This window comes from Rutidosis leptorrhynchoides, chromosome 4 (genome assembly GCF_046630445.1).
Source record: "Rutidosis leptorrhynchoides isolate AG116_Rl617_1_P2 chromosome 4, CSIRO_AGI_Rlap_v1, whole genome shotgun sequence".
Lineage (NCBI taxonomy): Eukaryota > Viridiplantae > Streptophyta > Magnoliopsida > Asterales > Asteraceae > Rutidosis > Rutidosis leptorrhynchoides.
In genome coordinates, this window is record NC_092336.1 from 583815831 (window position 1) to 583887919 (window position 72089).

General features: G+C 34.9%; 5 protein-coding genes and 1 non-coding gene across 6 annotated transcripts; 2 read left to right on the forward strand and 4 right to left on the reverse strand.

Annotated features, from left to right (window-relative positions):
- Positions 1-16261: 16261 nt before the first annotated feature.
- LOC139842854 (uncharacterized mitochondrial protein AtMg00810-like) lies at positions 16262-17635 on the forward strand. The gene is made up of 2 exons (XM_071832955.1): positions 16262-16757; positions 17055-17635. The coding sequence occupies exons 1-2, from the start codon at positions 16262-16264 to the stop codon at positions 17633-17635; spliced, it is 1077 nt and encodes a 358-aa protein (XP_071689056.1).
- Positions 17636-24557: 6922 nt separating this feature from the next.
- On the reverse strand, positions 24558-26125 carry LOC139842855 (uncharacterized). Its single transcript, XM_071832956.1, has 2 exons — positions 25557-26125; positions 24558-25239 (listed from the first exon to the last, which is right to left on the reverse strand). The coding sequence occupies exons 1-2, from the start codon at positions 26123-26125 to the stop codon at positions 24558-24560; spliced, it is 1251 nt and encodes a 416-aa protein (XP_071689057.1).
- Positions 26126-26301: 176 nt separating this feature from the next.
- Positions 26302-28176, reverse strand: LOC139842856 (uncharacterized). The gene is made up of 3 exons (XM_071832957.1): positions 27971-28176; positions 27196-27889; positions 26302-26991 (listed from the first exon to the last, which is right to left on the reverse strand). The coding sequence occupies exons 1-3, from the start codon at positions 28174-28176 to the stop codon at positions 26302-26304; spliced, it is 1590 nt and encodes a 529-aa protein (XP_071689058.1).
- Positions 28177-30855: 2679 nt separating this feature from the next.
- On the forward strand, positions 30856-32336 carry LOC139845522 (interactor of constitutive active ROPs 4-like). Its single transcript, XM_071835774.1, has 2 exons — positions 30856-30939; positions 31041-32336. Exons 1-2 carry the CDS (start codon positions 30926-30928, stop codon positions 32119-32121), a joined length of 1095 nt encoding a protein of 364 aa, XP_071691875.1. The 5' UTR covers positions 30856-30925; the 3' UTR covers positions 32122-32336.
- A 105-nt stretch (positions 32337-32441) lies between these two features.
- Positions 32442-32514, reverse strand: TRNAE-CUC (transfer RNA glutamic acid (anticodon CUC)). Its single transcript has one exon. It is a non-coding gene; the product is annotated as a tRNA-Glu (tRNA).
- Positions 32515-40629: 8115 nt separating this feature from the next.
- Positions 40630-43711, reverse strand: LOC139842857 (tyrosine--tRNA ligase 1, cytoplasmic-like). The gene is made up of 10 exons (XM_071832958.1): positions 43698-43711; positions 43115-43258; positions 42695-42806; positions 42205-42491; positions 42018-42114; positions 41791-41896; positions 41594-41676; positions 41174-41319; positions 40910-41075; positions 40630-40727 (listed from the first exon to the last, which is right to left on the reverse strand). Exons 1-10 carry the CDS (start codon positions 43709-43711, stop codon positions 40707-40709), a joined length of 1176 nt encoding a protein of 391 aa, XP_071689059.1. The 3' UTR covers positions 40630-40706.
- Between the last annotated feature and the right edge of the window lie 28378 nt (positions 43712-72089).

Below are 72089 nucleotides of genomic sequence, written 5' to 3' on the forward strand. Positions count from 1 at the left end.
ACCGGTTGAAACTGTAAATCGTGAAGCCAAACCTTAAACCAACGCAAAATTCCGACCGTCAAAGTCCGTTGAAATTCCCAAAGACGTACCTTCACTTATTCGTAGAATCGGCAACACAACATCTCGAGGAAGAATTAACAACTACTACTTCAACTAAATTTCGGGACGAAATTTCTTTTAAGGTGTAGGTAATGTAACATCCCGCGTTTTTCCGTTAAATTTATTTTAACGCCGTCTTTTTTTTTTAAATAATATCTTTCGTTATTTAAATTCCTAGTTTCCGTTGACTAGCATTCATAATATTCCCGTTATTTAATTATAACATCACTCGTTTACTCGAGCGTTTTTAAAATATTCGTTTGGCGAATTCACGCACCCGCTTTGAAACTTGAGGGACCGAGGTTGCCAAGTGGGCAAACTAGTTGACTAGGTCAACTAGTCAACCCACCTCATCCACCCATTCATTTCCACCCACCTTCTCATCTCTTTCTCCTCTTTCTCTCTTCATACTTCCATTTTTGGAACTTAAACAACCAACTCACAAAATCATCATCTAAAACCGAATCAAGAAGCAAACATCAAAACAAATTACATTTTCGTGATCCTCTCTTCATCCTCTACATTTTGGTACTAATTTCATCTCGTTTGGGTAACTTTCTAAAAACTCTAGATTTCTCTAAATTCATGTTTTTGACTTGAAATGGTGTTAGTTAGTGTCTACGGCTCGTGTATAACATGAATATATGTTTTGTTTGCTCGATTCGTTGTTTTGAGTAACTAGTTTGAACATTTGAAATGGGTTTGCTTAATCTTGCATTTTGGATGAGTTAATGTCATTAAATTGTTAAAGTTCATGTTTTAATTGTGTTACTAGTATCACTAGCTTTGTTTTGATGCTTAGGTTGATTAAGAAAACTTCAAAAACATGAATATTGATTTTTGTGGATTTTGGTTAGGGTTTGATAGACTTAAAATGAGCTTTTGATGCTTTGAATGTCGTAAAATGTAAATTGTGAGTGTTTAGTTGTAATGTATGTTCATTACCTTCAAAACGGCATATCATACATGTAAATTGGTTGCCCGAATCATGAAATGCGTTTTACAAACTTGAAACTTTGATTATGAACGTTCATTGAACATTTGACGAGAATTTGATTATTTTAAATGCATGCTTTGATTGATAATATGTACTTAGTTGTGTTCCTTGTCAAAAGAGCTTTCCAACGATATAAGATACGCATTCTAAGTGTTTACGGTTTGTGTTTTGTGCTAAATTGAATTTTGGATCAAGACTTGAACAATTAAAACAGCCCAGGTACCAGGCCATGCCTAATGTCGCGGCGCGGCCCTCCTCTGTCGCGGCGCGGCATTTGCCGTGTTTGGGTTCTGACCTACATGGTCAAAATTTAGAAAATGTTTGCTACGCTACGCACCTCCGATTCACATGTAACTTGTTCTAACATGCTTATATATGATTAAAAACCTTAGAAAAATAGTTCGGGACCCGACCCGAATGTATTGACTTTTTCGTTGACTTTGACCGACCAAAGTTTGACTTTTTGTCAAACTTAACCAAATGATTATGCAACCTTCCTAACTTGTTTCTATACTTGTATCTTGCATGAAACTTGACAAATTGTTTCACATGCTACATAATCGAGTCGTAACGAGCCATAGGACTAATTGAATACATTTCGCCCGACCTTGTGTCGTAACCGGTTAATTGATACAACTTACTTGTTTAGGTCAAGGCTAAGCAACTATCATGCACATGTTTACTTTGTGAAGTACTTTTATACTCGTGCGCTCGAGGTGAGATCATAGTCCCACTTTTACTCTTTTGAACTTACATTTGGGATGAGAAAACATAAACATTTTTTTTTAACTAAGTGAACACAAGTAGAGGAAAACAAACATTCTACATACGAGTTTAGAAAAAAATCCTCAATTCGATTATCATTAGTTACTCTTGCAGTGTGTAAGTGTAGGCGTGAACTTATGTTGTATGGCCATATGGGTTTGACAAACCCTCATCTCGGACGGTTCCCTACCGTCTACGGATGAAATATATTTTCGAGAAATAGTGTTGTTCTAGCACTATTAATGGGGTTCAACGGATGGAATGTTAAGCCTTGATAATTGGGTGCTCGTGAATATTAACTTTTAGAATGTACTACTATTTCATCAATGTTGCAAATCTTGTAGTTCGACTTACTTTTACTCACGTACTTACTTAAACCTATGATTTCACCAACGTTTTCGTTGACAGTTTTCAATATGTTTCTCAGGTTCATACTTGGTTATTTGATACATGCTTCCGCGTACACTCATACTTGCTTGGAGTCAAGCATACATACATGCATACGCTAGTGATAGCACCTTTGGATTCAAACTTTTTTCTACATACTTACGCTATTTATAGCAACCGTGATTTTAAACTAATTATGTCGCAAGTTAATTCATTTATACTTTATAACTTTTGTAAACTTAGACTTGTTGTCGAATTGTTTTGTAAACTAAACTTTGTAAGTCTTGTACGTTTCAAATGAATGCGACATAATTTTTGGTCAAACGAGTCTCATATAGGGACTATGACCACGCAACGGGACCTAAGTAGTCGGCGCCGTCAATGACGATTTGGTCGGGTCACCACAGACCAACACCTCACCCAATACCAATACCGCTGGATTTCCAGGCCCACGTCCAAACAGTCCATATCCGTATGCTTCTTCTGTTGCATCTACTGCTAATTTTGCACCAACAACCATTGATAGCACATTCCCGTCAATGACTTTAAATCCTCCTGAAGAAAACTGGTATATGGATACGGGAGCCTCTTCACACATGACATGTAACCGAGGTATGATCTCTTCTTGTGTTAATACGAACGTGCCTAAACAAATAATTGTTGGGAATGGCAATCGGATTCCAATCCGGGGTCTTGGACACACAAAAATACCTACCATTAACCGACCCTTATATTTAAACTCTGTCCTATACTCACCTAACCTTATTACTAATTTAATATCAGTTAGACATCTTTCTACGGATAATAATCTTTCCATTTTATTTGATCCGTTTGGTTTCACTGTGAAGGATTACAGGACGGGGATACCACTCATGAGATGTAACAGTCAAGGCGACCTCTACCCTCTCACCACCACCAATCTCCACAACCTTCAACATCTTCCTACTGCTCTCACATATGTTTCTGAAGATATTTGGCACCGAATATTAGGTCATCCCGGGGCCAACATTTTATGTTTGCTTAAGAATAATATTTCTATGTCTAGTTCTACGAATAAAAGTCCATTTACTTTATGCCAACCGTGTGTGTTTGGTAAACATATTCGGTTACCATTTAATAATTCGAATTCTAGTACTTTATTATCTTTTGATATGGTTCACAGTGATTTATGGACATCTCCTGTTGCAAGTTCTAGTGGCCATAGATATTACATTCTCTTTCTCGATGACTACTCAAATTTCTTATGGACTTTTCCCATAGAAAACAAATCACAAGTCTTTAATACTTTTCTTACACTTAACAATTACATACATACTCAATTCTCTAAAAACATCAAAACCTTTCAATGCGACAACGGAACAGAATATAATAATTCATCATTTCACAAATTTTGTCAACAACATGGCATGTCTTTTAGGTTTTCTTGCCCTCACAATTCGTCCTAAAATGGCAAAGCCGAGCAAAAAATACGCGCAATTAATAATATAATTCGTACATTACTCGCTCATTCTTCCGTTCCTCCTCATTTTTGGCATCATGCTCTAGCAATGGCCACATATCTACTTAATATTCTTCCTACTAAGATACTAAACTATCAAACACCTACTCAAATCCTCTTAAATCGAATACCATAATACTCTCACCTAAGAACATTCGGGTGTCTTTGCTACCCTTTACATCCGTCCACCAAGATAAATAAACTTCAACCCCGTTCCACACCATGCGTTTTCCTCGGATATCCTACATCACATCGAGGATATAAATGTTATGATCTTAAGAAAAAGAAAATTATTATTTCCCGACATGTACTCTTTGACAAAACACAGTTTCCCTTCGCCTCTTCACATATAAATTCAGATGACTCATACAAATTTTTACACCAACAATTTCATCCTGAAATCTTACAACATTCTGTTCCAACTTCGTTTCCTTCTCAGCCCAACATACAACCTGATCAGGCCCAACAACAAAACACTCCAGCCCACTCCTCTTCCAATAGTGATACTGATCATTCTTCTGGCCCAACTTCTCCCTCTATTTCCAGCGCATCTGATTCTGTCTCCAACACTCCTTCATCAGCCCACTCTTCGGCTCAAAATACATCACCTACTCAAAATAACCAAACGACCCAGTCTATGCCAAATCAACCAAACATACCAAATGAAAATCGCCCTCCATGTGATGCCCCATACAAAACCATCGTGTACGAATCATCAACAACAAGATCATTACAAGGTTAAGTACTATATGCTGTAATAAAAGAAGTTGCATTCACGATAAAAAGATGACGTTATAACCGACGTCAATTGTTTTACACCAACAGTATGCTTCTACGAAAAGCAAGCATGAATAAATGTATGTGACCCTTAGGTCGTTACAAAACATAGTTTCAAATGTATTAAAGTTTGAATGCAGGATAAACAGTTCATGCGGTGATAACACTAGAGCAGCGGGTGTCTACGGCAAGACTAGCACGACAGCGGAAGCAAATAACCTTAAGCACCTGAGAAAAACATGCTTAAAAACGTCAACACAAAGGTTGGTGAGCTATAGATTAAGTATAATAGTATGTAAGGTAGGCCACGAGATTTCAGTGCTACAAAGAGCGTTTCAAAACAGTATGATAAAGTATATGTTAACCGTGGGCACTTGGTAACTAACTTAACGTTTATACCCCCTGAATGTACACTTGGCAAGTGCGTATGTTTACGAAGTATTAAACACTCGTTAAATGCTAGCGCTACTAGCTCGAGTGGGGATGTCAAACCCTATGGATCCATATCTAAGTTCGCGTTCACAGTTCAAAAACCAATGATTAAACGTTACCGAGCTAAAGAGAATGTTTATGCCGTTGTATAACTCACACATATATAAGTTTAAGTACTCGTGCCTAGTATGTAAAACATAAAATCTGCATGTATTCTCAGTTCCCAAAATAAGTTAAAGTAAAAAGGGAATGCTATAACTCACAATGATAAAGTAGCGGTAAAGTATGACTCGGAAAGTAAGCAAGTAATGAAGGTTGTCCAAACGGGTCCTTAACCTAAGTCAAATAGTAATAAGTCAGTAAATCGTACGAAAAGGTTTAAAAGTATGTAAATAAGGTCTTAAGGGTCATCATCATTCATCTTCAAATAAAAGGTGTAAAGTAAGTTTCGTTCATGAAAGTAGTTTAAAACAAAGGCTGAGTTCGGTCAGTCACCACGGCCTCTATACCTACTGAAATAAGGTGAGACCAGTGGCCATTGCTCCATCTATGAGTCCTTTAAGTGTGCTAAAAATTACAGAAGCAAACTCGTCTTCGTTTGACCGTGGCGATGGTCTAAGTGCGAGTAGGTCAGAATTTTCAGCACAACGTTAAAAGGACATAGTGACGATCGGAGGGCCATAAATCCTAAACCGTAACTCGGATTAAGACGAGTCCTATATGAAAAGTTATCTAATCGAACATAGCTATCAGAAAATCATAGTTACAGTAGCCCAGGTCATACGGGTCAGACACAGAAACAGTAGAACAGTAGGGTCAGTAGGTTCCGGTGGTTCTTGGTGCTCGATGCTTATCATGGTTCTCATCCTTGATGCATATAGCTTCAAGTGTACAACTCGTTGATGTGTTTGCATCATTTTCACCAAGGTTTGACCATCATAACCCAAGTGTAAGTCTAAGACATGAAGCACAACTCACTTAAGTGTTGCAAGTGTTTTGATGAACCAAAGTTACATCAAAGTCTTAGATCTAACACATACATGAACTTTAAAACTAATAATAAGTTACAAACTTGAAAGTGAACTTATAAAATCAAGATCTTAAGATGTAGAACATAGTTATTAGTTTGATCTTGAAGATCCAAGACTCAAAAGTCTAGATCTAACATAAGTGTACCAAGTTATAATTAAAGAAACTTACTTACATGTTCTTGAACTTTTAAAGTTAATTTTAGTTCAAGATTAATGAGATCAAAGTTAACTAGTAACATTTGACCAATAACAACCAACAAACATGAAATTAAAGTGCATAAAATGAAGACATAAACTAAGTAAACAAGTAACTAGTTCATTATTGTTCATACTTTAAAGATTCAAACCAAAGTTTGATCTTTAAGAAAGTAAACTTTAAAGTTTACTAACATGAATTACAAGTATGAGTTTAACAACTATGAACTTACAATCTTTTGATACATTAAGTGTAGAACATAAACTAGTAAGTTTATGTTCTTGAGTGTTCTTGTAAAAACAAGATAAAAGAAGATTGAAACTAGTAAGTTTGATTCTTGAAACCAAGTAAGTAAGTAACAAACAACTACTAGTAATCAACACAAGTAACAAAAGATTGAAACAAACAAAGAATGATGATGATTAAGGGTGTTCTTGGTTTCGTTTTTAACAAGAAAAGAAGAAAGAAAGAAAGTTCAAGTTACTCACAATATTTAGAGAGAATAAGAGAAAGAAATGAGAGAAAACGTGAGCAAGTAATGTGTGTGTAAAGTGAAATGAACATGTGAAGACTACAAGTAAGAAGTTAATCAAAGTTTGAAAATAAAATCCACTCCCCCATGGGTGAAAGTCGACGGTCAGCAGCCCAACAAAGGGGGAAGGCAAATGTTTAATGGTTACTAGCATGAAATTGTCCCTAAAGGTGGTTACTAGATGGCCATGCATGGGGATAAGGTGATAACTAGATTCCTACAAGTATTTACTAACTAGTTAAGTTCTAAAGTGGTACTTACATGTTAGGTTGGGCTAGTTAAACCATTTAAGATGTAGGGTGGGCTTATAAGCCCAAAATCATGAGTCCATAACATTAACAAGGCCCAAGTTCAAGTATTTAACAAGTAAGTCCAATTAAAGCCCAAGTAATTAACTAATCACCATAGTTAATTAAAATGATTAATAAAACTTAATCATGAATGCAAATAATATCTAAAAATATTATTCGTGAAAGTTTCGTGTGTCACAAAGACGTTTCGGGCAATTAAAAGTCAAGTATGGGCAATCATGGTAACAAGTAAATGTAATAACATACATTTGTTTAATCAAAAGTATTAATAATAATAATTATTAATAAATAAACGTTGGAAAATCCAAGGTCGTTACATTACCCACCTGTTAAAGAAAATTTCGTCCCAAAATTTTAAGCTGAGGTAGATGGAGGAGTCGGGAAAATGTGAGGATACTTCTGCATCATTTGATCCTCTCGCTCCCAGGTAAACTCAGGTCCATAATTTCAACAGGTTCTTCCACAAAGTGGAGTTTGTCGTCAATTGTAAGTTCCTCAAGTGGTATGATAAGTTCAGGTGTAGCAAGACACTTCTTCAAGTTTGACACGTGGAAGGTAGGATGAACTGAGCTCAATTGTGCTGGTAGATCCAAACGGTACGCAATGGGTCCAACACGTTCCAAAATTTCAAAAGGACCAATGTATCGTGGGTTCAACTTTCCACGTTTTCCAAAACGAATCACACCTTTCCAAGGTGCAACTTTCAACATTACACGGTCACCGACGTTGAATTCAAATTCTTTACGTTTGAGATCGGCATAACTCTTTTGGCGATCACGGGCAGTCTTAAGTCTAGCTTGAATCTGAGTAATCTTTTCCGTTGTTTCATGGACTACCTCGGGTCTAGTGATTTGCTTTTCGCCCACTTCGGCCCAACAAATAGGAGATCGGCACTTACGGCCATACAACGCTTCAAAAGGTGCAGCATTAATGCTCGAGTGATAACTGTTGTTGTATGAGAATTCGGCTAACGGCAAATGCCTTTCCCAGGCCTTTCCAAAATCAATGACACATGCACGCAACATGTCTTCCAAGGTATGAATCGTTCGTTCACTTTGTCCGTCAGTCTGTGGATGATACGCAGTACTCATGTCGAGACGGGTTCCCATGGCTTCTTGCAAAGAACGCCAAAATCTAGAGGCAAAACGGGGATCGCGATCTGAGATGATCGATAAAGGTACACCATGACGAGATACAACCTCCTTGATGTATAATTGAGCAAGTCTCTCCATTGTATCCGTTTTCTTCATCGCTAGAAAGTGTGCAGATTTGGTAAGGCGGTCAACAATAACCCAAATAGTATCGTATCCGCCCACCGTCTTTGGTAGCTTGGTGATGAAATCTATTGTGATCCTTTCCCACTTTCATTGTGGGATTTCCGGCTGTTGAAGTAACCCAGAAGGTCTCTGATGCTCGTCTTTAACCTTCGAACAAGTCAAACACTTCCCAACATAAGTTGCAACGTCTTTCTTAAGATTCGACCACCAATACTGTTCTTTAAGGTCGTGGTACATTTTGCCCGCTCCAGGGTGAATCGAATATCTCGATTTGTGTGCTTCATCAAGTATAAGGTTTCGTAGATCTCCATAAAGAGGTACCCAAATTCTTCCAGCATAACATCGAAGTCCAGACTCCCTAACCTCGAATCGAGAGACAAGTATGTTCAAATGTTCGTGAGATATATTCTCCTCCTTGAGAGCCTCATCTTGGGCTACCCTGATCTGGCTGTTGAGGTTCGAATGAATGGTGATGTTCAGAGCCCTAACACGAAGAGGTGCCGTCCTCTCCTTTCGGCTTAAAGCGTCAGCTACAACATTGGCCTTGCCGGGATGATAACGGAGTTTACAATCGTAGTCGGTGAGCATCTCGATCCATCGACGCTGTCTCATATTCAGTTGCTTCTGATCGAAGATGTGCTGGAGACTCTTGTGATCGGTGAAAATAGTGCTCTTAGTTCCATACAAATAGTGTCTCCACAATTTAAGCGCAAAGACAACGGCTCCAAGTTCAAGATCGTGAGTAGTGTAGTTCCGCTCGTGAATCTTCAGTTGACGGGAGGCGTAAGCGATGACCTTTGATCGTTGCATCAGTACACAACCAAAACCACTCTTCGATGCATCACAATAAACAACAAAGTCATCACTGCCTTCGGGAAGTGATAAGATAGGTGCAGTGGTTAACTTCTTCTTCAAAGTTTGAAATGCTGATTCGTGTGCGGGTTCCTAAATGAACTTCTTGCCCTTGTGAGTCAGCGCGGTCAAAGGACGCGCAATCAGAGAAAATCCTTCAATGAACCTTCGGTAGTAACCGGAGAGACCTAGGAATTAGCGAATGTGAGTTGGAGTAGTGGGAGTCTCCTACTTGCTGATAGCTTCAATCTTGGCGGGATCAACTTTGATACCCTGGTCGCTCACAACATGACCCAGAAATTGGACTTCCTTCAACCAAAATTCACGCTTAGAGAATTTGGCGTAAAGTTGCTCTTGTCTCAGGAGTTCAAGTACTAGTCGGAGGTGTTACTCATGCTCTTCTTCGCTCTTAGAGTAGATGAGGATATCATCTATGAAGACGATAACAAACTTATCCAAGTACGGCTTGCAGACACGATTCATGAGATCCATGAACACGGCAGGTGCATTGGTTAATCCGAATGGCATCACGAGAAACTCATAATGACCATAATGAGTTCTAAATGCAGTTTTCATCACGTCACTTTATTTCACCCTCAACTGGTGATAACCGGATCGTAAATCGATCTTTGAGTAAACGCTCGATCCTTGTAGTTGATCAAAAAGATCGTCAATTCGTGGAAGAGGATACCGATTCTTGATTGTCAATTTGTTGAGTTCACAGTAGTCGATACACATACGAAAGGATCCATCCTTCTTCTTCACAAATAGAACAGGTGCGCCCCAAGGCGAGAAACTTGGTTAGATAAATCCACGGTCTAACAGCTCTTGTAGTTGACTCGGTAGTTCTTGCATCTCGGAAGGTGCGAGTCTATAAGGTGCGCGAGCTACAGGTGCATCTCCTGGCACTAAGTCGATCTGAAACTCTACGGCTCTCGGCGGCGGTAATCCAGTTAATTCTTCAGGGAAGACATCGGAAAATTCGTTCACAATTCGAACGTCGTTCACGCTCTTCACCTCAGTTTCTACCATTTTCACATGCGCTAGGACAGCAAGACGTCCCTTCTTCATAATCTTTTGCGCTTTCACGCAACTAATGAGGTTCAACTTCGAGGTACATCTCTCTCAGTAGATAAGCAGTGGCTCACCGTCTCCTTGTGGTATACGAAGAGCTTTATCTCCACAGATAATATTGGCCCTTATCTTGCTCAACCAATCCATACCGACGATCACGTCAAAACTTCCCAATTTGATGGGTATCAAATCAATTTCGAAATCTGCACCAGCTATGTTGATAATAGCTCCTCGACTAATATGGTCAACTTTCTCAAGTTTTCCATTGGCGACCTCGACAAGCATACTTTCTTTTAATAGGACTAATGACCAATTAATCTTATCGCAAAAATGTCTACATACATAACTTCTATCCGCACCAGTATCAAACAAGACAGAAGCTAAAAGATTATTGATTTTGAATATAACTGTCACCAAGTCGGGGTTTTCGCGTGCGTCCCTTGCATTAACATTGAAAGCTCTAGCGTACGGTGGTCCGCCATCTTTTCGCTTATTTGGACAAGCATTTCTGAAATGGCCCGTCTGCCCGCATTCGTAACACTTCTTCGGCCCGTTGGTGTTTGGCTTCCCATTCAAAGTGGTGACCTTGTAGTCTTTTCTAACTTGCCCAGTCCGTTGGCACTTCTCACAAACAACATTGCAATACCCAGTGTGGTGTTTGTAACACCTCTTGCATTGTGGTAAGGTTCCCTTGTAGTTCGGGTTCGTGTTGGTGTTTGGATTGGGGTTTCCACCGTTGTTGTTTCCTCTGAAACCCTCATGTCATTTCGCTGGGTTCTGTTCATAGTTTCTTCCCCTGTTGTTGTTTTTGTTGTTGTGGTTATCCCATTTGCGCTTCTCGCTAGTACCCGCTTCAAACTTAGTTTTCTCCAGTTCATCGAAGGTTATTTGATTCATTAAAGTATGCGCCATGCGCATCGCTTCTGGGACATTCGGTGGCTTGGACGAGGTGACATTACCCTTAATGCTCTTAGGGAGTCCCCAGAAGTATCTCTCCATTCGCTTGAATTCTGGGGTGACCATTGTCGGACACATCAGGGCTAGTTCCAAAAATCTCCTGTTGTAACCATCAAGGTCGTTCCCAACGGCCTTTAACTGCATGAATTCCATTTCCATCTTTTGGATCTCGGTTCTCGGACAATACTCCTCAATCATGGCACACTTAAATTCTTCCCATGGCGTAGCATACGCCTCATCAATGCCTTGTGCCTGTGCCATTGTGTTCTACCACGTGAGTGCGCCGTAAGATAGTGTGCAAGAAGCAAATTTGGTTTTGTTGTCCTCCGAACATTTGCTAACTCAGAATACTGATTCAAGTTTCTCGAACCATCTGGTGAGACCAACCGGTCCCTCGGTTCCACTGAAGTTGTGTGGTTTACAGCTCTGGAATTTCTTGTAAGTACACCCATTTCGAACGGGTTGAATAACCGGTGGTGGTGGCGGTGGCGGTGGAGCTTGGGGTTGCATTTTCGCAATGGCTGCGGCTACACGTTCTTGGATCATCTCTTCAATTTGAGCAGCAGTAGGTGTGGATCGACCGTTAGCCATGGTGTTCTATACAAACATTTTGACTCAAGTCAAAATCCAGCATTTAATATATAATAATATAGTATATAACAACCAACATGTAAACAGCACAACACATGTTAATTAAGCAACGCAAGTTGTTACAAGTACCGCAAAACACCATACAGTAACGTAAATAGAACACTTGTACAAAAAGTAACATCACAAAGTTTTCATTCATTAATAATAAGTCTCATACATCATGATAGATTCGTACAATACATAAGTGAAATATGAAACTACAACTAGATTACATCATGAAATCTAATACAAAAGGTCCTACGGTGAAGGTGGGTGTAGGATGTCTAAAACCTGAGCCAACTGCTTCTCGAGCTCAGTAACCCGAGCTCGGAGGATTCCCACCTCCCTCTTCAGTTCCTCGTTAGAGGGAGATGGTGGAGCAGGCGGTGCAGGTGGTGTGGGTGGTGCCGGTGGTGCCGGTGGTGCGGGTGGTGCAGACCGCACGAAACGGGGTGCAGACGTTCCGGCTCCAAAAATAGTCAGTACGTAACGGGGTGTCTTACGCACTTGTGGGTCGGCAGGGTACGGCACAAGCCGCTTACGAGCAGTAACCCTACGACGCCGACCAAATGCTTCAGTGAAAGCACGACCTCCATTCACCCCTGGAATGACGGTGCCATCAAAACGGTACCGCTTCTTTGGCGAGGTGGGGGTGCCTGTATAGGTACATCAGCAGGGTCCTCATCATCACTGGAGTCGTCTGAGGAAGAGTCATCTGATGAAGAATCGGCGGATGATGAGTCATCCGAATCATGTGGTGGCTGTACGGGTGGCTGAACTGGCCGTCCGTGGGCGGCCATCATCTGTCTGTATCTGCCTGGCGGAATCGGCACTAAACGTCCATCGTCGGCACGACATGCCCATATGGTTACGGAATGGCCCTTCACCGAACTCTGCGGGAATCACAACACCACCGATGCGGGGCTGTGGCTCCGAGGGTCCGGGAGCAGACGGATCTGGAATCTCCGTAGGGTCCACGTGTCCGTCAATAGTAGCCACTGGTGCCGGCGCACTACTACTAGCTCCGGAAGACGAAGCGCCGGAGTCACTGGTGCATATCGGGATCGGTGTGTCGGCAGCAGCAGCAGGTGGGGTGACTGACGAGTCTAAACTGCCCAAAACGATAGCAGGTGAAACATCCGACATCTGAACAAGGAAAAATAAATTTCCATGTCAGTAAGTCATAAAGCAAGCACGTATTAGGCCAACAGCTTAAATCATGTATAACAATAAGTAGCATGGCAATAATAACGAATCGTACAGAAGTAGCATGCAATCGAAAGTAAGTAATATCATACAGTAGTGAAATAATGTAGTAGCATACGGCATATAGCAGTAAAAGTAAGCAGCAGCATGCAGTAAGTTCGGCAGAAACACGTAAACTAGCAAGTTGTAGATTAGTCCTATTAGTGAATCCTACTCGGGTCGGTCTTTGACTCACTAATGCAACCTAATTCCCTACAACCAATGCTCTGATACCAAATGTGATGCCCCGTACAAAACCATCGTGTACGAATCATCAACAACATGATCATTACAAGGTTAAGTACTATATGCTGTAATAAAAGAAGTTGCATTCACGATAAAAAGATGACGTTATAACCGACGTCAATTGTTTTACACCAACAGTATGCTTCTACGAATAGCAAGCATGAATAAATGTATGTGACCCTTAGGTCGTTACAAAACATAGTTTCAAATGTATTAAAGTTTGAATGCAGGATAAACAGTTCATGCGGTGATAACACTAGAGCAGCGGGTGTCTACGACAAGACTAGCACGACAGCGGAAGCAAATAACCTTAAGCACCTGAGAAAAACATGCTTAAAAACGTCAACACAAAGGTTGGTGAGCTATAGATTAAGTATAACAGTATGTAAGGTAGGCCACGAGATTTCAGTGCTACAAAGAGCGTTTCAAAACAGTATGATAAAGTATATGTTAACCGTGGGCACTTGGTAACTAACTTAACGTTTATACCCCCTGAATGTACACTTGGCAAGTGCGTATGTTTACGAAGTATTAAACACTCGTTAAATGCTAGCGCTACTAGCCCGAATGGGGATGTCAAACCCTATGGATCCATATCTAAGATTCGCGTTCACGGTTCAAAAACCAATGATTAAACGTTACCGAGCTAAAGGGAATTTTTATGCCATTGTATAACCCACACATATATAAGTTTAAGAACTCGTGCCTAGTATGTAAAACATAAAATCCGCATGTATTCTCAGTTCCCAAAATAAGTTAAAGTAAAAAGGGAATGCTATAACTCACAATGATAAAGTAGCGGTAAAGTATGACTCGGAAAGTAAGCAAGTAATGAAGGTTGTCCAAACGGGTCCTCAACCTAAGTCAAATAGTACTAAGTCAGTAAATCGTCCGAAAAGGTTTAAAAGTATGTAAATAAGGTCTTAAGGGTCATCATCTTTCATCTTCAAATAAAAGGTGTAAAGTAAGTTTCGTTCATGAAAGTAGTTTAAAACAAAGGCTGAGTTCGGTCAGTCACCACGGCCTCTATACCTACTGAAATAAGGTGAGACCAGTGGCCATGGCTCCGTCTATGAGTCCTTTAAGTGTGGTAAACATTACAGAAGTAAACTCGTCTTCGTTTGACCGTGGCGATGGTCTAAGTGCGAGTAGGTCAGAATTTTCAGCACAACGTTAAATGGACATAGTGACGATCGGAGGACCATAAATCCTAAACCCTAACTCGGATTAAGACGAGTCCTATATGAAAAGTTATCTACTCGAACAGAGATATCTGAAAATCATAGTTACAGTAGCCTAGGTCATACGGGTCAGACACAGAAACAGTAGAACAGTAGGGTCAGTAGGTTCCGGTGGTTCTTGGTGCTCGATGCTTATCGTGGTTCTCATCCTTGATGCATATAGCTTCAAGTGTACAACTCGTTGATGTGTTTGCATCATTTTCACCAAGGTTTGACCATAATAACTCAAGTGTAAGTCTAAGACATGAAGCACAACTCACTTAAGTGTTGCAAGTGTTTTGATGAACCAAAGTTACATCAAAGTCTTAGATCTAACACATACATGAACTTTAAAACTAATAATAAGTTACAAACTTGAAAGTGAACTTATGAAATCAAGATCTTAAGATGTAGAACATAGTTCTTAGTTTGATCTTGAAGATCCAAGACTCAAAAGTCTAGATCTAACATAAGTGTACCAAGTTATAATTAAAGAAACTTACTTACATGTTTTTGAACTTTTAAAGTTAATTTTAGTTCAAGATTAATGAGATCAAAGTTAACTAGTAACATTTGACCAATAACAACCAACAAACATGAAATTAAAGTGCATAAAATGAAGACATAAACTAAGTAAACAAGTAACTAGTTCATTGTTGTTCATACTTTAAAGATTCAAACCAAAGTTTGATCTTTAAGAAAGTAAACTTTAAAGTTTACTAACATGAATTACAAGTATGAGTTTAACAACTATGAACTTACAATCTTTTGATACATTAAGTGTAGAACATAAACTAGTAAGTTTATGTTCTTGAGTGTTCTCGTAAAAACAAGATAAAAGAAGAATGAAACTAGTAAGTTTGATTCTTGAAACCAAGTAAGTAAGTAACAAACAACTACTAGTAATCAACACAAGTAACAAAAGATTGAAACAAACAAAGAATGATGATGATTAAGGGTGTTCTTGGTTTCGGTTTTAACAAGAAAAGAAGAAAGAAAGAAAGTTCAAGTTACTCACAATATTTAGAGAGAATAAGAGAAAGAAATGAGAGAAAAAGTGAGCAAGTAATGTGTGTGTAAAGTGAAATGAACATGTGAAGACTACAATTAAGAAGTTAATCAAAGTTTGAAAATAAAATCCACTCCCCCATGGGTGAAAGTCGACGATCAGCAGCCCAACAAAGGGGGAAGGCAAATGTTTAATGGTTACTAGCATGAAATTGTCCCTAAAGGTGGTTACTAGATGGCCATGCATGGGGATAAGGTGATAACTAGATTCCTACAAGTATTTACTAACTAGTTAAGTTCTAAAGTGGTACTTACATGTTAGGTTGGGCTAGTTAAACCATTTAAGATGTAGGGTGGGCTTATAAGCCCAAAATCATGAGTCCATTACATTAACAAGGCCCAAGTTCAAGTATTTAACAAGTAAGTCCAATTAAAGCCCAAGTAATTAACTAATCACCATAGTTAATTAAAATGATTAATAAAACTTAATCATGAATGCAAATAATATCTAAAAATATTATTCGTGAAAGTTTCGTGTGTCACAAAGATGTTTCGGGCAATTAAAAGTCAAGTACGGGCAATCATGGTAACAAGTGAATGTAATAACATACATTTGTTTAATCACAAGTATTAATAATAATAATTATTAATAAATAAACGTTGGAAAATCCAAGGTCGTTACACTCCATCACCTCCTGTTCCAACTAGAACCATACACACTAGGAACATGTCAAATATTTACAAACCTAAAACCCCCTTCAATCTTAACGCCACTTCTACACCTCTCTCTCCCATACCCAAAACACCCATCGAAGCTCTCAACAACCCCAATTGGAAACTAGCCATGTCCGATGAATTTGCCGCTCTTATTAATAACAAGACATGGGATCTTATACCTAGGGAACCTAACATGCATGTAATAAGGTCTATGTGGATTTTTAAGCATAAATTTCGTTCTAACGGTTCTTTTGAGCGTTACAAAGCTCGTTTAGTTGGTGATGGCAGGTTGCAACAAGTGGGAATCGATTGCATGGAAACATTTAGTCCAGTTGTCAAACCGGCTACTATTCGAGTGGTGTTATCTCTAGCTCTCTCACACTCCTGGCAAATACGTCAACTCGATGTAAAGAATGCTTTCCTTCATGTCAACTTGCAAGAAACGTTATACATGCATCAACCAATGGGATTCCGGGACCCAACATATCCCGACTACGTTTGTCGTTTAAACAAATCATTATACGAACTCAAACAAGCTCCGCGTGCGTGGTACCAAAGATTTGCATATTATGTCTTCACCCTTGGTTTTAAACACAGTTTATGAGATCATTCGTTGTTCGTTTACAAGAAAGGTTTAGACATTGCATACATCTTACTTTATGTCGATGACATAATCTTGGTTACATCATCAAATGACTTACGATGCACCATCATGAAACATCTTGCTACGGAATTTGCCATGAAAGATCTAGGGCAACTCAGTTATTTTTTGGGTATATCTGTAAGTCGCACGAAATCTGGTCTCTTTTTAAATCAATCTAAGTATGCGAAAGAGATTTTAGATCGAGCAGGAATGAGCAATTGTAAACCATGCAATACACCTGTAGAAGCTAAGTCGAAATTAAGCAGCCACATTGGAAATCCATACGCTGATCCATCTCTTTATAGAAGTTTGGCAGGTGCGCTACAATATCTAACGTTTACAAGGCCCGATATTTTGTACTCCGTACAACAAATATGCCTACATATGCATAATCCTCATGATACACACATGGCAGAGCTAAAAAGAATTCTCAAATATGTACAGGGTACGATTGATTATGGCTTACACATGACAAAAACGTCCACCACTTCACTCATAGCTTACACAGATGCCGACTGGGCTGGATGCCCCGACACACGCAAATCCACATCCGGTTATTGTGTCTATTTAGGTGACAATTTGATTTCGTGGTCCTCAAAGCGTCAACCAACCATTTCACGATCCAGTACAGAAGCCGAATACCGAGGTGTCGCTAAAATCGTCTCGGAATCTTGTTGGCTACGGAATCTGTTACTAGAACTTCATCATCCGCTACAAAGCGACCATTGTTTATTGCGATAATGTGAGTACCATCTTTCTAGCAAGTGATCCTATCCAACATCAACGCACCAAGCACATCGAGCTCGACGTCCACTTTGTTCGGGAAAAGATAGCTCGTGGTCAAGTACGCATATTACACGTCCCATCTCGTTACCAAATTGCGGATATCTTCACTAAAGGACTTCCCCGACTTCTATTTGACGATTTTCGATCCAGTCTCAACGTCCGTCTACCTCCCGATTCGACTGCGGGACCCTATTAGTCAAAGATATGTACAGCTCATTATGTAGAAGCATATCTCCTAGTCAAAAGCTATGTACAGCTCATTGTGTAAAAGCATATCTCGTGTAATTTGGCATGTATATCAATTAGTCATATATGGGAAATCATTCCCTTAATTAGCTGATAGCTTGTTATAGGAAATCCTGTATAAATATCGGTTGTGAGAATGAGAAACACATCGATCAATTCTAAACTTACATTGACTTTAATACTTAAAGTGGTGGCTTTGCTTTGTTGCAGTTCCAATAAACATGTTATTATAGGTTCATATGTATTATTTGTCTACCTCAGAATTGCATTTTAGATCTCCTGTTTAATTTTAATGTTGTATCTGCTAAAGTAATTAAATTATTTACCCGATACGTGGTTCTGTTGATTCTTATTTTGGACATAATAGAGAGGAGAATTTGGTATGTGCAGTCAATCAAAGAGTTGCCTTTGTTAGTCACCAAACTGATTTCCTTCTCATTTTTTAGTTTTACACTTTTTCCTTTTTTGTATGCCCACCAACTACTCGATCTTTTGTCTCAAAGAGTTTGCCGAATTTGCTGTTAGAATTATTTCTGTAAGAGCCCAAAATGAAACCCCAAATTTTCTCTCAATCCGTACACCACCACAAAACATATTTCCAACCATCGTTCCCAAACTCTATTCCTGTATCAAACCAACCAAATTTTACCTTCCAATCTTCATCTTCATCACAAACAAAACACCACAATTACCCTAAAAACAACTTTATTCCTGGGTAATTTGTCAAAATTCACCTCCTGAAACACTATCAAAGAATCTTTAAGCAATTTTGGGTCGATCGAAGGGATCTCATGGAGACAAGATAGGTCTTTCGCCTTCGTAAAATTCCAAAATATTGACCTAGCTTCTCGAGTACTTCAAGAGATGAATGGAAGAGTGCTAAACGGTCGAATCTTACTTGTTGGCTTCGCTAAGAAAGAACTAAACACCAAAATCTTACCTCAAAAGCCTGCAAACAGTCCCTTCCCCACTTTCAATTCGATCCCATCTAAACCCAAAATCAATCTCGCTATTAACCACGAAATTACCAATCGTCTTAATCTAACAGCCTTAGTTGTTGACAGAGAACCTATCAAGGCGTTTAAACTTTTTAAATGGCTGAAAAACAGAAACATTCTTATCGATTATGTTTCTACTTGGGGCCCCTATGGGTACATTGTATGTTGCAAAGATGAAGAGGGCTATTCAAGATTGACTAAGGGACCTTCTTCTAGCAGATTGGAATTTTTAGATGTTATTCCAATGAAGGAATACACAAATAAATACAGTATATAAGAATCACTAAAATCGCTATCAAGGGTGTTCCATTTAATTGTTGTTCGCCTAATTGCACGATTGAAGTAGCCAATTTTTTCGGTAGAATGATGCATATCGATACCTTGTCTCATAATCTTCAAAGGCCTGATGTTTTGCAGGCTATTATCGAGATTAACGACCCTCGTCCGATTAATCAGTATGTTGATGCTACAATTGAAAATAAACTTAACTGCAAATTATGGATCGAAGAGATTATTGAAGAGGAGGTTATGGATACGGTTGATAATGATATCATCAGAGAGTTTAATGATTTGTCCAAAGACGATCCAATTTTCCATAAAGGTCAAGTCAATACTCCGGCAACGGAACTCACTCCGGTGGCCGTCGATTGTGTACTAGAGGAGGGAGAAATCAACGATGCAAAAAGGTTTTTGAATTTTGAATCCCCAAAAAAGTCAACTTACCCGTTTGAGGCAACCATACCTAAAGTCATCCATAATTCAATGGAAAAGGTATCAAAAGCTGTTAGAAACCAAAAGGCAAAAGAGGGAGAGATTTGTAAAGCTGCTGAGGAGATCAAATCCAACTTCTTCAAATCAAAATCTGTCCTTTATGTTCCAGACGAGGCGACAGAAACCGATAGGTTTTTTTCAACCCCCCCAACTCCTTTCATACGTGCACTTTTTAATTTGGACCTTAATGACTATCCTGCCCTCATGATTAATTCACCTAAAAATCCCCTTCAACCCATTACTTCTGCAGCTCCCTCTAAACTCACTGATAAATCACCCAGTACATCAAAATTAAATTCGAAAACTCCTACCAATTTCACACAAGAGAATCAATGCATCGACCAAGGATGCAAAGATTCATGCGAGAAAATCAAGTCAAGGTGTATTCCAGTCGCTCCTTCTGTGGAACCTGTTTTTCTCAATATTGATAGCAAAGTCAGGAACAAAAACAAAAGTTCAAGTGTTGATTGGGTTGATAAAATTCCAAACCTTTCTGGTTTTTTTGATACCTCAAGCGAAATTAACCATGTCGTTAGTGATGATAAAACAATGAAGGATCAAATTCAATTCGGAGGTAAGAAACTTTCCTTTAAAGAAGAGATGGCCAATTTCGGGGAGTTGATGCAAAACATGGCCGATTATGATACTCCAAAATCCAATTCAAAACCATGAGGCTCGTCTCATGGAATACCCGCGGCCTCGGTAACAAATCAAGAGGACGTATGGCGGGTACCTTGGTCAACCGTTTTCAATTGTAATTCGTAGCTATTCAAGAAACAATGGTAAAGAGAGTCGATCAACCAACTCTTAACGAAATTGGGAAACTTTATGCTTTTGTTTCAACCCTTTAAAAGATGTTTTCCCTTCACTTTATGATTCATGCATGAATCCTTTTGCTACTGATAAGTCTTGTTTTTCACTTGACCTTATACATAATCATCTCAGTGGGTGGAAATTGTGTTTAAGTCACCCTCTGTCCTTTTTTAACATCACAAAGTTGATGGAACTAGTGGCCTTGTTAACATGTTTCGTTTATTAATATGGAGGTCGATCAAGTTTCTTGGTCAGTGTATGCCGATGGTACTTTCTCGGTGTCGGACACGGTTCGTTTATTGGTGCAATCTAACGTTGTCACAACTCCTATGTGGCCAAAAGTGATTTGGGGTAACAACGGTTCCGTCCAAAGTAATGTTATTTCATTGGCTTGAAACGATATCCTTTTCAATGGTAACTTCATGTGTCGTTCGGTTTTGGTCCGCAATTTCAAGCTAAAATCATTCTTATGGGCCATAATTCTTAAGCTTTGCAACGGTTTTTCAATCCTACGTTTAGGAGCACGATCCTTTTATTTTGTGTTTTTAGCATTATTATCTTTCAATTTGCATTTTCTTTTTTGACCGAGCTTGTCTCCGTCGTTGTACTTTGTATTTGCATCTTCATTGTTTTGACGAAGATCTTTCAAGTAATACATTCAATTTTTTCGCCGTAAAAAAAAAAATTAGCAGTCAATCAAGATACAGAGGATGCATTTAAGAATATGCTTAGAGAGTCCTGTCAAAACGCAGTTACGCCATTAAATCCCTTACTTGATTATGATTTTCGTATGAGTATCTCTTTCGAGATTTTGTCACTGAATTACTTACTCGTCCATGAATTGATATAGGAATACAATGTAATTTACTTCTCTCTCTTATGTGTAGTAATATATTGTATAGATTATAGCACTTCGTAATATTTTGATATAATTAATAAAAGTTTACTTGTCTTTTAGAAGAAAAAAAATATATTTAAAAATTTGTTAGATTCATTTGTTTTTTAAGATGAAAATAGCAGGTGAGATCACAGGCACTTCTACCCAAAAAGCAAGAAAAGATGGTGGCATGTACAAGAAAGATGTTTTTTTCACAAATGCACATACAATAAAGACAACTTAACACCCCCGACACTTCGTCCCTCTCTTTCCTTTTTTAATACATATTAAAATTAAAACTAGAAATAGGAGGTGAGCGCTTCGCTGCGCTATTCGGTTTGTTTATTGTACGATGTTTGCTATGCAAATATTACGATATTGTTATAACTTAAGTATACGATAAGTACACGATATTGTTATAAGATAACTACGTACATATGATTATGCAGTGATCAAGTCAACTAATGGTATACTGATCATACAGTTATGTTATATGTACTTCCTGATGAAGTTGATATAAAAGAGATTACAAGTTGATAAAAAGTTGTAAGTTGTCCTTGAAAAGTTGTACATTATTGTTAAATATCTGGACAACCCTAACCATCACCAACCACCAACCCACCATCACAACATCCGACAACCACCACCATTCTTCCGCCGCCACACCTCCGCCAAACCCCTGCCCCACCACCACCGCCACTTTGTTTTCTTTTTCAGATCTGCTCTTCATCACATAACATTAAACAACACCTCCTACACCACTGGATTCCTTACAACATTCCGAACCTATCCTACAAAATTCATCAACATCAGTCCAGCCTAGAGCCGCCACTCGCCGCCGGAAGTGGTCGCCGGATTTTTTTTAGATCAAATGTGTATAGGTATGTTCACAAAACGATAATGAATTTAATGGTAGTGATGGTGTTGTGTAAATCTTCCAGATTTGGGATAAAAGAGGATTTGAAATTTAGAGAGATTATGAATTTACTATCAAAAGAAAAAAGAGGGAAAGAGAGAGTGAGTTGCAGGGAGAAAGAGAGAGAGAGTGAGTTGCAGGGAGAAAGAGAGAGAGAGTGCTACTACGCATATTATTTTTTAATTTTATAATACTTCACACATAACAACATCCCATGAGTACAACGACATTCCAGCCAATTTTTAAAGTCTAAAAACGACATTAACCTTTTGTTGATATATAGTAGGATAATTTACAAATTTTGACTTTTGAATTATAAATATATATTTTCAATATTCGTTTCTGACTCACGAACGAAATTCAAACAAAACGATAAATTTATGTTAAAGGTTATTTAAAAATTAAACTAAATTAGCAATCAACGTTTCAAAGTAATATGGAGTATTATATTAAAAAAAAAGTATAATTGAAATTATTTTATTACTATATTATCTATTAAACAAAAATGATGAATAGTATATCAGGGGCGTTTTCATCCTTTCACTTTTTTTTTCTTTTAACAACACCACAAACGCCCCCTCACACTTTGTTCAAAAATTAAAATCGGCCCCCATAACAGGGGGTTAAAGTGTCAAATTAAAATTTTCATAAAATATCTTAAATAAACTCCACTCAAATATTCAACGGGTCATATCTTCTCGTTCGCAACGAGTTAAATTTTTTCCGACACCATCGTTAAACTCGAAATAATTTTACGAACACAATGTCACTAACTATACGCAAAACAAACACTTTTTAAAAAACGCTGAATATTTAGGGTACTTTTCATATACGTTGATTTTTCACTAGCAGACTCCGTAACTAAACACAACAAAATACATTAAAAACCGAATCTCCGGCGCGAAGCTCAGGTTCCAAAGCTAGTTATTTCCTAATGGGTAGTGATATATACACAACCAATTTTTACAAATACACAACCAAACATGTTTTACAGTATTGTACTGTACAACACTGTAAAGCATATTTGGTTGTGTATTTGTAAAAATTGGTTGTGTACATATCATCACCCTTTCCTAATAGGTGGTAGACATTTAAATAGTTTTATTGCAACTATATACTACGGAGTAGTACTAAAAACTAATTAGAGCTTACATTTACATTCAATTTATTAAATTATTTTTGTAATTTACGTATATTTGAAAAAAAAAATTACAAGTCATTCAAATTCTTCAATTGAGATCATTCGAAAGTAGAAGGAACGGACAAAAGAAAGTGGTGAAAATGACCAGTCATCCCTTTCTTCTTGGCCTAACAACCGAACTAGCAGATGAGAGGCCTTACTCGGCTAAGAAGGTTGACTTATTTGTCATTTATGTAACTTCTCTTTAGTTTCTTAATTGAACACGTTCCACTGTGCCAAGATTTGAGGTATTGTCAGATCGACCCAGTCGACGAATAATATTCTCGAATGAAATAACAGTTTGGCTCTCTTTTTTTTTTAACAAAATTATACTCTATTTTCATTTTCATGTATATTAAATTAATATTAATATAAGCTCTTATAAAAAATTGTAAATGACACATATAACTATGTATATATTTAATTAACATTTGTTTCATTATTTTAATTTAATTTAATTTAATTATTCCCTAATACACGAGTATTTACGTATTTTCACATTTTTATAAGACCATTTTCAACCCTGACTGTGACGTCACGGGCTGTTAGCGCACTTTTTGGTCAAAAAGTGCAATCTGATTCTGACTGGACAGTGTCAGTTTCTCACATTTTATAACCGTGTGTGTCAGTTTTTTGTGTTAAATATTGGGTAGAGTGATGTGGTAAAATCTGATTGAAAATGTGATGAAAAAAAAGTAATTAAAAATAAAAATATATATAATGAAAAATTGTGATTAGTGGGACAAAAAATTGACGGATCCTTCACCTTGGGTCACGTTCGTGACTGACGGAAGACATCCAAACTAATTGACGCCCTGTTAGGGGCCGTTAGTTTCCGTCACTTTAGCTTCTTTTTTTTTTTGGGCAAAAGTAATATATTATTAGCACAAATAAAGGAACATACAAGGCAGGGCATACCCTCACCCAAAGACAAACAAACATACAACACAAAACAATAGAGAAAACAAAGGCAACCATAAACCCATTATGGCACCCAAAAGTAAGCTATCTTAGATCAAGCCGTCCCATCTTTCATGACGCGCTAACACTAAGAAGCTAAAACCCAAAATGATATATCAGCTCTTCCATTTAATTTCCCAAATTCTCTCAGCTCTTTCAACTGCTATAGAACGTTTGACTTTAAGAGTCAACGGTTTGACTCTTATATAATCTTGCGCCAATTTGGATAAATCTTTTTCAGACCTCCTAATACCCTTAAAAATCCTGTTATTACGTTCATTCCATAAGAAATAAACAGCAGCAGCAATCACAATAGGCGTAATTATGCTCCAAATTTGTCTCTTGTATGGATATCTTGACATTACCTCCATGATGTCATCTATTTTAAAGGATAGACCTTTAAAAAGAATTTTACTCTTCATATCTTCCCAAAATGTTCTAGAATATCTGCATTCAAAAAATAAGTGCTTCACAGAATCTGGATCACCTTGACACAACTGGCAATTAAACTTGCTGTTTGGATTCCATTTTAACATATTCTCATGAGTGGTGAGCCTATTCCACAAAGTCAGCCATAAGATGAAAGCGTGCTTTGGAATATTTTGCTTGAACCAAACTACATGAGACCACTCTTTAATGGAACCATTAGCTCTAAGATCCAACCAAGCCTGATTAGTAGAATATGCAGTTCTGCTATCATCATTTTTGATCCATTTTACAGCATCCTGCTTCTCCAGTAAAACAGGAATTTCAATATGATTAAGTACAGCAAACTTAGCAACCCACTCCTCAGGCCATCTGTCCCCATAAACATTTTATATGCTGCAATAGAGAGGTTATCTTTAAGTCTGACATTGTATCTATCTCTTCTTGCTATAACTAAACTCAGGGGGCCCAAATCATGCCACTTATCAAACCAAATATTGGTATTAACTCCATTACCAACTTCATGAAACACATAATTTTTCACTTTTTCCCTTAGTCTTAACAACTGAGACCAATTCCAATTATCATTACTTTCACTTTGAACATCCCAAATACTCCTATTCTTTAGTTTAACCAGATTAACCCATCTATACCATAATGAATCTTTTTTCTCAATGATTTTTCATAACTGCTTCATTAATAAAACTTCATTCCACTCTCTAGTAGGTTTAATACCTAAACCACCTTGGTCTTTTGGTAAACAAACAGTTTTCCATGCAATTTTAGCTTTGCCTCTTATATTTCCCCCTTGACACCATAAGAAACTTTTAAGAATCTTCTCAATCTCATTCAATACATTTCCAGGGAGCATAAACACTGAGGCCCAGTAAATATGCATAGAATTTAACACAGAATTGATTAATAACAGCCTCCCTGCATAAGAAAGCTTCCTATTCCTCCAACTGCACACCTTTTCTTTAACTTTATCAATCAAACTTTTGGAGTCACTCAAGCTCAGCTTTCTAGCAATCAAAGGAATACCTAAATATCTCATAGGTAGTTTCCCAATATTGAATGGCATTATTTGCAATATTTTCTGTCTAGTAACAAATGGAACACTACCAAAGAAAATAGTACTTTTACCCAAGTTAGGATAAAGACCAGACACTTGGCTAAATGTGTCCAATGCATCCTTTAAAACAGAAACAGAAACTTCATCACCATGGCATAATACTAGAAGGGCATCTGCAAAGCTCATGTGTGATAGATGCATATTTTTACATCCATGATGAAATTTGAATTGAGGAGAACTTTGGATCTTTTAGGCAACAATCAGACTAAATACTTTCATCACTAATGTAAAAAGTTATGGGGAGATGGGATCTCCTTGCCTCAACCCTCTGCCCCCTTTGAAATACCCATGAATGTCCCCATTTACACAGATTGAAAATTTGGTTGAAGTGACCAGTTCACCATTTTTGGATGGAATCCAAATTTAGTCAATACAGCTTCAAGAAACTGCCAATTCACAGTATCATAGGCTTTTTGCAAATCAATCTTCATTGAACATCTCTTTGGCCCATTCACCCTATTGTACCCTTTTAAGAGCTCTTGAGTAATCATTATATTATCCTGAATACTTCTTCCTGGAATAAAAGCTGTTTGACTGTGGTTGACCACCAAATCTAGACCTTCTTTAATTCTATTTGTTAGAATTTTACTTATACACTTGTATAAGACATTGCAGCACGAAATTGGTCTAAAATCTGACACCTTATTTGGAGTATCTATTTTTGGGATTAAGGCAATAAGGGTGGCATTCAATTCTCCAAGCAATTTACCAGTATAAAAAAATTCTTTGACTGCACTACATATTTCATCACCAATAACAGTCCAGGCTTTTTGAAAGAAACATGAAGTATACCCATCAGGCCCAGATGCTTTGTTGATATCTATATCAAAGATAGCTGCTTTTATCTCTGAATTTGTAACCTCCATAACCATTCTTCTTGCAGTATCTTCAGGAATTTTATTTGTAAAAATGTCACCCAGTTCATTTAAAGGAGTTACAGTAGTGGCTTTCCCCAGAAACTCCTTAAAATGCTTTACACATTGAGCTGCAACCTGATCATCATAATACCTTATGCCTTGTTCATCACATATGCTATCCAATCTACACTTCTGTTTCCTTTTCTTAAGAACACTATGGAAGTATTTAGTATTTTTGTCGCCATTATTAAGCCAATTAATTTTTGCTTTTTGTTGGAGCAACCTAAATTCATCTAATTTGGCATTCTCATATTCCTCAAGGCATTATTTAGCTTTAACCCTAATGCCATTATCATAAGGATAGTCATCCACCTCCTGTTGAACCCCTTTAAGCTTACTTTTTAAGATATCAACTTTAGAATGAAGATTACCATAACTCCAATTCAACATTTTCAACCCCTTTTTTAGATTCTTTAACTTCCTTACAACACTGAACATAGCATAACCATTGACTTCTTTTGACCATTCATCTTTAACAATATCAAGAAACTCATCTTTGTAGGCTATATAATCCATGAACCTGAATGACTTCTTCACAATATTCACACTTTTTGTTATGCCTATGATAGCAGGACTATGATCTGAGATAATATAAGGCAGGAAAATACCATAAGCATTAGGAAAACTACTTATAAAGGTATCATTCACTAGAATTCTGTCCAGCTTTTTGAGCACACTACATCTTAGATTCTTAAGAGATTTAGTCCAAGTGTAATGAAAACCAGTGCTCCCAAGATCATCTACTTCAATAGATTCAATGCAATCATTAAATTCAATCATATCCTCAGTCAAAAAAGATCCTCCAGCTGTATGTTCATCCAGTTTCCTTATCACATTAAAATCACCAAATACAACCCAAGGCTTATCTTTTGTAATTAAACTTTGAATAACTAACTCCTTCCATAATAACCTTCTAGCATTCCCAGTATTCTTTGCATAAACAATAGTACCATACCAAGACAATTGAAGATTCCTCAATTCAAATAAGTAAAACATACCTTGACTATCACAAAACAGGGGGGTTACCTTCACAATTCTATCATTCTAGCCTAACATTATCCTGCAGCTATTAGCACTATGACTGATATTAGATAACCATTCCCAGTTTTTGAATACATTATTGCCTATACTGGCAATATTCCCAGGTTTAAGGTGAGTTTCAAGCACTGCACAAATGCTTAACTTCTCATCCTTAATAAGATTCTTAACTTCATCTTGTTTATCCATATTACTCATGCCCCTTATATTCCAGCTAGCCATCTTTATATCTATATTAACTTTTTGGGATAAAAGAAAAACATTAAAGTAATACATTAGGGTTACCCCCTTCCATAACATTGTTACTAATGTGTATACCATTAGTTTCCTCATACACATCTTCTATAACTTCTTCTGTATCATCATACATACTTATGCCTTTCTTATCAAACTTATCCTTTTGAATCTGATAGTATATTCTCATGTCATAGCTCCACCCTTTAACCTTTTCTTCAGTGAGTTCTTTCCCACTTTTAATGATCTTATCAACTTTCAGCCTAGAATCAACCAATAATTCATTCACATCATCATCCTGATCAGATAGCACTGCATACTTGTTTGCACTATTCTAAAAATTCTTGGCATTTTGTTCACTAAGTTTCCACTTATTGTTATCTTTTGCAACAACTTTACCATTCTGATTCTTAGTGTTTTGTTTTGTTTCTTTTCTTTGGACTGATTTCTGTTACCTACTTTAACATAACTCTCCCCATCCACAATATCCTTCTGTTTCTTCATCACTTCACATTCTTTGTCTGTTCTTGGCCTAACCCTACACTCATCATGAGTATGCCCAAAAACTGCACAGTGAGTACAGAGTTTAGGTTTCCATGTATACTTCACTTTCACTTCCTTAACAAACTTGACTTTCTGATTCTTATCCTTATACTGGATATCAACTTTATCCATAAAATTCTTAGCTGCCTCTATTTCTACCAACACTCTGGCATAACCAGCTCTACCAGTCCCTTCATGGCACATTTTTGCAGTAGTATTATCCATAACTATTGGATTACCTAGCCTACTAGCTAGTGTACTTATCCCTTTTTCACACCATGCTTCCAAAGGTAAATTTGACAATTTGACCCACACTGGAAGCTTACTAGGATCCACTTTCTCAACTATCACATCAGGACTCCATTTATTCACAATCAAAGGTTTCCCATTAACCATCCATGGACTTTGATCTGTGACTCTGTTCATACCTTCCTCATTATCAAACTTGAAATAACAGATTTGGTTACTGTCCATTATGATATCTTTTAACCCTAGTTTGCTCCACATTCTTCTTAGGTTATAATTCATAACACTGTAAGCCATATCACAACTAACAAATTAACCACAAGCAATAAGGTTCAATTTCTGGCTACCTTCACTCACCAAATCCTCATAAAAAATTACATATTTATTTCCATCAGTATCAACAGAACTAGGAATGAAATTCAATTTTCTATTCATATCACTACTATTATTATTGACTGCAGTAGCATATGATACTTTTACCGTAGGTGAATCAACAGTAGGATCAATTGAAACAGGAACATCAGTCGTATCAATACTCTTATCAGCATTATCAGATCTACTGCTTGAAGCAATAGCAGAATTATTCGTACTTACAGAAATTGGGGGAAATTCCTTATCTGATACAATATCTGGTTTACGCGTGATCTGAATCTCCTTCTCCTTTTGAACATTAATCGCTGCTACTTTAGATCCTGATTCGTTGCTGAATTTGAGATCGGATTTCTTTTTTAGGTCAGGAACTGTATCCTTAAACTTTTCTGGTACTTTATGTTTACGAGTTGAAGTTCTACGATTATCAGCCATCTAACCTTATCTATTCAAGCAATTACATGACGGAAGAATCAATTGATGTAGCTAAGCGTTAAAATGTAGAAAAAAGGGAAAAAAAATCTCGCCGGAGAAGCTTGATTTAGCCGGAAATGGCCTTAACGGTTTTCCCGCCCAAATCGCATTTTCGAAGAGAGAGAAAAAGATTAGTTTCCGTCACTTTAGCCATGTAGGATTGATGGAGTAAAACTCACGCCCGGTGTATGGTCTAACACGTAGTAAGTTTTTAATTTGATTTGCTATATAATTAGACTTACGAAAACATTTCAAATTTCAAATATAAATAAATACAAATAATCTTTTTGAAAAACCCCTACGTTCACGTTGACGAAAAACATTGATACTAAACAAATTTTGTATGGATTTCAAAGTCTCCTTTTATAATTCAAAAAACACTCTCTTGTCATCTTCCCAATTCATATTCTTCTTCTCTCTCTCTCTCTGCTCCTACAATCACCCCTAGCTACTCTCTCAAACACATACAAATATACATATACATGTTCACTTTAATTTAAACTTCAATTTGGCTCTCTCACTTTCTTCAAGGCTTCTTGTTGCCAGTGCTGTTTCTCAAGGTAAACAAACACAACACATCCATCTCTTTCATTCTTTATTATATCTTGTTTAAATACATTTACTTCGAACTATCAAATCATCACCTTATTATAGTTATTACTACCCAGATCTTTTACATTCAAGTACTAATTCCATGCTCATGGTATCTTATGTTTATAATTTCATTTCTCCCCCTTGCATTTTAAAACATGGGTCTAATATATTTTCTGCTAGATCTTGCTTCGTTTGACTAAAAAGTTCACCTTTCTATAATCTTTTATAATTAGAAATCAAGATGGTCCTTCTCTTTTTGTGTTGTTATGTTTATAATTGCATGCCTGTAGATGAGGCTCATATAATTGTGGGTAATCCATGTATATACCCAATAATTTCAAGTTTTCAACAATGCAAAAAAGCACCAAACTTGTAATACTAGTATTTAAATTTGTTTACAATAAAAAGGATAACTTCTTGAAGCTAACTCACTATCATTTCAGTCATAAAGAGTACCAGATCTGTTATAAAATCTTTGGGTTTCATAAAATTGCCTTCTTCAAGTCTATAAATGCCAAGATCAAGGTTAGTAGCAAAATCATATCCTTTTAATTCAGTCAACAAGTTAATTAATTTTTATGTTAAGTGCTTGTAAAAGTTAACAACTTTATAATGTTTGAATACAGGGGTTCAGAAATTACTCAAAGGGTATCAACTAGAGGTCCGGCCCCACTCCGGACAACAAGATCCGACTCCGACCCACTTCACCACCGTCCGATGACTGACCGGAGCCCAAAACTTGGTGACCGCCGGTCACCAAGAAGTGTACATACTGAGCCCTTGAACCAAAAGAAACTCGGAACTCGAATTGCTGGGTTGGAAACTCAGCTTGAACAAGCTCAAGGTGAGCTCAAGATTCTTAAAGATCAATTAGCTTCAGCTGAAGCTGCTAAAAAAGAAGCTCAAAAAGAATTAGAAAAAACAACCACTAAACCGGCTGTTTTCGAGCCGGTTCAGGATGCGCGTTCTTCGCCTAGCGAAAACCAGGATTTAAATAATGAGATTAGTCAAGAAAGTGAGACCCCATATGAGAATCAAAAAGAGACTGATGTTTTTGAAGTCCCAATTGAAATGGTCAATGTTAGTCAACCTCGTGATCAAGACCAGGTCAATGCTTTACCTGAATCACCCAAAAAACCTCGTGTTGATGACGCGTTGACAGCTAAGAATGAAGAAATTAGTTCGCTGAAAGAGAAATTTCAAGAAAAGGAGAAGGAATTAGAAGTTATCGAGCTAGAAAACGAGGGTCTAAAGCGTCAATTAAGTGAAGCTAATGTGGTGATAACATCAGCTAAGGCGAAAGAGGATCAAATGAGTTTGAAATTAACTCTATTTGAAGAAGAGTTAATTAAGAGTAAAACTGAAGGGCTAAAACTGAAGGAAAAGTTAAAAGACGTTGAAGTAGCTAAAGAAGTGTTGGAAACCGAAATGAAAAGGTTAAGAGTACAAACGGAGCAATGGCGAAAGGCGGCAGATGCTGCAGCAGCGATTTTATCAGGCGGGGTGGAAATGAGTGAGGGAAGGCAGGTGTCGGAGAGATGTGGTTCGATGGATAACCATTATGGTGGCGTGTTTGATGGGTATGGTAGGTTTGTGGGGTCACCGGAAATGGGAGATGAATCGGACGATGGGTTTGGGAATGGGAAGCGAAAGGGTTCGGGGATTAGGATGTTTGGTGAATTTTGGAAAAAGAAGGGTCAAAAATAGAGGAATAATGTGTTTGAGGAATAATGTGTTTGTGTTTATGTTTTGGGGTGGTCGATTTGGTTCTAAAAATCTGTGGTTTTTGTTTATTTTTCTGTCTCAGTTTGAATGTTATATGTTGGATGTAGATTGGTGATCATCATGTTAGAATAATCTCTTTAATTATGTTATGTTGTATTTATGCTTCATATGTTTTCTTTCTGATGTTGGAGGCAGAATTGGTACTAAGATGTGTTTTGAGGATTATTTCAGCAATGTAAAAATTATTAGTAGTAATGTAATTTTTTGGTACTCCTTAGATAGTAGTATATCAAAAAAAAAGATTCCGTTGCCGGGACTTGAACCCGGGTCTCTCGAGTGAGAGCCGAGTATCCTAACCAACTAAACTACAACGGAATTGTATGATATTGTACCAGCATCAATATATGTACTAGTATTACGTATAACCATTTTTTCTTTAAAATATTTTTAATTTAGGGATGTCTTTTAAAACATAAAAACCACCTCCACTCCATGTACCACTTATTGATGCACATAGTTATTGACTAGTTTATGTTTTTTTTTTGAAAAGCAAAACTTTATTAATCACGAAGTAATATTACAAGGTGCCTATAGTTTGATACACGATATACTACAAATCACGATTGGATGATGAGTGAGCATCCATGAGGGCCTAAAGTACATGTAGAAAAGAATGAAAGACTCGACTAAACAAAATTAAAAACACGACTTTGGACTTGATAGCCACGATAACCAATCAATCGATCTACCACGTATTCTTCTCGAAATCCATTCAAACGATTTAACTTGTATCTCATTAAGGGCCAATGGAGCATTCCACGATTTATTTTTGAAAGTTTTTTGGTTCCTATTCTTCCATATGAGGTAGCCGGTTACCCACTCCACCGCTTGCCATGCCATGCCTTGTGATGAAGAAAGAGATGAAGGAGCTTGCCCGATGAAGACTTCACTCATGCTAAGATTTGAAACATGAGAGAACCCCCACCATTTAAACACCTTATCCCATACTTCGAGTACATGTTTACAAAGAATTAAGGAGTGCTCAACCGACTCGATACCACTATCACATAAAGGACAAAGAATCGAATGAAGATCCAAACCTCTTTTGTCTAATTCTTCTCGAACCGCTAATCTCTTGATCCTCGCTCTCCAAATGAAAACTTCCAACTTTTTTGGTACTAGATAATTTCGGATTGTTTCAATGTGTAAAGACCTCCCTTGATTCACCTTTTCTTCAATTATCGAATGTAATTTTTTTGTTGAAAACTTGCCACTTCCATCCAAATTGCATCTCCACAAATCATTACCGTTGCTATCAAAAACAAAGTCGTTAATTAATTTTGTAAGTTCCGTCAATTCATCAAGTGCACGACCCGATGGCTCACGGCTCCAATTCCAATTCCCTTCGTGACCTGCATCAGTAAACCGAATCCTGCTGCATACTTTTGAATTCTTCTCGGCTTCCAAATGGTACAGACGCTTAAACCGCTCCTTTAAGCTGATCGGCAGCAGCCATGTATCGGACCAGAAGAATGTTTCAGCCCCGTTGCCAACAATTTTAGTGAAAAAGGTGCTGTAAGGGATTCCCATATCTTCTAACTTGTGACCTGCATGAATAATATCAAGCCAAACACCACGTGAAGGAGAAATGGGACGGAGGGAACCAACACCAAACCCGCCATTCGAGCCATAGAGACTTGAGATAACTCGGACCCAAAGTGAATGAGGTTCGGTGTGGAATCTCCATCTCCACTTCCCAAGTAAAGCGAGATTTTTCGAGTCAAGTGATCCAATGTTTAGACCACCCTCTTCGAAAGGCAAACACACATTTTCCCATTTTACCCATGATAGTTTTTTTTCCCCATTTACCCCGCCCCAAAAGAAGTTTTTCCTCACTCTCTCCAAATCTTTGACAACACCCGACGGGACACGATAGATTGAGAAGAAGTACAATGGTAAGCTATTTAGAACCGCTTTCACGAGAGTCAACCTTCCACCAAAAGATAAAGCTCTAGATTTCCATTCCGATAAACGCTTTTGAAACTTTTCTATAATAGGTTTCCAATCCGAATGTTTTTTCATGCTACACCCGATTGGTAACCCTAGATAAGAGAAAGGTAATTCTCCTACCCCACATGAAAATAGATTGGCAACTTCACCTAATTCTCCGTTTGATACCCCGACGCCATAAAGGGTACTTTTTTGGAGGTTTACACGAAGGCCCGATGCGAGTTCAAAACACTTGAGTATTTTCATGAGATTTTTAACATTTCTCTTACCCCATTTCCCAAAAATTAGCGTGTCATCCGCGTATTGCAAATGAGTAATACGAACCTTATCATTACCAATTTCAACCCCATCAAAAAAACCCCGGTCACTAGCGGATTTGATTATCATATTTAGCCCCTCGGCCGCTAGTATAAAAAGAAAGGGAGATAATGGATCTCCTTGTCTAACCCCTCGTTCTAAAGTGAACTCTTTTGTTGGAGACCCGTTAATCAAAACCGAGACCGACGCCGTCTCAAGGCAAGACATGATCCACTTTTTCCATTTAGACCCGAACCCCATACTAGTCATGACTTCTAATAAGAAATCCCAATCTAAACAATCAAAGGCCTTCTCGAAATCAACTTTGAAAAGAAAACTTTTCTCGCGTTTGTTTTTTAGAAATCTAATGGTTTCATTTGCGACTAACACTCCATCTAGGATGAATCGTTCCTTTACAAAAGCACTTTGTTCACTCCCGATTAAGTTAGGGACCACTTTCCTAAGTCGGATTGATAGAATTTTCGCCAATATCTTATAATAACATCCTATTAAGCTTATCGGACGATATTCTGATAAACCATTGGGATTCGCCTTCTTAGGGATTAACGTAATAAAGGAAGCATTACAACCTTTCGAGATCTCACCAGTTCTCCAAAATTTCTCGAGTGCATTGATCAAATCTTCTTTCAGAATGCTCCAGAATTTTTTAAAGAAAGAAAAGTTGTATCCATCGGGGCCCGGTGCTTTGTTGCTTGCACATTCATTTATCGCACTCCAAATCTCTTCTTCACTAAAACACACCTCCAATCTGTCCGCTTCATCATTTGTAAGGACCTTATAATTCAAATTACATAAGCTCGGCCTCACATGGGTGGTTTGTTCGAACAATTTTTTAAAATGCAAAAAGGCAGCTTCTTTTATCTCCTCCGGTTGCTCATTCCACACCCCATTTATGATTAGCCCTTTAATATTAGATTTATTATAATTACGCTTGATCACCGAGTGGAAGTACCTGGTGTTTTCATCCCCATTAACCGTCCATCTAACTCTTGCCTTTTGTCTCAACATACTCATCTTGATGTTATCTTTCTCGATTAATTCTTTCCTCAATTTTAACCACGTACTCCTGTCCTCTTCACTAAGTTCCCTATTCTCAGCCGTATGCTCCCATAAGTCAACTTCATTCCTGAGTTTTTTGATTTCATAGTCAATATTCCCCACTTTATTCTCGCTGAGATCCTTCAAACCTTGCTTCACCTTTTTGAGTTTTCGGTTGAACAATCTGTCTAATCTATTCTCCAGCATAGTTTCATTCCACAGATTCCTTATCAAATCATCCGCACCTTCTAGTTTCAGCCATTCATCAAATAATTTGATAGGCTTCGGCCCGAAGTTCTGCTCAATATCCCTCAAGACGATCGGACAGTGATCAGAGATAGTTCTATCAAGGGCAGAGGCTGAGATATTCCCCCACAAATGATAGAATTTCTCCGATACTAAAAATCTATCCAATTTGCTTAATTTTAACCCATTCCCACTTACTCTTGTGAATTTCCTACCGCCTAAAGGAACATTGATGAGACTGTTGTTGTTTATGAAATCGTTGAAACGCTTAGCTCGACTTTCTATGAATTGACAATTTTTCCTCTCGGATGGCTCCCTTACCTCGTTAAAATCACCACAGATTACCCACGATAGGTCAGTGTCAAACATGAGCTTATCAAGCTTTTCCCACATTCCAATCTTATTTTCATCTGAGTGGGGGCCATAAACATTGATCACAAAAGTGTGCTCGCCCGAATGAACCCATGTACCATAGATGCCAATAAAATGTTCACTAATGATTGTATCTTCTACACAGAAGCATTCCGAATCCCAAATAATTAGCAAACCGCCCGAAAAACCTCTGGCTTCTTTTTGAATAAAACCAAACGTTTTTGAATACCACAACCCCCCAACCCAAAAGTCACTTACAGAGGTGCACTTAGATTCCTGCAAAACGAGAATGGACGGTTTTTCCTTCGCACATAATCTCTTTACCCCACTATATTTCCCCTCTTTCACGAACCCACAGACATTAAAGGAGATAATCTTCATATTAATTGGAATTATAAACGAAAACAGAGAAGAGGAAACTTACTGCTTGTGTATGTCCTTTTCTTTCCAGACCAAGCCAATTCTCTCCCCAAAATCTTGAATGCCAATGCTGGACGAGTTGGAAGAAATTGTGGTCTTTTTGGGGATAGAAGGCGGTTTACCATTTCCATGATTTGAAGCTCTTGAATCTTCTGAAGCTCTATGACACGAAGTATATCCCTTCCCCTTTTTGAAATTAGCATCGCCTTCTTTATCTAGGTTGGAACACGCCTCCTTATTACTCTCTTTAAGATTACCACAGGAGCTGCAACTTACTAAATCTGCTGTATCTTGATTCCTTGCAACTGATTTTACATACCTCAGGCGCGACGATGCTCTCCAGTTACAAAGGGATTTCCAACAAAATTCCCTTTTGTTTTGTGTCCTCGATTTGGATGATTGCCCTTTTTTGTTCTTGCTTCTAATCGAATTGACCTCTTCTAAATCACCTTTCCTTCTGGCTCTTTTATTTTCTTTTCTAATCCCTTCAAGATTACGATCTGATTTATTCTTATTAACTTGCTCATCACCTGTATCCCCATCCGATGGGTCAATTTCCCCCAATTTTATTGGGCTTGGATCAGATTCTTTAGGTGGGCTTAATACGACATTTGGCCCGTCTACCTCTAAATTTCCAGCCGTTTCATTAATTGGGCTTGAATGGTATGAGTTCTGATCCATAAAGTTCTTATCGAATGTATCCCTGACTGGACTGATTACCTCTGTTGGGCTATCTTCACATGGTTGAGTTGGGCTTTTATTTTTAAGTAGGCTTCTCGATACATCAAACCTTTCTTTTTTACCCGTAAAAGAATTGTCCCTCAAATTAATAGGTGACCTTGCAGATTCACCTCTTGTATTAAATGCTGCTTTGCTCGAGGAATTAAACCCTAGGCCTTCTGTATCGCCATCATTATCATTATTATTCTCCTTGTCCAAGAAAGAATTGTCTTTTAGGTTTCCAATGACATAACGGTTTTTGTTGCATGCACTGTTACATCCGGACCCTCTATCTTCCATCTCACCTTTTGACCTTCCAGCTTCTTCTTCATCTTGTTTCTCGAAAACCTCGTTGCCTTCAGATTTGTCGCCGGAATCCACGTTCATCGTCGGACCTTCATCATCAGAATTATTTTCAGACCCTTCATCCCGAATAGACTGCCAATCGCTTGAAACATCCTTGCCAAGATCTAAACCCATTAAGTTGTCGATATCTTCCTTAACATGAACCAAAAGGGTCCCTGGTTTGAGGTCAAGCAATACATCATCATCAATTGTATTAGCATGACCCATATGGATGAGTACCCTTCCTACAATTAGGTTTTGATTTGTGTCTTGTTCAATAGAGCAATTTTCTGTCTCCAGGACCTTTCCCCAAACATTTGCTACTTTCTTGAAGACTTCAATATTCCAATACGATACTGGTACACCCGTAATGTTCACCCACGTTATTCTACCTTTTGGAAGACACAGTTCATCCCAAGTCCTAAGATTATCTAACCAGAAACGGATTGAGTGGTCTTGGTTTCTCATAATGGATTATACCACCTCAATACTGTCAAACAGCAGCATTACTTCATATCCACCCAGATATTTAAGCGTGAATTTATCAAGACCTTCATTGTAGCACAAACTTTCGATCTGATCTAACAATTCTATGTCTTTAATATCGCCTATGACTGCTTTCTTCATCATCGATTTATTGATGTTCTCCTCAGTTAACTTAATGGTTCGCTTCTCCCCGTACCAGCTTTCGTTCTTTTTGCCTTCCTCATTCCTTTTCTTGTGTAGCTTTTCCCTGAGATCTTCCACTTCTCTTCCTTTTTTCTTCGATAACAAGTCACGCAGGTCTTCTTCTTCTCTTTCCTGTTCCTTTAAAACTTCCCTGAAATTCCTGTCATCACGATAAGAATTATTCCATCTTTGTGGCCGGTTGTTGTTCGTTTTGTGTGTATCTTTATCATCTGCTTTTTTGTTTCTATCGAAAGCTTTGAAGACCTTCAGTTGTCTACCATCGATTCTTATGTCTGATAACGCATTCCCCAGCCTAGTCTCATCTTTTACCTCTCCAAATCTTACGAAAGCAAACCTTTGACCATTCTTCAATCTCTTGTGAGCCATATAGACATCACGAACCGAGCCATGCTGTTTAAATAGTCACCACATATCTTCCACTTTGAACCACTCCGGGAAATCAAAAAACATGAACGAGATCAAATGGTGGCCGTTTGACCACGAATAGCGATTCCTAAAGTTACCATTGTACTCTCTCCTTCCTCTAGAGGTGCCCGTCGGTGCGTAGTAACTGGATTCTCTCTCTCTAGGGAACTCTCTCTCTCTAACTCTCTCTCTCATCTCTCTATTGAACCACTCCCTCCTACTCCTCTGCCGTGTTAATGTTAATGTTTATTGACTAGTTTATGTACATAGTTATTTCTTAATGACAATCCTTATAATTATCAGAAAAAGAATATTTTTTTTCATAATATAAAACTCAATGTGTTAATAAATTCATGCCATACATGTTAATACTAAAATTTTAAATTGTATTTAATGTGAAAATTTGTATGAAGTAGGTAATATTTGAAACTAAATCTATGCATATACAAGAAAACCTTTCTTAATTATTATCACATATGAGCAACCTACGGTCAAGTTCCGACTCCTTGTTCAAATGTTAAGATTTTCCCAGAGTCAATAAGTCTCACGAGAAAAGACCTCGAAACTTAACTCCCAAAATGGTTATCGAAGTATCGAAACTTAACTCCCAGAATAAGTGAAAGTCTTTAACGTTGTCAGGTTTCAACGTTTTCATATAGGATCATTGAAAAGTTATAAGGATTTTAATGTCCGTTACATCAATTTTTTCTTAAAGAACGAGTGAAGGAAAATAATATTTAAAAAAAAAAAAAAATCTGAAATCTAAGCATATACAAGAAAACCTTTCTTAATTATTATCACATATGATTAACCTAGGGGCCAAGTTGTGACTCCTTGTTCAAATGTTGAGAATTTCCCAGAGTCATTAAGTCTCACGAGAAAAGACCCTGAAACGTAACTCCAGGAATGATTATCAAAGTATCGCAACGCTCGGTCTCCCTTAGCATAAATAGAACAAAATAGATGAAACTCTTTAGCATTGTCAGTTTTTAATGTTTTTTTTATAGGATCACTGAAAAGTTACATGGATTTTAATGTCCGTTACATCAATTTTTTCTTGAAGAAACCCGAGTGGAGAAAAACAATATTTTTCTTCTTGTTTTTTGCTGCAGATATTAATAACCTAGTAATTTCGTTGATTATCAAACGTTGGGCTTTTAGTTTATTAAAATATAAGTAACTCGACATAATTATCGAGTTACTGGGGTTTTTAGTTTATTAAAATATAAGATTACAAACAGGACATAATTGAAGATTACTAATAACTTTATACCCAATGGGTCATTGGAAAAATATAACAGATTTGGACATATGCATCATTTGATATGCAGTTAGATCCATATGTATATTACCAGACACATTTGATAACAATTGAAAAATAAAGATTGAATGATTTTAATTATTGAATGCTTGTAATCAGTTGTTAACTGAGTGAGTTTTTTTACAATGGCTATGAAGCTTTCTTTATACATAAAAGATACTAACAGCTAATTCTATTTAAGGTTTGGATCCAAAAATATTTTGGAACCCCTTTTACAGATATGGAAAGATGTTTGGTTTTAGCCGTTGTCTCAGTTTGGTGTTTCTAATGTTGCCTTGTGACTTATCCAAAATTGGAAAGGATGAAGTACTTTAGCTTCTGATCCAGAGTCAACTTTCCTAAACAGGAAATCTTCTTTTTGTCTTAGTATTCTAACAAGATTACCATATGGTCAAATCGGAGAGGCCTAAGCACTTGATGAACGCTTTTAGAGATACAATATCCATGTGTAAATTTAAGGATAATAGTAACTCGATAATAGTAACTCGGTAAGACAAGAGTAAAAAAATGACTCTTCTCTTCCATATAGCTGAACAAATTTCTTAAGCTAGTTAACAATCTAACATGATATAATAATATCATTTGTGAAGAAACTGATTTATATACCCAAATACTTTGATATAACGAAACAAAAAATTAGAACCTAACTTGATCTTGACATCCCCGCTCAGAAATACTACCATCATTTTGTGACCTTGAAAGACTGCAACAACCATAAAAGTAAAGTTAGAAACAGTCCAATATATTTTTGCCTTTCAAAAAAAAAAGAAACAGTCCAATATAACATAGGCACGGTAATCACATCGAATTTGGTTAGAGGTATTAGTTATGAATCATATTCGGAAAAAAGAAAAAAAAAATAGAAACAATGCAACGTGTCCATACCTTAACTTTTTGTAATAAAGCCTTGGCATACTCATCGTTTTTGAAATGATCACGAACAGGCTGCAGAATCTTGTTTAAAGCTTTAGATAAAGCACGCTGTAAATCAGCAGGACTCAAGTCCTTCTTTTTATAGGCAGCAACCAGTTCTTCATAAGTCGTAAAGACCCTGATTTAAACAAGTATCAGCACAAGTGCCATAAGTTAAAAACCACTGATTAAATAGCAAATTAATGAAGTTAATATATACCGAAATCCAATACTCACTTTTCACCTCCATTTTCCTCTTTTCTTTCAACCTTGAACTCATTAAACCAAGGAAATACAATGTCCTCTACGTACTCGAGGCATGGATTAACTTTATCAATTTCGTCCGGACAGTATGCATTCATTATTTTAAAATTAACATCATCCTGTGGCAATTACAACCACAAACTATCAATCAATGGTATATGATTCGAGAAGCTAAACTGAAAACATAAAATTAATATCATCAACTTTTGTGTGGTAAGTATACAATTAATCATTTGTAATTCTGTAGATGTGGCATTTTTGACCCATTTATAAATATTGTGTTTTAGTTTAAAATACTAGTCAAATAAGATTATTTTTACTCGTTACCCAACCCGTACACATTTCATCCACCTCTACTCTAAGAGCCAAATATAAGTAGGAAGAAAATCAGACCTCGCCATCCTCCATAAAGATAGCAGAAGAAAGATCAGATTTTGACATCTTCTCTTGTCCATCTTTCAAACCAGGTAGCATGTCTACGTAGCAAAACCAATATTATTATTATCAATAATAATCAATAATTAATAAGAAAAAAAAAGTAACAATAATAGTAAATAAAGTAGGTTAGCATGTATGTAAGCTGATCTTACGATGAGACAGTATGACCGGCTTGTTTTCCCTCTTGATGTCATCACAGTACTCCCTTGCAAGAACATTCACCTTGAGCTGATCCATGCCTAGCTGGCAAATATCAGCCTACACAAGTGAACATAAAACATAACTACAAACTCGATCCGTCTAAACATATAATAATAATAATAATAATAATAATAATAATAAATATACAAATATATCTAGAAAGAGTTCAAACAAGAACCTTAAGAAAAAATATATCTGCACATTGCATGCACGGATAGAATATCTGAGCTGCACTCAGATTATCCTGCTCATTCCGGCCCATAATTTGACAGCACCTACAATCATCGATAACACAAACATATGAATTCTGCATTATGTCAAATATATCCAACACAAAGAACACATATTATAAAAGAAAAATGAACCTTTTTATCCTAAAAATTTTGTTTCTTTGCGCAATATCCAAAACCAAAGGCCGCCAGTACTCGTCAGATCTTGATTTAATTTCATCAGATGAGAAAATAAACTCCACGTTATCTAGATCCATTCCTGATGCTTTCCAAATCTCAATAAAGTAGAGTCCAACAGTTTTAATTTTTTCAATGTCTCCCCCCATTTTGTTGTTTAGTTGAGCAAACAAATCTGCTATCCAAATTTTCATTTTGCATCCATTAGATGTCAGCTTATTAACATTAATGGTTTTCATAATGCCCTGTTCCAGTAAAAAAAAAAAAAAACAGAGAACAACACGCGATACGTAAATGGAACCAAGAGATAAAACAATTACGATTATCATCAATTCACCAAGTTATGATCTCTAGCAGTGTAAGATCAACTTGAATTATAGGACGCCAAATAAACAATCGCGTTAAAATTGTTCAATAGGATAGCCGAAATGAACTTTTGTTTAAGTACCTGAGCTATATGCATTCTTCCAGAAGGCTCAAACCCATCGTAGCATATCGGATGAGGCTTATTGGTAAGAAGATTCAAGAGTTCATCCTCTTGAATGCATTTTTCCCCAATTTTTTTTCAAAATCTCCAATTTTTCATGCAAACTACAGACATACATAAACATTCTTCTTAATGTAACCATTCATATATTTAAACTTCAAAAACACACTCACATTTGCAAACAAAACAAAATGTGTAAATCCTTAACTGTAACAAAAGTTATACCATTCACCGTACCATACTTAAAGTAAAACACATTATCATGAGGTTAACTCATCATTACAATTGGGATGGTAATGGTACCCCGATCCACCAGTTTATTGGTGATATAGATAATCTAAATGGATTAATAAATGGTATGGATATTAGGTGCATTATTACTGTATTGGATATGGGAGACAATTTACATCCATGGCTAGGGATGTGTTGGAAACAGCCAGGGAGTAATCTTGCTGGTTGCGTACATCAGAGTATGGGGTCGGATTACTCGCCCTCCGGGTAGCTCGAACAGGAAAAACCTTATACCTACATATACACATACAAATATATATGCATATATACATATACATGTATACCATTAACTACTAAAATGTTATTGAACATATATACATTCTTGAAAATACAATAAAGACAAATGATAATATAAATAAGTTCACTCAATTTATGTGTATCCAGAATATATTAGTAGTGTTTTTGTGATTAAAACAATTAAAAATGCATACATCTATCCAGAGGCGACTTTATGAAGGGACAAGCGGGGGCGGGCGATTCCAGTGGATTTGCAATTTTCAGTGTAAAATTTTTGGATTTTTTGACTTTGCCCCCGATGGATTTTTTTACCCCAAAACTTAAATATTTTGCCTCAAAACCTTGAAATTTTGCCAAAAATATCCAAATTTTACCCCAAACCTTCAAATTTTGCCCACAAACTTTCAAATTTTGACTCAAAACCTCTATAATTTGCCTTAAAACCTCCATTTTTTGCTAAAAAAATTGCTACGATTTTAATTTTTTTCCCCCGGTGAAAAAAAATCCTGGTACCGCCACTGCATCTATCACGCATAGCCAAAATTTGCTTCCAACTATATAGTAAATTCACAATAGGTGATAGATTGCAATAAATACATTTTTATTAAGTAAGCAAAGAGATTACACATTTACATTTGTCAGAATATGTGCTTATTATGTTCAAGACATAGATTATACATTCTTGTAACTGAATTTTGTTATGTCACATCATAATTTTTTATTACAATACATTTTTCTGTTTTTATTACATATTCATATATATTTTAACGACCGAACAAAAAATCATTGAATATGGATATCACTGTTGGAGATATGGAGAACTTTAAACAATTAGAGGGAAGATTCCAGGAAACTCACACTAAGCTTCCACGAAGTTGTTAGGAAACTCACATGTAGCTTCCACGAAGTTGTTAGGAAACTCACATGTAGCTTCCACGAAGCTGTCAGAAAACTCAGATGTAGCCTCCATGAAGCTGTCAGGAAACTCACATGAAGCTTCAAGGAAATGTTTTTAGCTTACTCCTTAAATCATTCTATAAATAGACCCTCTTGTAACTCATTGTAAACACACCACAAATATTCAGTAAATACATTCTCTAGTTGGTCTGTGGACTAAAGCAATTACAACGATTGCATATAACCACGTTATCTCTTGTGTCGATTTACATTTCTTGCATTTATAATCTTTCGTTCATTAAGTGGGTTAGTAATCTTGTAGAATTACTATCTGTTTTGGGTCCTAATATCCTTACAACTGGTATCAGAGCACAAGGTTTCGTTAAGGGAACGATGACGGAAGACGGAAAGTTTAGAATTGACCGATTCGATGGGAGAAACTTTGGCTTTTGGAAGATGCAAATTGAAGATTACTTGTATCAAAAGAAGCTACATCAACCTCTGTTAGAGACCAAGCCCGAAAGCATGAGCGATGCCGATTGTACGCTTTTGGATCGTCAAGCTTTGGGTGCGATTTGTCTTTCACTTGCTAAGAACGTTGCATACAACGTTGTGAATGAGAAGACGACATTTGCTTGCTTGAAAGCACTCTCTAACATGTATGAGAAACCTACCGCTTCTAATAAGGTATTTCTCATGCGTCAATTGTTCAATACAAAGATGAAGGAAGGTACGTGTGATGACCCGGGAATTTCCGACTAAATTTAAACTTTAATCTTTATATGATACCGACACGATAAGCAAAGTCTGTAATGTGTAGTCTTAAAATTTTTGAACTATTTATATGGAGTCATTTGACCTTTGACTATGCCCGACGATTTACGAACGATTATTTGTAAATAAATATGTATATATATATTTATATAAATATAAATATAAGTGTGTATATATAATACTTTGCATAAATAAAATACACATTAATTAATTAGAATTAAAAATATAAAAATTATAAACAGTATGATAAGTACAATTAAAATAAATATATATATAAAATATATATGATATTATTATGGAACTATATATATATATAATATGAATTCCTATTAATAATTAGTGTTATAATAATATATATAAAATATATAAATATTCAATAAATGTTTTTATAAGATATATAATATAAATATTAAATGTTACATAGTTAATAAGATATAATTTCTACATATTAAATTTACATACAAGTTAAAATATTATTGATATATTTGTTTTACTTACATTAAAAATAAATGTTAATATCTAAAAATCAGTAGTAATAATATTATTATATGAAGATGAAATTTGATATATATATATATATATATATATATATATATATATATATATATTATACTATTATCATTATTAATATTATAATTATAAACATTAGTAATATTAAGATTATTATAACTAGTATTATTATTTGTATCATTGATAAGATTATTATGATCATTAATATTAGATGAAAATTATTAAATTCAGCATTATTGTTGGTATTAATATTATCAATTATTATTACTAGACCCCTTATCAATAATTTTATTATTCGTAATATTATTATTGTAATATTAATAATATTAATATATTTATACTTGTAATTAACAAAATTTACAAATTATATACATATAATCTGATATATAATTGCAGATTCATATAAATACATATACATATCCGAAATACTGTCACATATACATGTAGGTACATATACAAGTATTCAGATATATAAAAATACTGGTATATATATTTTAAAAATAGATAATTACTAATAAGTATATATATATGCGGATAATTATAATTTTAAATACTGAAATATATTTATTCAACTGGCAGTCGCTATCTAAGATATATGTAGAATATTTCTTTGTCTGAATTAGTACCATTTGATTCTAGGCTAATCACAAGGTAACAAAATTAGTTGAGGATCGTACCATCTGGTTATCAATCAGCTTCCTTTTTTTTTATTTTTTTTATTATTTTTTGTACCTAGTATGGAAGATGTCGACCATTAACACTGCAACACTCAATCACACTCATTGTAAATGACTACATACGACTTATATTATCAATTAACAATCTCATATATCTGATACAACTCATAAATTATCGAATTTAAAACCAAACTTGAAGAACACTTAGCCGTCTGCCCTGTTCTTGTATCCTCTTCCACAAACTTCGAATTTTTGATTTAATTTAAAATATGTAAATGCCAAGATGTTTGAAACCTTTCACATGAACTTTCTGTAAAGTTTCAAACACTAATTTTTCATATCATGAACGAATTTTGAGGTCAAAGTTATGTTTTCAAAAAGTCAACCACGTGTTCATCATTAAATTCGAGTTCAAGTTTGTGTTATAGGATAAATTGATGAATCATATAGTTTACATAAACGATTTACAATCTTTTTCATGTAGTCATCTTTAGCCAAAACGCTCTTCAATTCAAAATCATGTTTTTTTTTAAACCGTCGCTAAACAGTGCTGGGTTCTTTTTATATTTTTTTTTCGTTTTCAATTGATTCAAACATCTAATATAGATGGATTATATTTCGTTTATGATTATTTAAAACATACGAAAAATAGTTTAATACAAATGGTGGTACCTGGTCGACTAGAAGTATGTGACGAAGATGATATAATAAGGAAAACGAATACGGGTTAAATTAAATTGGGTTCTGTAATATATCAGAAACTGGGCAACAGCCTAACGGTATGGAGTGTATAAGGGTAAGTAGGAGGTCGCGGGTTCGATCCGTGGCAGGGATGTTTTCTTTTTAGACAGCTTATTTAATTGAGGTAGTTTCATTTTTCCTATTATTATTATTATTATTATTATCATCATTATTATTATTATTGTTATTATTATTATTGTTATTACTAGTATTATAATTATTATCAACTGTATTATCATTTAGTTGATTATTATCATTATTAGTAGTAATATAATTACTAGTATTATTAAATTACACTTAATATTATTAGAATGATTATTATTACTAACTATTATTGATACTAGTATTGCTAATTTTAGATATTATTATTATTACTACTAATATATGTAACAAGAGAAAGAAAGATTGTCATTTACTAATTTTATGATGAATATAGTTACAAACATGTTTATTAGTATAATTGTTATGAAATTGGTTATAACTTTAAATTATAAGAACTATAGATATACGTTACAAATTTAACACGGCGTTATGATAAAATTTATTATTTCTAACACTGTTATTATTATTATCATTAAATTATCAAGGTAAAGTATCATTATATTATAAAATTCTCAAAGTTAGTACTTCTATTAAAACTATCATTAACAGTAAAATTAATATTTTTACAGTTATAATTATCAATATCATTATTATTATCATTAATAGGATTATTAACATTATCACCTTATTAGTAATATTAAGTATCGTAATTATTATCATTTTTACTACTATTAATATTATTATTACTACTATTATAGTTAATATACAAATGATATATATATATATATATATATATATATATATATATATATATATATATATATATATATATATATATATTAATACATATAACATAACAAAGATTAATATTTTATATAACAAAATGAATATAACAAACATATATATATTATTAATATAAAAAGAATATAACTAATAAATTTATATATATATTTGTTCGAATACAATTATGTATATTAATAAATGTACAAATGATATAGGTTCGTGAATCCGATGCCAACCCTATACTTGTTCAATGTCGTTCTATGTATTTTTACTACAAAATACATTAGGTGAGTTTCATTTGCTCCCTTTTTAAATGCTTTTGCAATATATATATTTTTGGGACTGAGAATACATGCGCTGCTTTTATAAATGCTTTACGAAATAGACACAAGTGATCGAAACTACATTCTATGGTTGGATTATTAAACCGAATATGCCCCTCTTTAGTCTGGTAATCTAAGAATTAGGGAACAGACACCCTAATTGACGCGAACTCTAAAGATAGATCTATCGGGCCCAACAAGCCCCATCCAAAGTACCGGATGCTTTAGTACTTCGAAATTTATATCATGTCCGAAGGAGGATCCCGGAATGATGGGGATATTCGTATATGCATATTATGAATGTCGGTTACCAGGTGTTCAATCCATATGAATGATTTTTATCTCTATGTATGGGATGTGTATTGAAATATGAAATCTTGTGGTCTATTAAAATATTGAAATGATTGTTATGATAAACTAATGAACTCACCAACCTTTTGGTTGACACTTGAAAGCATGTTTATTCTCAGGTACGAAAGAAATCTTCCACTGTGCATTTGCTCATATTAGAGATATTACTTGGAGTCATTCATGACATATTTCAAAAGACGTTGCATTCGAGTCTTTGAGTTCATCAAGATTACTATTAAGTCATATATATTTGGATATATTATGAAATGTTATACATGCCTGTCAACTGTCAATGTAACGAAAGTTTGTCTTTTAAAAACGAATGCAATGTTTGTAAAATGTATCATATAGAGGTCAATTACCTCGCGATGTAATCAACTGTTGTGAATCCTTTGTAATCGATATGGACTTCGTCCGGATGGATTAGGACGGGTTTTTACAGTTGGTATCAGAGCGGTGGTCTTAGCGAACCAGGTCTTGCATTAGAGTGTCTAACTAGTAGTTGTTTAGATGCATTAGTGAGTCTGGACTTAGACCTGGTCTGCATGTCAAAAAGTTTTGCTTATCATTTTGTGTCGAAAATTATCTGCTTATCATTCTTAGTCTAGACACATCTTATTGCATTGATTGCATGATTAGTGTATAGACAAAATTCATGTCTTAGCATATCTGCTAAATCATATCTTAGCGTATCTCTTATTGTTACCTTTGCCTGACAGTTTCCGTAGATCCCTCCGTAACTTATGGAATTTTAGTATTATATATGCATATGTAAATTATGTATTTCAGGATACTAATCTGCATCCTATAATCTATTTATTATCGAAAATCCTTCATCTGATCGTACGAGATGAATCCCTCAACCAGTTCAAGTCCCTTAGACTTCGATAGCTATTCCGATAGTTATTCCGATAACTATTCCGACATAGATATTCACCTAAGTTCCGAAGCGGTGTCACCAGAATGAATCAACCAATCATCCATCCCCAATTCATCTGATGGGTTCGTAGTCGACTTAATCAATGGAGACGCGAAGAAGGCGATCCTTTTCACCAACCGAATTTATCTCTTGGCGATGAACCTGAAGCACTTATCAGCAAACCAGTCCGAAACACTATATTTACCCTCAATTTCAGGATATCTCACAATGATTGTATGATATCCCAAAATTCCCAACCTTATTCATCCGCTTGTTCCAATCGACAATCATCCCGGAGTAATAGAAGAAGTCAACGAGCTTCACGCTTGAGTAATCAATCTAGCAAATATGGTGCAAAACGTATCAGCTTCAGCAAATCACCGGCACCAACAGTATCACCAACACCAATACCTGTACCATCAACAATCCATGCCTCAATATCTCATTTTTGTACCTCGAGTATAATCATCGTTCTACGTATCGTTCTACGTATCGTTCTACATCAATTATCTTCGTTCTTCATGGCGATTATGTAATCTCTAATGTTTTAGAGATTATGTATTCTAGTTCTAACCATAAACCAAATGAGTTTAATATCATATCAACTCATTAAATCCATAATTACATCTGAAGAAAATATATATGTAGATATGTTTTCATAAAGATTGTAACTAAAAATTCTTTTGTACAAACGGTTAATGGTGAAAATATTTTAACGGGTAGGTAATACCCGAGGAATATTTAGATTTCACCATAATAAGTTACACTGTACATTATTCAAAGCTGATTCAACAGTCATTTACTATCTTACTTACAACCACCGATATACGTATCCGTTCACCGCAGAATAACCATTCTTATTCAATTTCATATTCGGATTTTGATTTATCAGAATCCAAAAAGTGGCATAAGGAAGAACACATTTGACGAAATAAAATTTGATAGAAACAAACAAATTAACTACGAAGAATTTTGTTAAGAATCCACGCTAACTGTTCCAGATAACTGTTCCTAGCTAACTGATTTTTTTTTTCGCAATTTAATTATCGCAATTTACATTCTCGCAATTTTATTTATCGTCATTTAATTTCTGTTATTTACTTTACGCACTTTATTTATCGTCATTTAAATTCTGTTATTTATTTTACGCACTTTAAATGTCGGGACACGTATACAAGGTTTTGACATATCATATCGACCCATCTATGTATATTATTTGGAATAACCATAGACACTCTATATGCAGTAATGCGGGAGTCAGCTATACAGGGTTGAGGTTGATTCTACAATAATATATATAGTTTGAGTTGTGATCGAGTCTGAGACATGTACACGGGTCACGATACGTATTAATTAATTCGAATATTATATAGTAAACTATATATGAATTATTATTTGTACACTGCTAACTGTGGACTATCAACTGAGGACTATCAACATTGGACAATTAAAACTGTAACGACCCGTCAAAATCGCTATTGACGCGGCACGTTAATCATTGATTCCACAGTGAGGTTTTGACCTCTATATGATACGTTTTGATAAAATATTGCATTCATTAAAATAAGTGACTTTCTAAACATAGAAAGTTATAAACATGTGAGCGAGTGCTTAGGTATAAGTAAAACCCCGAAATACATAAGTCTTTAATTTACAGGTTGACATCACAGTCCAATTATTTATTACACAACGCAGTTTTATTTTGAATGCAATAAACTTTGTACAAAGCATGAGAGACTCCATGCAGGCAACAAGCACATCACAGCGGAAGCATTCTAAGGACCTGAGAATAAAACATGCTAAAAAGTCAACACGAATGTTGGTGAGTTATAGGTTTAATTGCTCGAGTCATAAACATATATAAAGATAGACCACAAGATTTCATCAAAAGTTTATCAATAGATTCTACGTAACAGAGCACCCTGGTAACTAAACTTAATGCTATAGTGATAATTACCCCATTCGTTTTAATACACGCAAACCAACGTGTCTTAAACTCAAATAACATACGTCCGTTAAAAGGCTAGCGCTCTAGCTCGAACGGGGATGTCAAGCCCTATGGATCCATATACAATTATTCGCACCCACCAGTCCATATCCTATGTACTGGCAGCTACTAGTTACCAAAGCTAAGGGATTTTCGGTTTAACTCAGTGTAGAATTTAGTATGTACTTGTGTCTTATCGCGTTTAAAATAAATTGCATGTATTCTCAGCCCAAAAATATTTAAAGTATTTAAAAAGGGAGACTATAAACTCACAGTTCAATATTGCGATTCAATATTGTAGGGAAATTGCGTAGACGTAATGATGGTAGACGACTTTATGGTTGGCCTTGGATTCAAGAACAATACCCCGAACAATACCCAATATTTCCTTAGCTTAAAGCGGTTTGAAACCCGAATTAAAACACCCTCGTATATACTTTATTATTATTAAACTTAATTTAAAATTATAATTATAATTATAAATATAAATTTAAATTTACAGAAGAAAGAAAAAGTGATTATATTTCGTCGAGTAAGCTGGCCTTTTATAGGCATGTTTCCCGATTTTGGTCCCCATGCGATCGCATGGATTTTCAGTGCTTTTGCCATGCGATCGCATGGCCGCCTGAACCCCTTTTGTTTGCTAGTTTGTCGACATCAAATAGTGTTTAATGTAGCAAAGACGTTTTCACTGTAGCACTGTAGCAAATAGTGTTTCACTGTAGCAAATAGTGTTTTACTGTAGCAAATAGTGTTTTACTGTAACAAAGTCGTTTTTACCATAGCAATTAGTGTTTTACTTGTACATCTTATAATATATATATATATAATATTAAATCATATAGAGAATTGGTTTAAATTAGTCGAAATTTTTCGGGTCATCATAGTACCTCCCCGTTAAAGAAAATTTCGTCCCGAAATTTTGAGTAGTACCTGTTTCATGAGCGATATCAGTGAACAAATGTGGATACTTTTGCTTCATTTGATCTTCACGTTCCCAAGTAAACTCGGGTCCTCGTCTTGCGTTCCAACGAACCCTAACTATCGGTATTTTGCTTTGTTTTAATTGTTTGACCTCACGGTCCATGATTTCAACAGGTTCTTCGACAAAATGGAGTTTATCATTGATTCGTATTTCGTCAAGAGGAATTACGACATCCTCTTCAGCTAAACATTTCTTCAAATTTGACACGTGAAATGTGTCGTGAACACTACTAAGTTCTTGCGGTAGCTTTAATCGATAAGCAACTGCTCCAATTCTTTCGGTGATTTCAAAGGGTCCTACGTACCTAGGACTTAGCTTTCCTCGTTTACCGAATCGTACAACGCCTTTCCAGGGTGACACTTTCAACATGACTTTGTCACCCACTTGAAATTCTAGCGGTTTTCTTCTTACATCAGCATAACTCTTTTGGCGACTCATGGCCGTTTTCAATCGCTGTTGTATTTGAATGATCTTGTCGGTGGTTTCATGAATAATTTCTGGTCCAGTAAGTTGTCTTTCTCCTACTTCACTCCAACAGATAGGAGATCTGCACTTTCTACCGTAAAGTGCTTCAAATGGCGCTGCGTTGATGCTCGTATGATAGCTGTTATTGTATGAAAATTCTGCCAACGGTAAGTGTCGATCCTAACTAGTTCCAAAGTCAATCACGCATGCCCGTAGCATGTCTTCCAATGTTTGTATTGTTCTTTCACTTTGACCATCTGTCTGTGGGTGATAAGCGGTGCTCATATGTAATCGAGTTCCCAATGCTTTTTGTAATGACTGCCAGAAACGTGATGTGAATCGGGTGTCGCGATCAGATATGATGGAGATAGGTACACCATGCCTGGAAACTACTTCCTTCAAATATAGGCGTGCTAATTTCTCCATACTGTCTGTCTCCTTTATTGGTAGAAAGTGAGCTGATTTAGTTAGACGATCAACTATCACCCAAATAGTATCATGACTACTTGCAGTCCTTGGCAATTTTGTAATGAAATCCATGGTTATTCTTTCCCATTTCCACTGCAGAATTTCTGGTTGTTGCAGTAATCCTGACGGCTTTTGGTGCTCAGCTTTGACCATTGCACACGTCAAACATTTGCTTACATAACTAGCAATTTCTGTCTTCATATTAGGCCACCAATAAAACTTCTTGAGATCGTGGTACATTTTACCATTTCCTGGGTGAATTGAGTACCTCGTTTTGTGTGCTTCATCCAGTACTAGTTGCCTTAGATTACCATGTTTTGGTACCCATATCCTATCAGCAAAATACAGGGTTCCATCGGCTTTTACTTCAAGCTGTTTTTCTAACCTTCTGCTCATTTCGCCTTTTTCATTTTCTTCTTTTAAAGCCTCTAATTGTGCTGCTTGAATTTGCTTTGTGAGATCAGTATGAATTGTAATATTCAAAGCTCGGACCCTAAGAGGTTTTACTCTTTCTTTCCGACTTAGGGCATCAGCTACAACATTAGCCTTTCCGGGGTGGTAACGGATTTCACAATCGTAATCGTTTAACAACTCTACCCAGTGACGTTGCCTCATATTGAGTTGTTTTTGATCAAAAATATGCTGAAGACTCTTATGGTCGGTGTATACTGTACACTTGGTGCCATATAAATAGTGTCTCCATATTTTGAGTGCACAAACTACTGCTCCAAGTTCCAAATCGTGCGTCGTATAGTTCTTTTCATGAATTTTTAGTTGTCGTGAGGCATATGCGATAACTTTTGTGCATTGCATTAATACACATCCTAAACCTAGGCGCGAAGCATCACAATAGATCACGAAATCATCATTTTCTTCCGGTAATGACAAAATGGGTGCAGACGTTAACTTCTTCTTTAATAACTGGAATGAGGATTCCTGTTCCGTGGACCAATCATAGTTCTTTCCCTTTTGAGTCAATGCAGTTAAGGGTTTGATGATTCTAGAGAAATCTTGAATGAATCTTCGGTAGTAACCAGCAAGACCTAAGAATTGGCGGATTTGTGTTGGAGTCTTCGGTGTTTCCCATTTACTAATGGCTTTGATCTTGGCAGGGTCAACTTTAATTCCATGTTTGCTGACAACATGGCCCAAAAATTGTACTTCTTGTAACCAGAAATCACACTTCGAAAATTTTGCGTACAATTCTTCTTTCTTGAGTATCTCTAGTACCAGTCTTAAGTGTTGCTCATGTTCTTCCTTGTTCTTCGAGTAAATCAATATGTCGTCGATAAAAACAATGACAAATTTGTCTAAATACGGTCTACAGATGAGATTCATTAGATCCATGAATACTGCTGGAGCATTAGTTAATCCAAAAGGCATGACTAGAAACTCATAGTGACCGTAACGGGTTCTGAACGCGGTTTTAGGAACATCTTCTTCCTTCACTCTCGGCTGATGATATCCGGAGCGTAGATCAATCTTAGAATAAACACTTAATCCTTGCAATTGATCAAACAAATCATCAATCCTCGGTAATGGGTACCGATTCTTGATCGTTAATTTGTTTAATTCTCGGTAATCTATGCACATTCTCATAGATCCATCCTTCTTCTTGACGAACAGAATAGGAGCACCCCAAGGTGAAAAACTAGGACGAATAAATCCACGGTCCGATAATTCTTGCAACTGGTCTTGTAATTCTTGCATTTCTGAAGGTGCAAGTCTATATGGAGATCGGGCTACAGGTGCAGCTCCTGGTATGAGATCAATCTGGAATTCTACACATCTGTGTGGAGGTAGCCCCGGTAATTCTTCTGGAAATACTCCGGGATATTCTCTTACAACCGGCATGTCATTAATGCTTCTTTCTTCAGTATCGATCTTCTTTATGTGTGCCAGAATAGCATAACAACCTTTTCTTATAAGTTTCTGGGCCTTCATACAACTGATAAAGTTCAGCTTTGAGTTGCTCTTCTCCCCATAAATCATTAATGACGTTTCATCCTTACGAGGGATGCGGATTGCTTTCTCAGTGCAAACAACTTCCGCTCTTGATTTGGACATCCAGTCCATGCCAATGATTACGTCAAAACTTCCTAATTCTACGGGTATCAAATCGATTTCGAAGGTTTCACCAGCGAGATTTATTTCGCAACCATGGCAAATTTTATCGGCTTTTATCAGTTTACCATTAGCTAATTCAATAGTATATTTATCGTCTAGAGGTAATGATGCACATTTTAGTTTAGAACTAAAGTCTTTACACATGTAACTTCTATCAGCACCCGTATCAAACATAATAGAAGCTAGTTGGTTATTAACGGTAAACGTACCCGTGACAAGATTAGGATCCTCACGTGCTTCACTGGTACTAACATTAAATGCCCTCCCACGTGCGGGTTCTTTGTTCTTCTCCTTATTAGGGCATTGATTTATAAAGTGACCAGACTTCCCGCATCCAAAACATTTCTTGACATCGGTCAGTTTTGTCTTTACTTCAGAAACGGTGGCATAACAATCTTTTGCCACATGTCCTTTCTTGTTGCACTTATCACAGACCACTTGGCAATAACCTGCATGATGTGTGTAACATCTTTTGCAGAACGGATGGGATCCCTTATAGTTTGGACTTGCAGTTGCCCCATCTTGTTTACCTTTAAAAGTTTCTTGTTTCTTCAGGTGAGTACTTTTGCCATTATAGTCTTCCCATTTCCTCTTTCCTTCAGTTGTCTTGACTTCGGTAATTGGTGTCTTAATCGAACTCTCTGTGATCTGGTCCATGAGTTGGTGTGCCATTGTCATGGCTTCCTGCATTGTATTCGGTTTGGATGATGTAACATTTCCTTTGATATTGATCGATAAACCGTCAATATACATTTCTATCTTTCGTTTCTCGTTTGGCACCAATTCGGGACACAATAAGGCTAGTTCTATGAAACGCTTTTCATAGTTATTGAGATTCGCGCCGATAACCTTCAGATTACGTAACTCCGATTCCATTTTTCTAATCTTGTTTCGAGGACAGTACTCTTCGATTAGCATCTTTTTCAGTTCTTCCCAAGAGGTATCATATGCCGTATCTATTCCTTCTGCTTTAGCATAATTGTTCCACCAAGTAAGTGCACCGTCTTGCAACATGCACGAAGCATACTTTGACTTGTCTCCGTTCGCACAATTACTGATTTTGAAAACAGACTCCATCTTTTCAAACCATCGGGTTAGACTGACTGGTCCCTCGGTTCCACTAAACGTCTGTGGTTTGCATCCTTGAAAAGTTTTGTATGAGCATCCGTTTCGTGAGTTTGTGTTTACGGCTGCTGCTTTGGCTGCTGCTTCGGCTGTTGCTTTTGCTGCCTCGGCTGCAGCAATTCTTTCATTCACACGTTTCTCGACTAGTTGCTCAAACTCAGCATCAGACATTTGAGACATGTTTCTTCAATAAACACAACAGATATAATTTAATCATATAGAATATTATAGGTAAAATGAGGTGTCAATAGTTAATCGTAGCATATTAATAATATGAACTGATTATTATAAAAGCCTTTTTATTCTTATTAGCATTTTATAATTATTTCAAGGGTATTACCTACCCGTTAAGTTCATACATAATAGCTAGTACAAGGAATTAACTACTAAAATCCTAAAAATATTCTACTATGAAAAATTATAGCGAGTTACTACGTTATTATGTAATAATAATAATAAGAAGTAGTAATAGTACAAATAATCATTCCATGCATTTATTATTAATAAACCAAAATAATACAATACCATACAATACCGATATTTTACATACGATTATTCTACATAACAAGATAGAGTAGCACACACAAGCAATAGAATAGCGTATGGAAGATTTATGGTTGCGAGGTCGTTTATTCAGAACTATCAGAAACTTCTTCCCATTTGGTTCTCTCTGCCAATTGTTTGTATGCACATGGTCCGACAGACATTCTGGCAGTGTATTTTAATTTTGGTTGGGGTTTTGAGGTACCCGTTTGTGATGACCCGAAAAATTCTGACCAAATTTAAACTTAATCTTGTATGATTAACGTTTCCGATACGATAAACAAAGTCTATGAAGTTAAATCTCAAAATTTTGAACTGTTCAATTAACCTTCGATTGTTCTCAACGAAACGCGAATAATTATATATAGATACATATGCTATAACTTGAAAAAGTAACAAAGTGTTGAGGATATGATACTGTGCATTAAACTTATTGGTTTGATTATCTGATTGATATATTTAACTACAGAGTTAAAAGATTATGCCAAACGATTCAAGTAAAAGATATTTACTGAGTCTCTTAAGAATTATGATATTATTACGTGTCTCTGTTGAGAGGTCCACGTTGATTTGAGAAATCATTCATTTTTAACGGTATTCGGAATAAATGGTGAATTATTTGTTTAAATAACGTAATTTGGACACATACAATAATTAGGAATATTAACTGTTAAGAATTTATTTTATGAATAACTTGCGATACGTATTTTAAAACGTGTTTATAAATATTGAGAATAGATATTAACTTGGTAATGAAACGTTTGATAAATACTATTATATTAATAAATAACGAGACAATGATTTATAGAAGTAAATGACCAAAATACTCGAAAGTTTAAGATATACTTTGGGTGGTATAATTTAGGGATAATTTAAGGCTATATTTTGACAAAGGTACGTGTCCCAGAATGAAAATTACAAGTTTTCTCAGCGTATGAAGGGACACTCGAAAAACCAGAACCGGGACATAAGTCGCGTAACAACGTACGACTTATCGGAACAAAAATTACAAGTTAACTATGCATGTGAATTTAATATAATATATAATTAATTATATAAATTAAATATATTATATATATTATTAATTATTATGTCGACAAACAAAAATACAAAAAAATGTGAGCTGGATTTTGGGGCCATGCGATCGCATGGAAAATAGGCATAAAACCCATGCGATCGCATGAGGTCAGATTTCAGGAAAGGTCTATAAATTGAATTCGTTTTTGCTCAGTTTACACACAGTTATTACTCCGTATTTATTTTATTTAAATTATTATTATTATTATTATTATTATTATTATTATTATTATTATTATTATTATTATTATTATATTATTATTATTAAATTATTATTAATCTTAATATTTTTAGTAATATTATACATAAAATATTACGACGAGGTTATGAGCATGTCACTTTTAAAAATGAGTTTTACGAGCGGGATAGAGCTAAGGAAATTATGGGTTATTTCCAAGGAGGTTATGGGTAATGTTCGGGGATATATTTATGAATCAAATCTAGTGTTTATCATCTCGTTACGTCTACGTACTTTCCTACAATATTGAATCTCAATATTAATACGTAAGTACTTATATTTTATCTATTATATATTAATAGTGTATCCATGTCTAGTACTCGAGTATATATATTTATAAATGCTTGTATGCTAAATTTCATCGTTAAACAATTTATAATGAATCACAAATTAAATCCATATATTACTGGTAAAATGTATATGATATACATGTTTTTGGAAAGCTGGCGAAAAATCGATAACTTTTCATTTAGACACCGAATAGTTTCGATGAACGGATTAAAAGATATGATCAACTGAATTATGATTGACGTTAATTGAAATTGCTTTTGAATCTACAATTAAGATTTAAACAACTTGTTTACGAGATTGATAAAGTGAATTTTTAAATATTGCCAACCGAGTAAATGAATCTTTATATAAGGCACGTCTCATTTTGTTAAACTATTGTCAAAATTGACTTTTTGAAACGACTTTGGATAACTTTTGTATGTCGATCTCGAGCATTAGGATTGTGATACACTATGACCTGACCTAGCTTGATAGACATTTATTGACCAACATATGTTCTCTAGGTTGAGATCTAGGATTCTTTGATATACCGAGTTTCGGTCACATTACGATGAACAACTGTATGTGCTGCTAAGGTGAGTTTCATATGATCCCTTTTACTCAATATATTTTTGGGCTGAGAATACATGCAACTGTTTATACATACTGAAAATACTAGATTTATATGCGTGAGTTTCATTGATCCCTTTTTAATTGATTTTGCAATATATATTTTTGGGCTGAGAATACATGCACTTTATTTTAAACGCAATGGATACAAGTACATACTAAATTCTACACTGAGTTTGAACCGAAAATCCCTTAGCTTTGGTAATTGTTAACTGCCAGTTATAAGAACTGGTGGGCACGAGTAGTAGTATATGGATCCATAGGGCTTGATATCCCCGTCCGAGCTAGAGCACTAGCCTTTTAACGGACGTATGCTATTTGAGAAGCGTACACGTTGGTTTGCGTGTATTATTAAGATGATTATACAAAGGGTATAAATTATATATACATTAAGTTTAGTTACCAGGGTGCTCAATTTCGTAGAATATTTTGATAAACGTTTCTGGATGAAACAACTGAAATCTTGTGATCCATCTTTATATACAGATTATGCGAAACATACAAACTATGAACTTACCAACCTTTGTGTTGACACTTGTTAGCATGTTTATTCTCAGGTTCCCTAGAAGTCTTCCGCTGTTTGCTTATATGATAGACAAGCTATGTGCATGGAGTCTTATATGGCATATTTTTCAAGAAAACGTTGCATTCACCAATTCATCATCATGTACCTTATTTTGACTGCATTGTCAACGGAAGTACTATTGTAAACTATTATATACGGTGATTGTCTATATGTAGAAATCATCAGATGTCGAAAACCTTTGATTTAAATATTCATTTATGGTGTGCCTTTTCAAAAGAATGCAATGTTTACAAAACGTATCATATAGAGGTCAAATACCTCGCAATGAAATCAATGAATGACGTGTTCGTCCATATGGATTTGGAGCGATCGTCGCAGTTGGTATCAGAGCGTTGGTCCAAGCGAACCAGGTCTTGCATGAGTGTGTCTAACTGATAGTTGTTAGGATGCATTAGTAAGTCTAGACTTCGACCGTGTTTGCATGTCAAAAGTTTTGCTTATCATTTTTGTCGGAAATTACATGCTTATCATTCTTAAGTCTAGACACGTTTTCCTGCATTTATTGCATAAATAGTGTATAGACAAAAATTCATATCTTAGCGTATCTGTTACTGTAAACTTTTCCTGATATCTTCCGAAAATTTCTCCGTAATTTACGGGATTTTGGTATTATATATACATATGTAAATTATGTATTGAGGAGTACCAATCTAAATTCTATAATCTATCTTATATCAAAAATCAATTCCCTGATTATACAAGATGGATCACATATCTAGTTCAAATTCCTAAAATTCCGACAGCTATTCCGATATGGATATTCACCTGAACTCCGAAGACAGTGTAACCGGAATGGATCAACCAATTAGCCATCATCTATTCTGGATGAATTGGGGATGGGTTCGTAGCCTACTTAATTATTGGAGACAAGAAGAAGGCGATCCCTTCCACCCACCACATTGCCCTCTTGGCGAAGAACCTGAAGCACTTACCGGCGAACCTGTTCGAGACACCATTTTCTCTCTCATTTCCAGAGTATCTCGTCACGATAATATACTATCTCAAATTCTGGATCTTATTCATCCGCTCGTCCGAACCGCCAATCATCCCGGTGTAGTAGAAGAAGTCAACGAGCTTCGTGCTCGGGTAGTGGCTTTGGAGAATATGGTGCAAAGGTTACAAACACCAGCAGCATCACCGACATCAATAGTACCACTGACAACAACACCAACAGTACCATTACCACCACCAACAACATTCGCATCGCAAACCTCAACTTCAAAATATGTCCCACGAGCATCAACGTCATACGCACCGTAGTTACCAAAAAATACTAGCAACAATAACCGATGAAGTATTAACTCATTTCCCCTGAAGAAATTTTATGTATATTTATATATATGAATTTTGAAATCAAAATAAATCTTTTCGTACTAAGCTATTACGTGTGAATCTTAACTGGTAGGTACTACATGGTTAGTTCATATTACTAATATGCAATGATGTACATCCTTCCTTAACAACTTAACCATTGTTAACTACAATCTCTGTTTCAACTTAATGAATTCCATTTCATAATAAACCAAGTGTATTATTCAATTACATAATTGATTTTACATTTTTATTTTCGATATACTCGAAACTTTTCAGAAAACATCATTTTTACCTTGCGAAGTTAGCAAGAGTTCCATAAGCACCAACATGATTCACTGAGAAAATATCAATAAAACTGAATAACGAAGTATTGATTACATTAGTAAAATACTCCGCAAAGATTCTGTAATCTTTAATATTTTTGAGTTTATTCATTTCTAATCCAGCCAAAAAAAAAAAATTAAATGAGCTTAATATGATATTAACTCGTTAAATCTGTGTTACATCTGAAGAAAATATAAATACATATATTTTCATAAAAACGGTAATAAAAATTCTTTTGTACAAAGTATTAATTGTGAAATCTTTAACGGGTAGGTAATACCCGGGAAATATATAAGTTCGCAATTAATATGTTACACTGTACATTCTTCAACTTTGATTCAAAAATTATTAACTATGCTCACAGCGATATACAATCGTTTCCATACAAATTCAATTACATATTCTGATATTGACAGAGCAGAATCCAAGTCAAGATTTAACAAGTGACATCATTCTTAGATCTCTACATCTTTCAAAGCTATACTTTGACTTCAATACGGTGAAAGATCCTTTAGCATTGTCATTATCGAAAATAATCTTGCAATTTCTTTTCAAAGTATCCAGTTTTATCACACTTCCAACCAGTCAACTTCAACTTTTCCGATTAAGCCTTAATGTAACCTTGATATATACGTTTTGTTACTGGAGAACCTTTCATGTTCCGCCACATTAGCAGTAAATTTACCAAACAACTTTATTAATCCTTGACCTTTCGAAAAATTCTTATACTCATTGAAACCCTATCATGTACTCATCCACATCTTGTAACAATAATTTACATACCAACCACCGGGAATTAGCAATCAGTATTTTGAATCTCGCAGCATTTTCTACGACAACAGTTATATATATATAACATCTATCTTCTAGACTTACATACTTCGAATGTGAAGTTTTTGAAAAACACCACAAACTACGAAACTAGTTCTACGAATTTTGGAAAAATGCTGATGAAGCAGCAAAAACTATAAACGACTTTAACAGTCAAAAGTTTGATGATAAAGAATAGTATGGTGGTAAAGCTGAGAAAAAGAGAAGGTTTGAAACTGAAAAACGGATTGAATAAAGTATGAAAGAGGCTGTGGATAAATCACAAAGACTGAACCTGCCTTCAAAGAATCCAAATGATTCAGTGACTACTGAAACCATTAGTAAGAACCTTACTTCTTATTCTAAACCTTCACAGACAGATTTTCCGCATCATCCTCTGATATTAGAAATTCTAAGATATCATCATATCTTCCATTATAAATATCCTCCATATTCCTGAAGAGATTTTCATAAATATTCTTATCTGAAATCATTTATCTCTTCACGCTATCTGTGTTACATCATAAAAGAAACTATTTTAGTTTCTAATTTCTGAAAATTTCGAAAAATGGATGTTTTTGAAGTAGTGTTGGGAATTGAAGCATGAGTTAGTATAATATAATGACACTTGATCAACGTGATTATATTACAGTAAGTCATGATGAGTTTCTAATGGAACGTGATAAAGTGTGACGACCCGAAAATTTCCGACTAAATTTAAACTTTATCTTTATATTATTCTGACACGATAAGCAATGTTTGTTAAGTTAAACCTCAAGGATTTTAAACTATGTTTATACATTCATTTAAACCTCGACCAAATTCCAATGATTCACGAACCATTAAATGAACATATATGAATGTATGTATATGTGTATATGTTATAAATTGAAAATGTCAACAAAGTATTTAAATGTATAATGCTTTATATGAACGTATTTGTTTCAATATGATTATCGACGAAATTAAAAAAAATATATTAAATGATTGAATTATCAGAAACATTGAATTATGATTACAAGTCTCTGTTGAGAGGTCCACTATGATTTGAGAAAATCTATTCCTCTTAACGATATTCGGAATAATTTGTAAAGCTATTTATAAATAAAAATAAAAAGTGTCATTTACGAAAGTTAGACAAAAGCTAGTGGAAAATTAGTTTCCATAATATTCTATTAATCTATTTTCAAACGTACAAAAACATTTTCAGTTTAAAAAGAACTTTATTATTAAAACGTATATAACTTTTATAAATATCTAGAATCACTTTTGACAACTCATTACTTAAACAGTATAATAAATATAGCGATATTTATATTTTATTTCATTAAATATATATAACGATTTAAATTAATATTATATATATTTATACGCGTATTATACATACATAGTTTTTATACTTTTACTATACTTTAACTTTACCTTTACTTTACTTTTACTTTACTTTAACTTTAATAATTCATACTTTAATAATTTACTTTAATAATTCATACTTTAATAATTCACTTTAATAATTCATACTTTAATAATTCACTTTAATAATTCATACTTTAATAATTCACTTTAATAATTTATACTTTAATAATTCACTTTAATAATTCATACTTTAATAATTCACTTTAATAATTCAAAAATCTATTATAAATAGAATTCAATAGGTTTCATTATTTCATAGAAACTTGAAAATATATTTCTCTAAACTCTCTCAATCGATTTACATATATATATATATATATATATATATATATATATATATATATATATATATATATATATATATATATATATATATATATATATATATATATATATATATATATATATATATATATATATATATATATATATTTGCTCTGTATTATTTCAAGATATTATTAGTATACATAAAATATTACGACGGAGTGATGTCCGAGTGATTTCAAAATAGTTTTTTGAATGAGTCGAAGCTAAGGAAATTATAGGTTATAGCTATGGAGGTGATGGGTATGGTTCATGGGTATGCTCGTGAGGTCAATCTAGTGTTTATCATCTCCGTTGCGTCCACGTACTTTCCTGCAATATTGAATCTCAATATTGATACGTGAGCACTCATAACTTAACTTTTATATATCAATAGTGTATCCCTGACTAGTGCTCGAGTATATAGGATTATGCATGCTTGTACATTCGATATTGTCCTTAGATAGGTTTGTTGAATCCTGAATTAGATACATATGCTACTGAGATAGGGTATATGATATGCATGTCATTGGAAAGCTATCGAAAAATTAAGAACTTTTCATTTAGATATCGAATGGTTTCATGAACGGATTAGAAGTTATAGTCAACTGAATTTTAGTATTATTGTTAAAATGATTATTATTACTATCGTCGTTATTATTTTAATAAAAATATCATTATTATTATAAAATATCATTATTACTATTATGTTAGTATTATCATTTTATCATAATACCATTTTTAGTAAATATAAATATTGTTATAGAATAATAATAATTATTATTACAAAATAATACAACTTTTACTTATTATTATTATGATCAATATTATTTTATCAAATAAATAGGGGATACAAAGATATTTTTCACCACGTGTAATATAATTACATTAATAATACTTACCACTATAGTTTTACGATATTAAGTGAACTTTATAAATTTTACTACTTAAGATATATAAAAGTATATTTTATTATATATAAACGTTAATATAAATTTTTATTAATAAATGACTTTTATTATTATAAAATCTAATAAATATATTTAAATATATAAAACGACTATAGTTAAGTTATATAATAAACACGTATAAATTTTAGAAGTCATTTTGGGTCAAGTTGACTTTTGTTGACTTTTGCATATTAGTCTCGAGCATTAGGATTGTGGTACACTATGACTTGACCAAAAATTGTTAGACAAATATTGACCAACATATAAATATATATAATTAATATAGGTTCGTGAATCCGAGGCTAACCTTGCACTTGTTAAATGACGTTATATGTATTTTTACTACGAAATACAGTATGGTGAGTTTCATTTGCTCCCTTTTATATATATTTTTGGGACTGAGAATACATGCGCTGTTTTTATAAATGTTTTACGAAATAGGCACAAGTACTAAAACTAATTCTACGTGGGTTTAAACCAGAAATATACCCTTAGCTTGGTAACATTAAACTACTTGTCTATGTACGGTAGGCGCGAATCCTAAAGATAGATCTATTGGGCTTGACAAACCCCATCCTGACTATGGGATGCTTTAGTACTTCGAGGTTATTTTAAACACACCTGATCTGGTGTACTTCAGAGGGTAAAACATGAACGTTAAGGCTTGTTACCGGGTGCCTACAACTTATAGAATACTTTTATACACTTGCGAGTGTACATATATTTATAAACGAAAATCTTGTGGTCTATTAATATATTGAATGATTGTTATGATAAACCTATGAACTCACCAACCTTTTGGTTGACACTTTAAAGCATGTTTATTCTCAGGTATTAAAGAAATCTTCCGCTGTGCATTAGCTCATTTTAAGGATATAACTTGGAGTCATTCATGGCATATTTTGAAACACGTTGCATTCGAGTCATTGAGTTCATCAAGATTATTATTATGTCAATTATAGTTGGATGTATTATCAAATGGTGTGCATGCCGTCAACTTTCGTTGTAAAGAAAGTTTGTCTTTTAAAAACGAATGCAATGTTTGTAAAATGTATCATATAGAGGTCAAATACCTCGCGATGTAATCAACTATTGTGAATCGTTTATAATATATATGAGCGGGTCCTTTCAGTTGGTATCAGAGCGGTGGTCTTAGCGAACCAGGTCTGCATTAGTGTGTCTAAATGATAGTCATTAGGATGCATTAGTGAGCCTGTACTTCGACCGTGTCTGCATGTCAAAAGTTTTGCTTATCATTTTTGTCGGAATTGCCTGCTTATCATTCTTAGTCTAGACACGTCTTACTGCATTAATTGCATAAATAGTGTATAGACAAAATTCATATCTTAGCGTATCTGCTAATCCATATCTTAGCGTATCTGTTACTGTAAACTTTGCCTGACATATCACGTAAATTCCTCCGTAATCTACGAAATCTTTTGCGCTATATATATAGATATTCTATGTAATTAGAATACCACCCGATAGCCGAAAAATCATTTCATATCGAAAAATCCTTTATTCAATCGAACGAAATGGAATTCGTCATTAGTTCAAGTCCCTCGAATTCCGATATGGAATCCCACTCAAGCTCCGAAAGCAGTGTGACCGGAATGGATCAACCAATTAGCCATCATCTATTCTAGATGAATTGGGGATAGGTTCGTAGCCTCCTCAATAATTGGAGACAAGAAGAAGGTGATTCCTTCCATCCACCACATTGCCCTCTAGGCGATGAACCTGAAGCACTTACCGGCGAACCGGTCCAAAACACCATTTTCTCTCCCATTTCCAGAGTATCTCATCACGATTATATACTACATTAAATTCTAGATTTTATTTATCCGCTCGTCCGAACCGACAATCACCCCGGTGTAATAGAAGAAGTCAACGAGCTTCGCGCTCGAGTAGTGGCTTTAGAGAATATGGTGCAAGGGTTACAAACACCAACAAATAACGAAGTATTAATTCATAATTTCAATTTTATTGAATAAATACTCTGTAAAAGTTATGTAATTTCTAAAGTCTTTAGGGATTATTTAGTTCTAGTTTCAACCGTAAATCAAATGAGTTTAATTTAATATTAACTCATTAAATCTATGTTACATCTGAAGAAAATATGCACATATATATTTTCATAAAGACTGTAATAATATTCTGTTGTACAAAATATTAATTGTGAAAATTGTTTTTTAACGGGTAGGTAATACCCGAGAGATATATAAATTCACAATTAATATGTTACATTTTTCGAATCTGATTAAGCAAATCATCAACTATACTCCCAAAATCTCACAACAATATACATTCTTGTATAGTAATCAAAACAACCATTCTCACCCAAATTTGATTACGCATTCTGATTTTGATAAATCAAAATCCAAGTCATGATTTAACAGAAGACATCACTCTTAGATTCCTACATATTTCAAAGCTATACTTTGGCTTCAAAACTGTGTTAGAACATCATATGTATATTAACGATTACAAACTGTGTTCAAACTCTCCGAAGTTTTCGAAGACACTTCAAACAATGAACAATCGAGATGATGATCCAACCACATATTACCCACATTTATGTACCTAAAATGCTCTCGAAGCCAAAGTCATAGTTCGATGCGTATCCGTGTCAGACCCTTTGGCATTTATTAGCTAAAATGACTTTTCAATTCCTTTTCAAAGTAGACAGTTTTGTCACAGCTCCAGCAAGTCAACTTCAACTTTTCAGTCGGACTAGTCTTATTATAACCTCGATAGATACGTTGCCCTTTCGTCATCGTTACTGGGGACCTTTCATATCTCGCCACCTTAGCAATAAACTTACCAACAACTTCAATTATCTTTGACTTTTCGAAAAATCATTATATTTATTGAAATCACATCATTTATTCATTCGCATCTTGTAACGAGAATTCTCATACGAATCATCGGAAAACAGTAACCAGTATTTTGAAATCTCGCAGCATGTCTACGCCAACAGTTATATGTGTACGTAAAATGTCTATCTCCTGGACTTACATACTTTGAATGTGAAGTTCTGAAAAATATTTTGAACTGCAAACTAGTTCTTGAAATGCTGACGAAGCATCAAAAACTGTAAACGATCTTAACAGTAAAAAAGTTTGATGACAAAGAATAGTAAGGTGGTAAAGCTGAGAAAAAGAGAAGGTTTGGAACTGGAAAACGGATTGAACAGACTATGAAGGAGGCTGTGGACAAATCACAAAGACTAAATCTGCCTTCAAAGAATCCAAATGATTCAGTGCCTGCTAAAGTCATTAACGAATACCTTACTCTTTATTCTAAACCTTTACAGAAAAATCTTCATCATCATCCATCAATATTAAAAATTATAAGATATTATCATATCTTTCATTATAAATATCCACGATATTTCTGAAGATATTTTCACAACTAATCTTATCTGAAGTCATTTATCTCTTTGCGCTATCAGTGTTACATCATATAAGAAACTATTAGTTTCTATATTCTATAAACTTTCGAGTTTAAATTATGAATGTTTTGAAGTAGTGTTGGGAACTGAAGCATGAGTTAGTATAATATAATGACACTTGATCAACGTGATTATATTACAGTAAGTCATGCTGAGTTTCTAATGGGACATGATGATTCACAGACCATGCCGTCATCATGTTCCATGTTACACGACTCTTGTATTCTATTTAATCTCTAAAAATATCAAGAATATATTTTCTTGATGATTCGGTCTTTTCAGGGTATTCTAGTAAATTAATAATCAAGATCGTGCCATTACCATTTCCTTCTTAGAACATTAACTATGTTCATTCTGAAATTCATATCTGCGAATACTGGACCATTACAAACGTTGCTTAATCGCAAGAAGAAGAAACGAAAGGACAAAACTCCAAAATAGAAATTAGAGTATAAATCGTAGCAAATAGAAGGGAGCATTAACTGTGGATGTCAATGATTATAGAAGACAAAAGCAGGGGCTTTGAAATATAAGGGAAGATATAAAACCCAACAACCACCCAAAAATTATAAACCGTATATATCGATGCATATAGCAATATAAAGACACGGAATAACTAAAAATACTATAAAACCGAGAGTATAGTAGAAGTAAATAGATTCTTCCGGAGGCAGATGAAACAGAAGAACGACAGATATGAAAGTGAGGAGTATATCGAGAATCAGTACTGGATGAAGCATATTGACAAATACTTTAAAATATGAGTTGAGGGAGAGAGAATAGAAGGTGTAAGTTGTAAGAAAATGAAGGAGGTGGATTTATAGTGAAATACCCGACAGAGAAATCAAGATGGATTATCGTATTAATTCGAAGAGAATCATAATCTCCTTAATCACCGAATCATCAAATCCAACATAGATTACAAAGATTTTCTTTAAATTCGGAGATCAATTGTGATGATGTCAAAAGATATGACGAATCACTATAATCTTATTTCCTTCATTTACGATAACTTCCCTCATACGCTTAGAGTAATCGAATTATTTTATCCATACTTCTTAGACATGATAAAACTTCATAATTGTTACGTCATAATAACATTCTCATTATTAGCCATAACGACCTCTATCAAATTTTGAGGACGAAATTTCTTTAACGGGTAGGTACTGTGACGACCCGAAAATTTCCGACTAAATTTAAACTTTATCTTTATATTATTCTGACACGATAAGCAATGTTTGTTAAGTTAAACCTCAAGGATTTTAAACTATGTTTATACATTCATTTAAACCTCAACTAAATTCCAATGATTCACGAACCATTAAATGAACATATATGAATATGTATGTATATGTGTATATGTTATAAATTGAAAATGTCAACAAAGTATTTAAATGTATAATGCTTTATATGAACGTATTTGTTTCAATATGATTATCGACGAAATTAAAAAAAAAATATATTAAATGATTGAATTATCAGAAACGTTGAATTATGGTTACAAGTCTCTGTTGAGAGGTCCACTATGATTTGAGAAAATCTATTCCTCTTAACGATATTCGGAATAATTTGTAAAGCTATTTATAAATAAAAATAAAAAGTGTCATTTACGAAAGTTAGACAAAAGCTAGTGGAAAATTGGTTTCCATAATATTCTATTAATCTATTTTCAAACGTACAAAAACATTTTCAGTTTAAAAAGAACTTTATTATTAAAACGTATATAACTTTTATAAATATCTAGAATCACTTTTGACAACTCGTTACTTAAACAGTATAATAAATATAACGATATTTATATTTTATTTCATTAAATATATATAACGATTTAAATTAATATTATATATATTTATACGCGTATTATACATACATAGTTTTTATACTTTTACTATACTTTAACTTTACCTTTACTTTACTTTACTTTTACTTTACTTTAACTTTAATAATTCACTTTAATAATTCATACTTTAATAATTCACTTTAATAATTCATACTTTAATAATTCACTTTAATAATTCATACTTTAATAATTCACTTTAATAATTCATACTTTAATAATTCACTTTAATAATTTATACTTTAATAATTCACTTTAATAATTCATACTTTAATAATTCACTTTAATAATTCAAAAATCTATTATAAATAGAATTCAATAGGTTTCATTATTTCATAGAAACTTGAAAATATATTTCTCTAAACTCTCTCAATCGATTTACACATATATATATATATTTGCTCTGTATTATTTCAAGATATTATTAGTATACATAAAATATTACGACGGAGTGATGTCCGAGTGATTTCAAAATAGTTTTTTGAATGAGTCGAAGCTAAGGAAATTATGGGTTATAGCTATGGAGGTGATGGGTATGGTTCATGGGTATGCTCGTGAGGTCAATCAAGTGTTTATCATCTCCGTTGCGTCCACGTACTTTTCTGCAATATTGAATCTCAATATTGATACGTGAGCACTCATAACTTAACTTTTATATATCAATAGTGTATCCCTGACTAGTGCTCGAGTATATAGGATTATGCATGCTTGTACATTCGATATTGTCCTTAGATAGGTTTGTTGAATCCTGAATTAGAGACATATGCTACTGAGATAGGGTATATGATATGCATGTCATTGGAAAGCTAGCGAAAAATTAAGAACTTTTCATTTAGATATCGAATGGTTTCATGAACGGATTAGAAGTTATAGTCAACTGAATTTTAGTATTATTGTTAAAATGATTATTATTACTATCGTCGTTATTATTTTAATAAAAATATCATTATTATTATAAAATATCATTATTACTATTATGTTAGTATTATCATTTTATCATAATACCATTTTTAGTAAATATAAATATTGTTATAGAATAATAATAATTATTATTACAAAATAATACAACTTTTACTTATTATTATTATGATCAATATTATTTTATCAAATAAATAGGGGATACAAAGATATTTTTCACCACGCGTAATATAATTACATTAATAATACTTACCACTATAGTTTTACGATATTAAGTGAACTTTATAAATTTTACAACTTAAGATATATAAAAGTATATTTTATTATATATAAACGTTAATATAAATTTTTATTAATAAATGACTTTTATTATTATAAAATCTAATAAATATATTTAAATATATAAAACGACTATAGTTAAGTTATATAATAAACACGTATAAATTTTAGAAGTCATTTTGGGTCAAGTTGACTTTTGTTGACTTTTGCATATTAGTCTCGAGCATTAGGATTGTGGTACACTATGACTTGACCAAAAATTGTTAGACAAATATTGACCAACATATAAATATATATAATTAATATAGGTTCGTGAATCCGAGGCCAACCTTGCACTTGTTAAATGACGTTATATGTATTTTTACTACGAAATACAGTATGGTGAGTTTCATTTGCTCCCTTTTATATATATTTTTGGGACTGAGAATACATGCGCTGTTTTTATAAATGTTTTACGAAATAGGCACAAGTACTAAAACTAATTCTACGTGGGTTTAAACCAGAAATATACCCTTAGCTTGGTAACATTAAACTACTTGTCTATGTACGGTAGGCGCGAATCCTAAAGATAGATCTATTGGGCCTGACAAACCCCATCCTGACTATGGGATGCTTTAGTACTTCGAGGTTATATTAAACACACCTGATCTGGTGTACTTCAGAGGGTAAAACATGAACGTTAAGGCTTGTTACCGGGTGCCTACA

Bases quoted from the DNA above. Each gene is read 5' to 3' on its own strand.
- LOC139842854 (XM_071832955.1), top strand. From the start codon at position 16,262: ATGTCAAATATTTACAAACCTAAAACCCCCTTCAATCTTAACGCCACT. The intron at 16,758-17,054 runs TAAACAAATCAT...CGAAATCTGGTC, and splicing joins TCCCGACTACGTTTGTCGTT to TCTTTTTAAATCAATCTAAG.
- LOC139842856 (XM_071832957.1), bottom strand. From the start codon at position 28,176: ATGGCTAGCTGGAATATAAGGGGCATGAGTAATATGGATAAACAAGAT. The intron at 27,890-27,970 runs GTTAGGCTAGAA...ATTTGAATTGAG, and splicing joins GCTAATAGCTGCAGGATAAT to GAATCTTCAATTGTCTTGGT. The intron at 26,992-27,195 runs GTTAAAGCTAAA...TATGATGATCAG, and splicing joins CTTATGATAATGGCATTAGG to GTTGCAGCTCAATGTGTAAA.
- LOC139842857 (XM_071832958.1), bottom strand. The intron at 42,115-42,204 runs GTTCATTTTTCT...CGATGATTGTAG, and splicing joins AAAATTTTTAGGATAAAAAG to GTGCTGTCAAATTATGGGCC. The intron at 41,897-42,017 runs GTTCTTGTTTGA...TCACTTGTGTAG, and splicing joins CAGATATATTTTTTCTTAAG to GCTGATATTTGCCAGCTAGG.
- LOC139842855 (XM_071832956.1), bottom strand. From the start codon at position 26,125: ATGAGCTTTGCAGATGCCCTTCTAGTATTATGCCATGGTGATGAAGTT. The intron at 25,240-25,556 runs GTTATGAAAAAT...TTATGGGGACAG, and splicing joins GAAGTTTTATTAATGAAGCA to ATGGCCTGAGGAGTGGGTTG.